Source organism: Juglans microcarpa x Juglans regia, chromosome 6D, assembly GCF_004785595.1.
Source record: "Juglans microcarpa x Juglans regia isolate MS1-56 chromosome 6D, Jm3101_v1.0, whole genome shotgun sequence".
Taxonomy (NCBI): Eukaryota; Viridiplantae; Streptophyta; class Magnoliopsida; order Fagales; family Juglandaceae; genus Juglans; species Juglans microcarpa x Juglans regia.
Genome location: NC_054604.1, coordinates 13588106 through 13660194, shown reverse-complemented (window position 1 = coordinate 13660194; position 72089 = coordinate 13588106). Strand labels below are relative to the sequence as shown.

Here is a 72089-nt window from a genome sequence, read left to right as displayed (position 1 = left end):
TTTTCAAAAATGATAACGAAATTACTTACTGAGTAAAAACTCGTGTCTCCATATTTTAAAAAAAATGTTGAGTAATCTGGATGGGAGACATGTATACTGATTTTTTGCATCTCATGCATTGCATGTTTATCATTTTTCATAATTGATTTATCTTTGTGTCAGTTAGTTATTTAACTTACTGAGATTTCGAGTGAATCTCACCCTTTTATGGGACCACTATCATTCCACTCAGAATGATAGAAGTTGTGTCAGGAATCAACTAGGACGAGATTGATGGAGCATTGGATTTGCATGATTGAGGAGGAGTCAGGTCTGAAGAGGAAGCTGAACTTAATTTTGATGTTCATAGCCCAAGTCCTTTATGCTTTAGATCGCATTAAGAGAATGTTATGACTTTGTATATAAGTCTATGCTACTTTAGTATTTAGAACGTGATGATTATCTAATGAAGTTGGGATGTTTTAGTTATTCTGGCATATTTTTCACCTTAACCTTTTATTTCCGCTGCAATTATTGCATTCTGCTAGTTGCATACTAGAATGCATTGCATATTAACTGTCATGAACGGGGGTATGTAACCTTGTGTTGCATGTTTCGACGCTCTAATTCTCTGTTCCATTCCAAGCGAGGATTGGGGGCATCACAACTCCGATACCAACCTTCTCTTAACCCGGCTAGCATGACTTTTCATGCTACCCATCCCTTTTAACAGTTCATCCCAACACTTAACACGGCAAGTCTCCATTCATAGTTACACCTTTCGTCAGGTCATGGCTCAAGACTACTCCCAAGCTACACCGTGACCTTGTGACGTCACCTGACATCCCGCTACATCACTCTTATGCTAATTCCTCACCCATCACAAGCACAACTTTTAGTTTAACCATGTCACTTTGTGACATTCCCAAGTCATGCTTTCACTGCGCACTCTTACACTTATTCTGTTACTTCGCACATACTTCCAGTCATAAGTCAACTACACGGTAACACCTGTCACCTCAGACTACAGGCCACATCATAATTATTTCGGGACACTGTTCCATAGTTCCCAATACTACTCACCACGCTATACGCTTAACAACTGTGCAACCATCCTTATCTATGCGACACGCCACATGGTGTATCGCTTTACCTCATGGAATACACTCCACATGTACTCCCTTCACACATGTTAAGCCACACAGAGTACACTCCACGTGTACTCTTCCCAATCCACACTTCACAGCACAGACAACAACACTACACAACACAGTTCCCCACTACGCCCAACACTTCACATACACAGCACATCACATCACCACACTACACAGCAAACTCCACAATACAGCAAAGTTCACAATATTAACAGCACAGTCCACAACCTAGCCAACCAACTAACATAAATAACGAGGGATAGAGGGTTATACCTGTAACACCTCGCTCCTTCCTTCTGATTTAAGCAAGTTCTTAAGACGAAAATTATGTAACACTCTGCCCTTCTCTCTAGCGATTGCGAGTCCCGTTATACAAGCTGAATCTCGATGGCATGTTTTTAAAGATATTTTGTGAATTCTAAAGTAGACCCAGTGTTTTAAATGTACTGAAAATATTTATATGAGGTATTTCTAGTGTTACTGAACTAAGTTTGATTTTAAATACGACAATTATAATATTTTGAAGAGCTTTAAAAATATTATAATTGTCGAAAATCATTTTAATATTATTATTAAAATGATTTCAGTTATTTAAAATATTATGGGATTTGAATTATGTTGAAAACTCTAATTAATTAAATGGTTTTATTCTTTTAAAGATATTAAATAAGACTTCATCATTTTATTAATGATGAAAGAATATTATTTTATAAACTAAAATTTAGTTTAAATAATATTCTACCTTAATTCCTCTCAGTGCTTTTAATTAAGTTAATATTTATGCATTTTCAAATCAGTGTTTTGATCCTCCATCGTTAGATCGTTTTCAAGATCCCAAGATAAAAGGATCAAGATTAAAACCCAGACCCTCTCTTTTTCTCCCTCACTTTTCCCTCCCCTCTCTCTTACGTCGCACGTTGTACGCCCCCTCTCCCTAGCCGATTCTTCCTTTGCCCAGCCCGGTGCCGCAGTGCTCCGTCCGGTCTCACCTCCACCGCCAACGGCCTCCTCTCACGTCGGTGAGCCCCCACCACCGAACCCAGCCTCCACCTTGCAGCCACTTCCTCGTCACATGCACATAGCAAGCCACGCACGGTTTCACCGTGCGCAACCCTTTTCCACCATCGTACACGGCCACCAAGAACCACCACGAGCCCCTGAGACTTCCCCCTTCCTCCTCCCCTTGGCCTGAAGCCCATAACCCCTTCCTTAGCTGCACAAAACTCCTCCCTCACGCATGGGCTCTCCCCTTTCCAACGTCGTACATCGCCACCCATGGCCTACCCCAACCATCCATAGTCGCGATCTACCTCTCACGCATGCCGACTCTCTCTCTCACTCTCTCACGGACCCTTCCTCACGCGCGGCTTAGATCTGCAGCCGTGTCACCTCCACCTCGCCACCACAGCTCCACCGTACCCTTTTCAAGCTTCTCCATGGCCAGCCACGACCGGACCTGCACCTTTAGTCACTGCACTTGGCTAACTGCCACTGTACACGACAAGATACGCCGTGTTCCACCCCCTCACCGCCACCACAAGGCCACCATGAGCCCTTCCAAGACCACACTTAGCTATCCAAATGCCCAAACAGCCACTGTACATGGGTTAGCAGCCAGATACGACCCTTCCGACGTCATCGACTTTGATGATCACCGAGCAACGCATGGATTATCCCAGAAATGGTATAACCCTCTATCCCTCGTTATTTATGTATTAGTTGATTGTAGGGGTGGGCAGCGGGACCCCACCCTGGCTGCCCCGCCTCGCTTCCGCCCCTCTCCCCTGCTGCGAGGTGGATCTGTGACGCCCCCAGATTCCGCTTGGGATCGGGCAGACATCTGAAGCTTCGGGACATGCAACACAAGGTTACCTGCCCCCGTTCATGACATATAAGATGCAATGTTCCTAACATGCATCTAACATTACGCAATATTCGCAGCGGATAATTTTTTTTTGAACAATACTATGCACCAAACTTATAATATCCTAAATAGTTAAAACATAAACCATGCTTACTTAAAACATCCACGATTACTGCATGGGTCTCAGAAGACTGTAATCTCAAAACAACGAAGACCTGACTCTATAATTACATTGCCAAAATATACTATTGGGCTAGTTCGTTGAGTAACTCGCATAACTCGACTAATGATGCCGGAATACTATTCAAAGACCTAACTATGGAGGCTGCAAACTCTGGGTTGCATCTACAGCGTCTAGTCAACCTCCTCCAGTCTGCCAGTGTCTACTCCCTGCTCTGATCCTGATACATCGCCTACTATTCGGGGGGAATGGTAGTTGGGACTATCATGGTGAGATTTGATTACAAATCTCAATAAGTTAACAGGAAACTTCCACACAGGTTAATGATGCATGCATGGCAGTAAAAACATGAATGTATAATCGAAGTCATAAGTAAGCATAGCATAACTTGATATACAACATGGCATAAATGACATAACTTGAACTGAAATTGAAACTTAGCTTGACGTGACATGGCATGTACGTGAACTTAAAACATGACATGGACAAGCTAGCATGAACGTGAACTTGAACATAGCATGAACGTGAACATACATAATTTGAACATGAACTTGAACATAACATGAACCTGCGCATGACATAATATAAATGTGAACTTGAAACATAACGTGAACGTGAACATGACATAACATGAATGTGAACTTGAACATAACATGAACTTGGGCATAACATAACATCAATGTGAACTTAGAACATAACGTGAACGTGAACATGACATAACGTGAACGTGAACTTGAACATGACATGAACTTGAACATAACATAACATAAACATGAACTTGAAATATATTGTTGTCTCCTGGGGTTACCATGATTGACATGAACTTGAAACTTGACATGGACGTAAACTTGAACATAACATGACGTGAAACATGACTTGAACGTGAAATACATGAACTTGGAATCTTATTCAATAGACTTAATTAATAAAAGTGACCATACGGGTGCTACACGGGTCCCCTTGAGCTGTGTGTCCCTGCCGATTACCGCGTCACAACACAGGTGTCTATACCAGCTGTGAGTGCATTAATACGTACTCCATAGTTGTTATGGCCCCACGTATTCTACCTGTCACAATTGCTGTGTCTCATGTAGTGTATGCTCTACAGTTGTTGTGGCCCCATGAATTATTTGTGCCACACTTGCTGTAAACACACATAACATAATGTGTTGCTCCATCGGCGTTAGTGCCTGGCGTGCTTCGGTGACCAGCTAGTTAGGCCATATTCGGAACTTGTTGACTGTACTTCATCAACCCAAGAAATTTCACACTTATTTAGACACTACAGCATAAACAAATGAGTCCTACTAGGATATTACCCCACCTAGCGCTTAGGGTTGTGATTGATATGAATAACTTAACTAGCATACATGACATTTCGTAAAGTGACGTGACATGAAAGTGACATAAAGGACAGAAGTCCTGACGTAACTTAACGTGACATGAACATAAGATACAGACATGACATAAAATGTAACAGACAATATTTTATAACATGACATACATGTAACAGAAAATATTTCGTGACATGGCATAATATGTAATAGACAATCTTTCATAACATGACATAACATGTGATAGTGAATATTATGTGACATGATATACACGTAACAGATGGCATACGTAATGTGACGTACTTTCAACAGATAGTAACATGTGACAGAATATATTTTGTAATAGATAAGATTTTCGTGACAGATATAACAACATACGAACATAAATTGTAGTTCTCTTACCCATCATACATATACAGTAAACTGATAGTAAGTTAAGAGCTAACTTACTTCGATCGTCGCGTTCTACGAGGAACCGTAAGAGGGTATTCTAAAAGTTAGAACTTTAATTACTAACAATTAGAAATGTGAAAAGAGACAACGTAGAGTAAAATTACCATTTTACCCTCTACACGTGGGAAAATGACCATTTTATCCATAACTTAAGGATTTCACATCCTAACTCCAAAAATTATCAAAACTTACATTTCTCATGTAAATTTTATCCTAGACTCAAATTTCAACTCAGAAAAATTTAAAACCATTCACAATTATGTAAAACTCACAATGGCCTAAACATTCATAGGCCATTTCTCTTGATTTTGATTGCAATTTCTTTCATTTTCAAAACCCATGATTAAACCAAAATCTTGTAACAAACAACTTCCTATCCTAAGTTTAAAAAATACACTTAAAATATCCATTAAGAAAAGCTAATCATTAACACCAAACTTTTTTTAAAAAGACCCAAACTTTTTAATAAAAAGTAAACCCTTAAATCACAAGTTTTGGCCTTAATAAAAACATCTCCAAGAATTCCAAAAAAAATAAATCTTACTTCTAACACATTCATAACATCATTCTAAGATCAACCATGCTATAAATCACCAAACAAAAGCCACTAAAAATTACAAAATAACACTTGGAGTTTTTGGTTTTAAACTTAGTCCAAAACAGAAACTTTTCTCTCCACCAACTTTGATCAATCTCTTAATCCATGGCATAAACACAAGTGATCTTCAAACTAAAACATCTCATGGTTTAAAAATGTGTCCTAAAGAAGATCCAACCTTCACACTTAAAATCACATGGCTAAAACTCAATAAAACATGGATCTAACCCAAAAACATCAAATCTTAGGCCTAACCGAAATCCTCTTGCATAGAAAAATCATACCTCTAAAACTAATACTAAATATCTTCAAAATAACATCCTAAAAAGTATATAAGAGGCTTTGGATCATCATATAAAAATATCAAAGCCTTTGGAATAAGATCAAACCTCGAAATATTCCAACTTACACAAAACAAAAACTGTTTTTTCACTTCCAGTTTTCAAGTTTCTAAATCTAAGGAAATCTATCATCAAAAGCTTTATCCATGCAACAAAATCTCAATGAACATTCATAAACGCATGATAAAAACACTCCATAAAATTTTCGGACCAAGATATGTCCATTAGCTTGGTCAAAAATTCCAAAACATATCATACTCTCTTGTTTCACGCCCAGAATGACCTTTACATGGTTAAAAATACTTTTGACTAACTAAATGAGCATGAATTGAGACTGATAAGATATCCACCAAAACTAGACTCAAAGACGAACAACTTTTATGAAGGAGTCATCGTGAGAAAATACTTACAATGGATCTAAAATGGCCACGGAAAAAGACACAGAAATCTGCCTGAGAGAGCGCTTTTGGGTTTCTCTCTAAGAACGGGGGAAAGAAGTGATAAAATGGAGAAAAGTGTGTCTTGCACGAATTTAGACTCCTGGAGGGGGAAGTTATGGGCTTGAAAGACCCTTGATTGGAGTTGGCTATGTGACATGAAGTGGAGAATAGTGAGAGGCATGGACTACCTGCAGCAGCTATGAGAGATGGAGGTTGATGGAGTGGATTTCTCCTTCACATCAAGGCACTATTGGGTGCAGCCAATGGCAGTGGATGGTCTGCCATGTGGGGGAGGAAAATTCTCCAAGAAGCTTTGCCAAGGTGACCAATTTCGTGGGCCTTGGTGGGCCCCAACCAAGTGAGTTTCAATTTGGGGTTTAAAAGGGGTTTGGTTAGGATTTGAGATGCTATCAAGCTCAAAACTAATTTTTCTTGGCCCAATCAAATTTTCAAGGTTTAAAAGGTTGGATAATGATGTCATAACAAGGATTTGATTAATTAATAGCATGTGGAAGTGATTTAATCAAGTGATTAAACACAATGCTAGAAATCAGATTAGAAAGGGTTTGGAGGCCAACTTTAGGGTTTGGGGAAACAGTTTAGGGTTTTGGTTTCAATCAAGCTTTTAGGGTTTCAATTAGATTCCAACTATTTAGGGTTTTGCTAGGGTTGAAACCCTCTTTGGTTTGGCACAATTTGGTTGATCAGATGAAACAAAGTTTTACTTAGGTGGCATGATCTCACACCTTGACTTCCTTCACAAATCCATATAGTGGTTCCTCTTAGTGCCAAGTGTCTAATACTATTCTCTATGTGTGGCTAAGATCTTGCCAAATGTCCAAATAAAATTTCTCTAACCTAATTTTGGACATTCCACACTGTGATTTTAAAAACACTGCACTGGGTATGCTTATCGAGATTACTATTCACTCCGAAGAAATGCATAATAAACTTAGTGCTGAAAAATTCTAAATATTCATATTAACCTATAGTGAAAATCGCTTACCGAAATTCAATCCCGAATTGCCCCTAAAAATAATTTCACAATTTCGAATAGTCATTTAGTCCGAAATTATAAAAATTGACTATTGCGCCATAAAATCCTAAATAATCAACGAAGTCTAATGGCGTACACCAAAACACATTCTGACACTTCTAACTACCTCAAATAATTAAACTCATATTTCTAGCATCATAAAGAGTGATAACACTAACTATGCTGACAGACTAAAATCTGCACGATTGGTCGATTCATAAAAACTTATGGGGTTTTCACGAGGTTCCTAAAATCAATAGAAATTCCATCAATGAATTTCTAGTGGGCTGTTACAGGATCACCTCGTCTGGCAGATGTGGGGGGCGGGCCACCCTCCGGCATCTGGGCCAACCTCCAGAGGTGTGGCCGGGGGTGGGATGGGGGTGACCCCCGCCCCGCCCCGCATGGATATATATATATATATATATATTTACATTTATATATATATTTAAAAAAAAAACTAGGCATGAAACGACACATGCCTGGGTTTATATCAAAACCCACCCCTCGATCCCCCCCTCCTGATTCCCGAACCTTCATCTCCCTCCCTCACTTCTCCCTCGCTCTTAGTATCTCCCTCTCTCTGAGTTCTCACACCCAATCTCTCTCTTTGCATCGCCGTCCCCATCACCGTCGTCGTTGTTGTCGCTCGACTCACATCTGGTCCCTCTCTCTTCGTTTCCGTCACCAAAGGTAATAAACCCTAAATTCAAAATTTAATTTTTTTTGTGATTTATATATTTAATGGAGATTGGAGGAAGGATGGGGTTTATCGGAGATGGAGGATGAGATTTTGTGAATTGTGTGTTGTGGAGCTTAGATTGTGCATGTGGTTTGAACTTTGAATGACTCCCGTCCGTTTTTTTTTGTTTGCATTATGTAATGTGTGTGAATCACTAAATCATGATAATATTTGTGTCTAATTAATTCGGATTGGAACCTAAATTAATTTAGGTGTTTCAATCTTTAGGGCTCCAATCCGAAACCCTAAATTAATTTAGGTGTTTCAATCTTTGAAATCCCTAAATTAATTTAGGGTTTCAAAATACCTTAAATTTACAATACTTCAGCCTTTAGATTAATAACCTTGATGCATGATTATTTCAGGAATCCATGGTCGATTTCTTCATTCATAGCTGGAATTTTCATACTTATTGTCACCTTTACACAGACTTTGTTTACCATTCTCGCTTATTAATCTGACCCTTATTGGAGTAATTATTTTTCTGTACAAAGTGCTACATTCCAAAGGGATTGAATTTTGTATTACTTTTTCTCCTAGTTGGTGCGATCCGATGATGTTCCATTTGTTAAATGATTTATGCTTTATCCAGTGAATTATTAATACTTTGAAGGATCATATCTTGGATACCATCCTAACTAGGTCATTGTTATTGTGATCATATATAATAGATCATCCTCAAATTCAATAGAATTTCATGTTCTCTACCAAATTGAACAAAAAACAAAAAAAAAAGAAATAGAATGCACTGGTGGCCGTGACGAATTCATTATCCACACTTGGAAATGGCATGTTTGCAATTTAATTTGCATAACAAAGTTCAGAGTTTTATTGGAGATGATTTTAAATCCATTAAGAATGATACCTGCCAATACCCCAGAAGAAAACTCATGAGATTCATCACAACTATTTAATCAATATGCTCTATTTGTACTTGTAATAAAGTGTTGCGTAAATTATATCATAAACACCCATGTAAAAGACCCTATATATGAGACATGTATACATTAATCAACCTGGTGAAATGGAGTAGAGATGAACAATAGATACAAGACAATCTATGAGCATAAAAAACAATATAATATCCATGTTATTGAGGCAACTTTAACAGTGATCTCAAACTCGGGTATTTCAAAATACAATATAATTAATTAAGATGAAATATATATATATATATGAATGTCAAGTGATACTTTTTTTTATATTCTACTTTTTTTTATATTCATTATATAGTTGCTATGTTTATATTCTTTCAAGTCTAAAAAACTATATTGTTAATATACTTTACTACATATATAACCAAAGTACTCAATATTTTTTATTTTTTTTATCGTTTTTTCGTAGTAGTTCTGATCCATTCAATCATGATATTTTTTATTTTTTTTATCGTGTCCGAAATTAAAGATCATCAGGATGTTAATTGTTTGACATGTTGCTATGTTTTCTATAATTTCAGATTTCTTGTTTGCTTGAGTTCATGGATATGCCAGTAGATTCTAGTGCGAGCTCTCATTTCTAGGCCACGGGCACCCCTACCCCTACCCCTACACCTACACCTACCCCAACTACTCATACCCCTAGCCCTAGCCCTACGATACCTTGCCCCGCCCCCAAGCCCAGCAAGAAACCTGCTTAAGTAGTTTGGAATCATTTCACCAAACTAGAGGGTGGTGAGCCAAGTAACCCCCAAGCCAAGTATAACCATTGTGGAAAAATTTATGGATGTCACTATAGGAAACATGGCACCTTACAATTAAAGTTGCATTTAGAAGAGCAAAGCAAAAAAGTCCAATATTAAGATCATTACAAGAGAAAAGCCAATCTAGGCTAGAAATTGGACTTCAAAAAATGGCGGATGGGACTAGTGGGGGTGCAACTTTGAGGGGGTATACTAACTATGATCCTGATAAGTGTAGAAGACACCTAGCTCGTATTGTCATCATGGACGAGCTACCTTTTCAACTTATTGATGGGAAAAGGGTTCCAAGCGTATTCTCGCTACTTGGTACTAATGTTTAATATTCTTTCTCGCCACACAGTAGCAAAGGATGTAAAAAAATATTTTTACATTGAAAATGAGAAGTTGAGGAGTCAATTGGTGGATCAATTTGTTTGTCTCACCACTAACACTTAGGCATCGGTCCAAAATTTTAATTATATGTCTTTGACTGTGCATTTTATTGATTGTCATTGGACATTGTAAAAGAAAATTATAAAATTTTGTAAAATCATCGATCATAAGGGTGAGACAATTGGGAAGGCCTTGGAGGCCGCAATAAAGGAGTGTGGGTTGACCCGAGTTGTTACAGTCACAGTCGATAATGCCTCGTCTAACGATGTCACATTGGGACATCTGAAGACCTATCTTAGAGAGGCAAGTAAGACATTCATGGGTGGTGAGTGTATGCATGTGAGATGTGAGGCACATATTCTGAATCTGATTGTCACTGATGGTTTGAAGGATTTTCATGGCACGATTGCTCGGGTTAGGACTGCTGTGAGATGGGTGAGATCTTCTCCTTCGAGGTTGGAGAAATTCAAGATTGCTGCGAGATTTGCAGGCCTAACATCTAAGAAGGGCCTTTGTATTGATATGCCTACACGATGGAACTCAACATTTTTTTTGTAGGAGGCGACCCAAGAATATAAGCTGGCATTTGCATTATTGGGTGACGAAGACATCCAATATGTTAAATATTTTGATGATCACGGGAGATTGGGGAAACCGTAGATGATGATTGAGTAATTGTAGCTATTTTTGTAGTGTTTTTTAGGCCTATTTATGATGTCACCACGAGGCTATCTGGAACTTTGTACCCTGTATCCAATGTTGTATGTCAGCAAATATGTAGGGTAAAAGAAGAATTAGATGACATGGTCGCGGGTGGTCACATTAGGCTGCGGGAGATGGCATTGATTATGAGGACAAAGTAGACAAGTATTAGGAAGATTTAACTAGGGCTAATATTTTGTTATATGTAGTTGTCGTCTTTGACCCGAGGTATAAGTTGGATGGCATAATATTTGGATTAGGCCTTGCGTACGGGCAAGTATGGGCAGAGCTTATTGCAGCAAGAGTTCGGGAAACCCTTGGTAGATTATTTGATGAGTTTTCCACCCTGAGAGGTGGTAATATTGCAGCACCTACACCTATCCCCTCAGCCTCAAGCTCACAGTTTCCTGAAGTCGAGGTTGGAAAAAGACGTAGATTGGAGTGGGATGAGAGGTATGAGCTGACCCCTTCCTCCGGGGTTCTGTAGAGGCTCAGTCAGAGATAGACAGATACTTAACAGTAGAGATTTTATCATTTTCACGAGATTTTGATATATTAAGTTGGTGAAAAGTGAATGCCATGAGGTATCCCATCCTTGGAGAGACAGCCCGCACACTTTTAGCCATCCCTGTTAGCACCAGAGGTCGTGTATTAGATTCATTTCAGAGTTCATTAGCTCCTTCCATTGTGGAGGCTTTGATTTGCACGTAGAATTGGATCAAGGGAACTCCAATTCATGTTCCGGATGTTCTTGAGTATGAGGAGGCAGACGTCGAGGAGGAGGGTGATGATCAGCGTGGATCTGGTATTTATTTTAATTTCATTTTCTAATTTCTTATTTTAATTTATTTATTTTCATTTAATTGGTATTCATTAATTTGATTTCAAATTTAATACTTATAGTGATATATGAGACGGCGTCTACGGCTACCTCTGATGCAGTATGACTTTGTATTGGACCCACCATTGCCATGGTTTGCACAATTTCTCCCTTAATTGTTTTTTGCATTTAAAATTTTGTTTCATCCTTATAACTTTTTAATTCTAATTTGTTTTATTTTTAACTTATTAATATTTCAGGTTTTATAACTTATTAACTTTTATGATCTTGATTTTTAGTCTCACAGCAGTTGACACTACACACCACTCAATGAACTCACCGCCACGGCTCCACTCCAAAATCAAATTGATCAAATTGAAAACTTAGGATTTTGTTAATTTACAATTAATTATAATGTTGCTACAATAGTTAATTGTACAATTTTTAATATTTTTTTTAGAGGAGTTTGTAATAGTTTAATAGTTTATTAGTTCTCTTAATTTGTATAATTGTAAACTACTTATTTTAGCTTAGTGCCTTAGTGATGATTATTACTTAATTAGTTAATAGTTGAAACTTAATATCTACTTAATAGTTCAATCTATATATATATATATATATTATTTTTTTCAGTTTTTAAATCTATATATATTTTAAGTTAAATTATGGGTTCAAAGTGGCCCAAAAACCGATTCTGGGTCATTTAAGGCCCAGAAAACTGTATTGGGCCGAAGGACCGTTAAGGGGATGCGGGGGTGTGGACAGATGGAGGTTCACCCCCACAGCCTGGCTAGCGGACGGGGTACCCCGCCCCCTCATGGAAGTGGGCGGGGTATGGGGAACAATTCCCCACCCCCGCATGGCCCCGCCTCGAAAAGGGGCGGGTATCACCCCTAGTTGATTGGTTAGGTTGTGGACTATGCTATTAATATTGTAGAGTTCGTTGTGTAGTATGGAGATGTGATGTGCAGTGTATGTGAAGTGTTGGGCGTATCTATGTAGTGTGATGTGTAATATTGTGGACTGTGCTGTAATGGTGGCATGGCGTCATGTGGATTGGGAAGAGAGTGTGTACTCTCGTGACGTAGTGTGGGATAAGGAGAGTATATGTCCTGGCGTAAGGTGAAATGGGAAGAGTACACGTGGAATGTACTCTGTGAGGCGTAGCATGTGTGAAGGGAGTACACATGGAGTGTACTCCATGTGGTGGAGTGATGCACCATATGGCGGGTGTGCAGTAGTGGTGATGTGTAACACCTGAGCCTAGCGCCAAGGTTTTTTTTTTTTATTATATATTTTGGGTTAAGAATGTGAAAAATCCAGTTTAAATTTTTTAGTTGGTTTGCAAATAGGTCTGACTTTTAAATATTTTGGTCAAAGTTATTAAATCAATGTTGATGATTTTAGAAAGTGATGATTTGTAATTTTAGGTTTTGAGGAATTAAATAGGTTATTTGAGAAGTTTAGGATTAAATATCGAAATACGTGATTAATTAGAAATTTACGAGAATTACTTGATTATTTTATAGGTGACGATTAATAATTGTTCAGCATTTTGAGGAAATTTTTGAAAAGTTAAGAAATCCAGGTAAGCGGGGTTTCTATGCTAGACTTTGCATTAAAATAAAATGAACTAAGGTCCTTTTTGAAAAATGTGAATGTTTTGTTATGAAAAGAAATCTGAAACGACTTCAGTTATTTGTTCAGCACTACTCATGAGATTCTGTTTAAGAAGAAAGTATTTTTGTTATGACTGGTGTAGACATGAGCTTATTTTTGACATTCTGTTTCTGAACTTTGAAAAAGAGAGCGAATATGAAATTTGTGCATAAATTATGTTGTGATATGATTTTGTTCTGTTTTGAAGATTTTCTGTACTTTGATATGATCTGATATGATTTTTGAAAGCCTCTAACATAACATTATGTTTCTGTTCCGTTCTGACCTCACCACGGGTGTAAAACTGTGGCCTCTCTGTTCAGGTTGGTACCAACTTTTCTGTTTCTGGTGCACCCACTTTGAAAACAAAGTGGTTTTCTGCGTGGTCTTTCCTATGTGCACATTCAGGGCTCCGAGAAGGAATAAGGGGAAGATTCACATTTTGTTTCCTCTCGGTTAGCTACCGGGATCTGTACAACCTTACCACGGGGATTAAACATGGTATTTGTTCTAATATGATAAGATAGGATGTGATGTTTCAGTTTATGCTATGCCAAAGGGATTTTGATTATGAATATTTTCGAACCTTCACTCTGTTATTTTTGATAACATGTTCTGACGCTGCATTTTGAAAACATTATTCTGATTCTGCATTCTGAAAGAAAATATTTTAATCTACATTCTGAACTCTGTAAATATGTTTACACACTAGTATATGTCCTCTGCTTTTTGAGTTGTTGATAACTCACCCCTTATCTCCAATTATGTTTCAGATAATTTTGATGGTTCAGCTGGAGAACAAGAGTAGGAAGTTTTAGCAAGGTGTGATGTCCGTAATGGAATAAGTGTCCGAGAATACAAGTGCTTACTTGAGAGTCATAGTTAGAAAACTGTTTTATTTTTTGTTATTATGACTTGATGAGTTAAGGATATTTTCAAGTTTTGGAGGGTTTTAATTTATGTTATTAAGAATTTCTTGGTTGTTCCCATGAAGGAACATAGATATTTAAGTTGATTAAATGGATTAACATTTTATGGAGTTTTTCTGGATTTTATAGTTGTGTTGTTGATGTTTGATGTTAAGTATTAAGAGCTAACTCTACGAACCTTCGGGAACGAGGCGTTACATGATGGGTCGTAGTGTGTATGGAGGGAGTACACATGAAGCGTGTTCCACGAGGCCCAGTGATACACTATGTGGCGTGTCACAGAGATAAGGATGGTTGTGTGGTTGATGGGTGTAGAGCGTGGTGAGTAGTGTCAGAAACTGTGGAACTGTGTCTTGAAGTAGCTATGATGTGGCATGTAGTCTGAGGTGACAAGTGTCACCGTGATTGACTTATGACTGAGAGTATGTGTGAAGTGGTAGAACAAGTGTAAGAGTGCGCAGCGGAAGCATGATGAGGGAATGTCACAAAGTGACATGGTTACTGGCAGTTGTTCTTGTAATGGGTGAGGAGTTAGTATACGAATGGCGTAGTAGGAACGTGACAAGATGTCACATCATACTTGTGCTGAGTTAGGAGTTGACGTAGAAATGACGTAACGGGATGTCAGGTGACGTGACATGGTCACGGTGTAGCTTGGGAGTAATCTCGAGCTATATGACGTGATGTAAAACGTAGTTGTGAATGGAGTCTTATCGTGTTAAGTGTTGGGATGAACTGTCAAAAGGAACGGATAGCATGAAGAATCATGCTAGCCGGGTTAAGAGAAGGTTGGTATTGGAGTATGGCGCTGTCCCTATGAGCATGTGATCAATGTGTTATGTGTTGGTCTTAGGTGATGAAGGGGTAAGGTACATGTATAGTCTGGTGAGACACATGTGCCAAACGGATTCACCATATGTAATGGGTAATCTGTACTAAGCACAGGCACACAGTGCTTAAGCCTCAGAGTCGGCTTAGAGCCGTGTGGCGTATATGGATGGGAATGAGGATTTAGTGTGATCTAAGATTCATGGACGTAGTGACGGGTGTATTGTCTAGGATTGGGATGAGTGATGCCGTCGGTCGGAATGTAGTCAATAAGAAGAGTAAGACGAAGGTCTTAGTGTCTTAATCCTAAGGTGAATTATGGGTTCACCTTAGGGGATGAGCACTCGAAGTAGAACGTCGAGTTAGGAAGAGGTAGTGACTATTAGTAGATCCTGAAGGTTTTAGCATAGTAAATGGCACGTAAGAGCACAAGATAGAAGGAGAGTATTCTAAGTGATGTGTAGCTCTATTTCTAGTTTAAGTTGTTTATGCATTAAATAGAGAATGACGTTAAGGTTATGTGTATACATATAGGTTGCCATCTGACACGCATATGAATGGACTGCATGATATGAAAGAAGCATTGAGTCCATGTAAGTATTACGTTCATACTCTTCTAGAGCTTTCTAAAAGATAAGAAAAAAGAAAACAAAATGCATTTCCATTACGATGCCTTACAAAACGACACGAACGATGTTTTACAAAAGCATGCTAAGTGTTCAAAGGTATACGTATGTAATGGCCCACCTTGGCAGCCCCTTTTTATGCACCCAAATGTATTAATTGTATACATGTGAATAGATGACTATATGCTGTATCTATTGTATGTATTTTCCACGAAAAGAAATGTTGAGACTAATGCTTGATGCTTGATCCTTTAACTGATGCTTTAAACGATGCGAAGAAAGTATGTTGTTTTAAAAGATCCCTATGAACTAATGTTTTAAGGATGCCATGAACTAATGCTTTAAATGATATCATGAAAGATTATGTTTAAGCCCATGCTCTTAAATGATGTTTCTCCATGAATGAACTGTTAAATGAAAATGACTGAAAAGGAAAGGACTGAACTGAATGAAAGGACTGAACATTTAATGTATGAAAATACGTAACGGCCGGATGAATGAATGAAAAGGGTATCGAATGAATGGGTAGATTGCAATGCCGGGTAAGTAGCACTGGTAGTGCACTCAGTGCTGCCCCTGACTGAAAAAGGATTCACAACCCAAGGCCAGGGGCGGAGTTCGGGTCCAAAGGAAGACCGCTAACCCCAACACAGGGGGCGTAACAGTTTGTACCGGCCAATGAAAGTGATAAGAAAGAATGTATGAATGTATGAATTCATGAATGCATCGCATTCTTTAATAAATGAAGGCACTGATGGGATAAACTTTTTACGAAGAGAAAACTATTTTTTAAAGCAAAATCCCATACACTGATGTTTTCAAACGAATGCACGCATGCATGTACGTATAGTATGTATGGTATGGTGAATAAATGAATAAAAACTTATGTTATTATATTTTAACTATATGAAGCAATGCCTACGAGTCATCGACTCATTTTAGTTTTATGCGTGCCCCTCCCCCACAGGGATTGAATGAGCAACATGTGTCAAGACGGATACAGCCCAAGGCGAAGAGCACAGAAGTCTAGGTATGAGTGTTTAAATATATGAGAGGCCTTTTTATTGTTAAAATTGATGTTTTTTCGTTGTAAACCTCTTTTATTCTCAAAGAATATTTCATTTTATAACGTAGAATCTTGCACCCTGTGTATAGAAGTAAAAAGTTTTAAATCGAACAGTAATTCCCATCGTCCTTTTCTAAAATCATTTTATAAAAAGTATCACCACAAGGACGGGCGTTGCAATACCATCGTCGGGGTTGACCCGTGCGTTGCTCGCTGACCGGCACGGTTGATGACGTCGGAAGGATCGTACGTGGCGTCTAACCCATGTACAGTGGCTATTTGGGCTCTTGAAGATGGCTACGGGTGCGGATCTGGAATGAGTTGGGCATGGAGGGTAGGGGTGTAAATTCAAATCAGAAAATCGGTCCGAACCAGACCGGACCGGTTCTTAGAATGTGAAAACCGGCCGGTTCCGATTTTAAGATTTTTCGGCCAGGACCTGTTGATAAAAAATATTTATAAAAAAATAATATTTGTATTATTGTATATATAAGTTTTATACAAAATATTATATATATATTAATATATATAAGTTTTATATATTATGTATAATTATAAATTTTTATGTGAAATTTTTATATATAATATATATAATTATATATATTCATATATGAAATAATTTCTGATTATAATTTATAAATTATTACATAAAATGTTAATACTAAATCACTAAAAGTTTATAGCTAATACTAATAGTCTAATATAGACTAATGATTATAGTTATACTTATAATTAATACTACAAGATTTTACTAAAAGTTTATGACTAATACTAATATTAAATAGATAGTTTATAACTAATACTAATATATAACTTATAACTATACCAATAGTCTAATATTAATACTATTATATAGTCTAATATATTATTTAGCTATACTAATATATAAGTCTATAACTAGTAGTTATAGACTATTTAACTATTTAACTATTTAACTAATACTAATAGTCTAATATAGACTATAGATTATAGTTATACTTATTATTAATACTAAAATTTTTTACTAAAAGTTTATAACTAATACTAATATATAGTTTATAACTAATACTAATATATAACTATACTAATAGGCTAATGTTACTAATATTATATAGTCTAATATATTATATAGCTATACTAATATACAAGTCTATAACTATTTAACTAATATTAATAATTTAATATAGACTATAGTTATAGTTATACTAATATATAAGTCTATAACTATTTAACTAATACTAATAGTTTAATATAGACTATAGACTATAGTTATACTTATACTAATATAGTTATACTAAATCACTATAACTAATACTAATATATAACTATACTAATATGCTAATATTAATACTATTATATAGTCTAATATATTATATAGCTATACTAATATATAAGTCTATAACTATTTAAGTAAGAGTTTTGCTACACAACCTCTACCACACTCCACACTCCACATTTCTTTAAACTTTTTAATATTTTTTTAAAAATTTTTTTTGAGTTTATTCTTTTTAAATTATTTCAAATTTTCTATTCATTATTCATATAATAAATATTTGATAAAAGAAAAAAATAATAAAAATTAAAAAAAATGTAGAGTGTGGAGTGTGAGGAGGTTGTGAAGATTTATTCTTTAACTAATATTAATAGTTTAATATAGACTATAGTTATAGTTAAACTAATATAGTTATACTAAATCACCATAACTAATACTAATATATATATATATATATATATTTATAAACAATGCTGAAACTGTTTTATTCCTCAGAAAAATAATTAAATCATTGCATCATGCCAAATGACTTGGGAAACAAACTCTAAAAAAGAGTCCCACCAAATCACTAGATCATCTAAAAGCCATGAACATCTTGCCAAACTATGGGCTACAGAATTGGCCAAACAGCCTTTATGATGTATTGAAACTTTTGGAAATCTAATAATCAACCTCCTTATCTCTTGAATCAAATTTCCCCATATAGACATAGAAACCTGCTCTCTGTTTAGTTCTTGAACTACCAATATGGCATCACATTCAATTTGAAGATCAATAATACCCAATGGGTGACAAATCTGATAACCCCTCAGCACAGCCAATAATTCAATCTCCATAGGATCATCAATCTCAGCTTCTGGTTTACTTGCTGTGAAGACCACCCTGCCACCCTCATCTTGAAGAACCATACCTGCACCTAATCTACAAAAGTCATGGAAAATAGCACCATCTGTATTTAACTTCATTACTCCTGTAGGTGGGGGTTGCCAACCACAATGAGGTTTGCATCCTTGCTGTTGATTCTCTAGTGCAGATTGATATTCACTATAACCTGACAAAGCATTATCCAAGACATCTACTGGTTTTATGTTTTTCTCCTCATAGAGAAACTGATTTCTTCTATACCATAGCCCCCAAGCACATAGGAACAGTTTCTCAATTTCTCATTGTTTATTCCTTCTGACCAAGTGAGCCAAGATTTGCAAAAAATCAAGTTGAACTTGAAAATCTTGCAAAAAACTGAGCTGTACCTGCAGAACTTCTTTGAAACTTGAGCAGTATAGAAGAACATGATTAATATCCTCTTCTTCCACCTTGCACCATCTGCATTTAGCATCTTCCACCACCTTTCTTGCTTTGAAATTCTTCAGAGTTGGTAGCCCATTCTTACACACCCTCCAAGCAAAAATCTTTATTCTGTTTGGTACTCTCATCTTCCAAAGTTTCCTCCACCATGTCCTTTGCTCCTCCCTATATGAAACCTCACCCACCTGCCCTTCTTCACACACAAACATGAACAACCTTTAAACACTCTTTACACTATAGTGACCATTAGACTCATGCTCCCATACCAAACTGTCTGGTTGGCTCTCAGCAGGTAACAAAATATTCAAGACCCCGTGGGCTTCACTTTGAGGTAGAAATCTTCTAATCTTCTCCACATCCCACCATCTTGTGTGCTCATCAATCAAACTGCAACTGTCCAGTTTAGTTGTGTCTAAGATATAGTTCCTGAAAGTGGGATTAGTCTACGATTAGGCAACCAATAGTCAGACCATATATTAATAGCCTTTCCATCTCCTATCCTCCATCTGCAGCCCTTTAATAGCCAACTTTTTGCTTCCCAAATACCTCTCCATACATAAGAAGGGGCTACACCTAACTTAGAATATTTAAAATCAGATGAGGGGAAATACTTTGCTTTGAAGATCCTATGTAGCAATGAATCCTCTTCTTTAAGAATTCTCCATCCCTGCTTAGCTAAGAGGCTAGATTGAAAGTCTTCAGATCTTTAAACCCCATCCCACCATTATCTTTTGATTCACACATCTTTCTCCAATTCAACCACCATATTTTATTCTCCTCTCCCTTCTACCCCCACCAGAACTTGGCAAATAAACTTTCCAAATTAGAACATAAAGAGATAGGAAGTTTAAAACAACTCATCGTTTATGTTGGGATTGACATGGCCACAACTTTGATAAGCACCTCTTTCCCTCCTTGAGACAGGATCTTCTCCTTCCACCCTTGAAGCTTCTGCCAAACCTTTTTCTTAAGCTGAGAGAAAGCTTGATGTTTCCCTCTGCCCACCATAGAAGGGAGCCCCAAATACTTATCATAATTTTGGCATTGCATCACTCCCCACAACTACATGATCTCTGACTATTGAGTATCTATAACATTCTTGCTAAAAACCATTGCAGTCTTGTCCTTGTTCACCTTCTGCCCAGAGGCCTTTTCATAGATCTCTAGTAGCTGCATTATATTCAAGTTTATTTGTAAATTGGCCCTGCAAAACAAGACACTTTCATCTGCAAACATTAAGTGATTTACAATAGGAGCATTCCTGCATATCTAAATCCCCTCTACTACTCCATTCATCTCAGCTTGTTGTAGCAAAGAAATAAGTTCCTCAGTGCACAATAGAAATAAGTAAGGGGAGATAGGATCCCCTTGCCTTACTCCTCTAATCGGATAAATAGGACCTTTTGGATCCCCATTTACCAAAATGGAGAATGAAACAGTCCTCACACAAGTCATAACCAGCTCCACCCACTTAGCACCAAAACCAATTTTCTGCATTACTCTTTCCAAGAACCTCCACTCTATTCGATCATATGCTTTGCTCATATCTAGTTTAATAGACATGAAGCCCTTCTTTCCTTGCCTCTTCCTTCGAATGTAATGGACTAGTTCATATGCTACTAGGACATTATCCGAGATTAATCTCCCTGGTACAAAAGCACACTGTGAATGTGAGATCAGGTTTGGTAAAATCTTCTTCAGACTGTTTGCAATCACCTTTGACACCAACTTATAAATGACATTACAAAGGCTTATGGGTCTGAAATCAGACACTAGTTCAGCCTTGTTCTTCTTGGGAATCATAGTGAAATAAGTATGGTTCAACATGGTGGGGAAGCTACCAGTATTTAGATCATTTAAGACAGCACATGTCACATCTCTTCCCACAATATGCCAAAACTTTTGATAAAATAGATGGGCCATACCATCAGGACCAGGGGCCTTTGTGGGATTCATTTCCTTCAAAGCCACATCCACTTCTGCTGCAACAAAAGGTGTATCAAGTTTTTGTTTCATATCAGTAGTAACCCTTCCAACTAGATTCTCCAAAAATTCAACACTGCCATTTTCTGTAGATGCTGTGAACAGATCTTGAAAGTAGTTAAGGATTACTTCATCTCTTGCTTCATCCACATACCAGCTTCCATTCGAATCCCTCACTCCCTTGATCATATTTTTTGCTTTTCTTTGTGATGCCTTGTGATGAAAGAACCTAGTATTTTTATCCCCTTCAATAAGCCATTGCACTCTCGACCTTTGTCTCCACATGATTTCCCCCCTTGCCAACCATTTATTCACCTATGATCTAGCATTCTTAATAGCCTCACTATTAAGACTCTTAGGATCTGCATCTTGAACATTCTGGAGCTTCTGCTTAGCCTTTTTCAGATTTTTCTGCACATGCCCAAAACTGTTCTTGTTCCACCTTTCTGACTTTTCACCGCATCTACTAATTTGTTTCATCACCCCTTCCATTCTTCTTTCCCCAGCACTGTCCAGCCAAGCTTCCTTGATGACCTCTTGACAACTACTATCCTCCACCCACATAGCCTCAAAACGAAATGGTCTTTTTCCCCTCCTCTGGACACTTGCAAAATGCACATGTGACTTAATGGGGGTATGGTCTGAATAAGTTGTAGTACCATGAATAACTTTAGCCATGGGGAAGAAGGCCTTCCATTTTAGACTAGCCAAGCATCTGTCAAGTCTCTCACTAATGCATTGGTCAGTTTCTCTATTATTACACCAAGTAAATGGATTACCCTGAAAGCCCAGATCCATTAATTCACACTCATCAACTACAGCTTGAAAAGCTTGCATCTGTCTGTCTGAACTCTCTCTTCCTCCACTTTTCTCGTGATTGCTCAGAACCTCATTAAAGTCTCCAATCAGAAGCCAACCTTGATCTTGTGGTAATTTCAAGGACCTAATAAGATCCCAAGTTTCATGCCTCCTATGAGCCTCAGGTTGTCCATAAATCCCAGTGAGAAACCAAGTTTCCCCCTCCTCAATTGCGTCATGGATGGAAGCATGAATATGACTTTTGGAATAATTCTTAATAACCACCTTAACCTGTTTTTTCCAGTACAGGGCCAAACCACCACTCCTCCCCTCACTACTTACTGCCAAACAATTCTCAAAACCCAATCTAAATTTTAATTTTTCTGCTGCTCTTGCATGCAATTTGGTCTCCTGTAAGAACAAGACCTTGGTATCTTCCTCTCTAACTAAGTCAGCGAGAACTCGAACTCTTCGTGGATTCCCAAGCCCACGAGAGTTCCAACTAAGGAGAATCATTGGCTTCGGCAGGGCCGTTCAACCTCTTGTAACTGTGGAGTAGCCTTTGTATCAGAAACACCTTTGAATAGCCCCAACAATCTATTTCTCTTGCTCCCTTTAGTTGATAAAGAGACACCACTTCCTTCCTCAAGAGGACGTTTCTTCCCTCCATTCATGAGGTTGTTTTCAACTAAATCTCCTGATAGTCAAGCACGTTTTTTCCACGTAATTTGAATGGATCTTTTTGGCTTCATTTTAGTCACCTGATAGGCCTCATCAAACATATCTTCCTGGGCTATATGAGCCCTTTCATCCTCCTGGCCCACCCAGAAATTAACAGTTTCCATTTTATTCAAAATACCGGTAAATCCACCCTCCAATATATCTGTTACTACAGGCTCACGCTCATCAACTTCTTGAATTAAAGGCTCCGAATCAAATTGGATTGATCTTTGCATCAGATTGCCTTGATCTTCAACCTGATTTTGCGTCGGATCCTGCTGAACTCCTCCTTTATTCATGCTGTTCAATCCGTTGCCCATAACTGAATGATCTGCAGAATCTTCTCCTTGCTACATGCCATTAACTGCGGCCTTTTCACCACCCTCCACCACCGTGGCCTTCCCTTTCCCCTCCAGACTACTCTTAGTTGGCGAACTGTTCCATGTTTGACTAGAGCCACGAAATCTCCAACCTCCCGATTCTACACGAAGCCAGCTTCCAAACTGCCTATTGCTCGTCTCCATAAGAATAGGAACTGGACAACCTTTTTCCTCATGCACAATCCTTCCACACTTCAGGCAAAAACGCGGCAACTTCTCATACTGGATAGGAATCCAAGTTTTCAAACCTTGCAAAGTAATAGTCCATCCCCATCCTTTGGCCAATGGTTTTTTTAGATTTAACAAAATTTTGACTCGGAGGAACCTACCCCACCCCACATCATCCCCATCCACTTCAACCTCTTCCACCACTCCTAAAGAACTTCCCATCCTTTCTCCACACTCCCATGACATACCAAACAGTGGTAGATTATGGAACTGGACCCATAAAACCACATCATCAAAAGACATTTTATTGAGTGGGGTATACCCATCGAAAACCTTTAACACAAACATTTGACCATCAAAGAACCATGGCCTCCCACTCATCACACGATTCTTATCCGCATGTGTTGCAAAAGTGATAACAAATATGTTTTTCCCCATCTCAATGAAGATGGCCGGTTTGCTTAGCCTCCACACCTTTGCCATAGTAGTCTCAATTATGTTCTTCCCAATCTGCCGATCCGACCAGATCTTACTGATCAAACTCCTATCACCTTTATGGAGGACTTTAGGGATCCCCTCCACTTCAATGTCTATAGCCACACCTTCCTCTTCATTCAACTGCAAGTTCTCCCACATCTCATGGAGTTTGTCCATGATAGTAACTCGAGACACCACCTCTATTCTCCAGAGAGAATCAGAGAGGAGACTTCGTATGGTTTTTTGTCATGTTTTACTAATACTAATATATAACTATACTAGTAGGCTAATATTAATACTATTAGACTAGTCTAATATATTATATAGCTATACTAATATATAAGTCTATAACTATTTAACTAATACTAATAGTTTAATATAGACTATAAACTATAGTTATACTTATACTAATATAGTTATACTAAATCACTATAACTAATACTAATATATAACTATACTAATATGCTAATATTAATACTATTAGACTATGGCATATTAAATGTATTACAAATATATATATATATAGTTATATTAAATCACTATAATCACTATAGTCTATTAAATGTATTACAAATATGAAATATATATAAATTTTAATTATCATTTAAAAAAAACACATTGAAAAGAATTAAACTTTAATTAAATAGTAAAGGGCCAAAGGCCAAACGGCGCCGTTTTCATCTATTTGAAAACCCTAGCTCAGTAAATCATCTTTGATTCTTCATATCTTTCGTGATTCCGCTTTCCGCCGTTCGTCTCTCACTTCTCAGCACTCTGCTCTCGCTGCCTCACCTCTCACAGCTCGCAGCTCACTCTCTCTGTCTCTCGTCCCGTCTCTCACTCTCTCGTCTCTCACTCTTAACTCTTCCGCCTCTCACTCTCTCGTCTCTCAACTCTTTCGTTGTCGCTCTCAATCTCTCTTCTCTCAACTCTCACGGCCCTGTCTCAGTCTCTCTGCCGATCTGCCTCCACTGTAGGTATTTTTTTTTTTTAAATTACATACTAGCCTACTATGATTTTTGTGATTGGGTTTTGTGATATTAGGGTTTTTGTGATTGGCTTTTGTGATATTGAGATTTTTGTGAATCTGTGATTGCCGATTGGGTTGATTGGGTTTTGTGATATTAGGGTAGGGTTTTTGAATCCGAAATTTATTATTGTGTTTATTATTGCCGATTGGGTTGATCAGGTCCTTGTTCGTTGATCGAATCGTGCCCATTTTGTGGCCTAGATCAGTGGATGGTAAACATGTATAGAAACCTAAGGAACCATGGGATTTTTCTATAATCTTGTATTTAAAATCTTGTATTTCCGGATTTTACAATCATTGCGAGTAAGCTTTTCTAAATAGGATCATTTTTTCATTAATTATCTCTAAGGTAATATGCATAGTGCTTGTCTAATTCAGTGTAAGAGTGGGTTTATTCTTGGAGCAGAAGTCAAACCCTGGATTCTGCATCAACTGAATTTCATGCTTACTCGCCATGATTGTAAAATCTGGAGATTTTTATAGCAAATTTTTTTTACATGGGAGCAGTTTTTTTGTTAAAGCAAATTTTTGTTAAAGCAGATTTTTTTATAGCAGATTTTTTTACATGGGAGCAGTTTTTTTATGGTAGAATTTAAATTGTGAAGACTCAACAATTAATGTTTATTTTTGTTACTACAGAATCACATATGGATCCCTCAAATGAAACAAAAACACACGAAAATTTTCAACCTACAATGGAAATGAGTCAAAGGACTGTGGAATCAATGGCAACAAATGATCCGCTTTCTCCCAAATCTAATGTAAGTAAGCCATCTATTGGTAGGAAAAGTTCAGTAGGTTGGGATTATTTTACAAAGATTCGTACTGAGGATAAGTCAAAATCTAGGGCTTCATGTAACCTTTGTGGGATGACTTATGCTTGTGATCTTAATATAAATGGCACAAAATCAATGTTGGGACACTTGGAAAAAACATGTAAAAAGTCTCCATTTAGGAAAGTAGATAGAAACCAATCTATATTGGGTTTCCAGTCTGGATCAAACAGTGGGGGGCTTGTACCTGTTTCTTTTAGTGTTGAGGCGTGTAGAGAAGTTTTAGCAAAAATGTTGGTTGTTGATGAGCTTCCTTTTAAACATGTGGAATGGGAGGGGTTTAAGAAATTCGTGCTTGTTGTGTAACCTAGATGGAATGCGATTCCATCATGTGTAACGGTTGCAAAAGATATTTATGAACTTTATTTGAGAGAGAAAAACAAGCTGAAAAGTACTCTTAAAGGGCAGCGCATTTGTCTAACCACGGATACATGGACATCCATACAAAATTTTAACTACATGTATCTCATTGCACATTTTATTGATGAAGATTGGAACATATACAAAAAATTTATCAATTTTTTCAAGGTTGAAAACCATAAGGGTGAGACACTAGGTAAACAAATTGAAATGTGTTTGCTAGAATGGGGAAGGCCCAAAATATTTACAATTACACTTGATAATGCTAGTTCAAATAATGTTGCAGTTTCATATCTCAAAAGAAAGACAAGGAATAGAATGGATACTATTTTGGAACATGAGTTCTCGCATATGAGATCTTGTGCTCATATCTTGAACTTGATTATTCAGGATGTGTTGAAAGAATATGGTCAATCAATTGCAAGAATTAGAAGAGTTGTGAAGTATGTAAAATCATCTCCACAAAGGTGGAACACATTTAAGTAATGTTGCGACAGTGAAGACATTACTTGTAAAAGTTATGTATGCATAGATGTAGCAACCCGTTGGAACTCCACTTATATGATGTTGGATAAGGCTGAAAAGTTTCAAAAAGCATTTCAACGGCTAGAGAATGAAGATCCGGGATATGTTAAGAGTGTTGGGGAGGATGATAGTGAGAATGATGATGATGTTAGTGAGTTGGGTTGTGGCGCCCACGACCCCCACGTGTTATTTTTGTTCAGTTCGTGACACCGGGATGATGACGGCACGGATCACGCACCCCAACGACCAGTGCTCAAAGTGTGTACAACATACATTAATTGTACAGTAATATTTGCAGCGGAGAAAATAAAAGGGTCTCTCATTATTAAGTACCAGAATTGTTCAAAAAACAGTAAAATAACTTTACAAATATTTTACAGTCTTTCGTCAGATAATTTAAAGAAAGCAAGTAACATAAGGGAAACAAATCCCAAAACGCTGAACAACATAACAGCGACTTAAGCTTCTGGCGGAGTCGGTCCTTCAGGTTCATACTCGGGCTCTGCGTCAAACTCTACGGCACCATAAAACGGAACCATAGGGTAAACACCACTATGAGATTATGACATCTCAGCAAGTAATTAACCAAAACAACTTCCAAGAGATTTAAAACACATTTATACAAACACGTGTTCCCATGCGGACAAAATAACAACTTACATTCATTTTCCCCACAAATACCATTTTTATACTTACACCAAAAATCTCATTTTTTGTCCCAATCATATTTATTATGAATTTACGCATGCACCACGGTCTCCCCTATGGACCGTCCGCACACCCTGGCTCTCGTCGTCACATCACGGGTAACGTCCGTGCATGAGACTTCGTATCGAGCGATGCCCAGTTCCGCGCCTAGCGCGTACATGGCCAAGCATCCTCTAACCTCGCCAGCCAAAGGTCACGGAATCGGTACGAGAGCGTTACCGTCTCGTCCGTTCCAGTAGTCACCCTGCGACAACTCAGAGGACGTCACGTCAGTCTGTTACGCTCCCGAGTGACCAAAGGAGCTCCACCGAAATAATGCCTCATCTCGGCTTAGGGTCGTGATATACACGCACCCACGCCATTAATAACAATAGTCTCAATTTCAATAGACCACATGACATCACAGTACAATTTATTATAAACGATAAATATGCATTGCAACAGTTATTGGAATAAATATTAAATATTTCATTTACAAAAAAATAAACCTCCATTTACAATTATACAGTTTCACAATACATGCATAATCCCGTTCATTAATCCGGCCCAAAGCCCAAATCCAACAACTCTAATTATAACAAGCCCAACACTTCAACGGCTCAAAGCCCAATTTCCAACAAAACCAACAGTTCAATAATTTACAATGAACAACAGTTATAAAGTCAATTTAAATTACTTGAATTTTCGATGGAAAATTACATACACACGATAAAGGTTATTTCTGAAAGATCACTCAAAGACGATGCTCAAGGCCTCGGCTCAACGGAACAGTGCCCAAAAATTGGGTTTTATTACACAGCAACAACAACCCAACAAATAATTTTTTTTTCTCTCAATTAAACAAAACCAAGTACAACAGAAATTCAAAGCTCTCGGATTAAAACACCCAAACTCATGAATCACCCGAATCACCCAAACTCACAATTTCAGATGTGAAATTCTCGAATTCAATTACCCAAACTCATGAATCACCCGATTTGCAGCTCTTGGATTCAATCCAAACAACACTCGGGTTCAACCAAAACTCACAAATCAATTCACAATTTAGAAAGAGGTGAAATGACTTGAAAGAGGATGAGGATTTTCCAAAATAATCTGAGGAAATCCGTGGACTATATATAGACTAGCAATGGTAGTTTTGAAGAGCTATGTGTTGCACAGGTAGAGAAAAATGAAAACGGCATCAAGCCGTGGAGGATTGAGATGAAATCGCGCGGACGTGTGGAGCGGTGGTGACGACAGCTCATTCGGAGTCCATGCCTAACGCCACCGAGATGCTATGGAAGAGTGAGGTGGTGGCGTGGGGATTGGCAGCTCGACAGCAAGATTTCGGAGTCACTACCGAAAGACACAGAGTGAAAGAAGCAAGGTGGAGGTGGCGGCTCGCGGCTGGCTTGCGGATTGAAGTCCCGAAGTGGCATCGGAAACAGCTGCGTGGAGTGTAAGCTGCAGGATGAAGAAGGAAGAAGAAGAAATAAGAAGGAGGAGGAGTCAAGCAGTGCAAGGGAGAAATGATGGAACCCTAGCCCCCAGATCAAAACGACGTCGTTTCGGAAAGTGAGAGCTGGGTCTCACGAGCCGCATGGCTGGGCTGCGTTTCGCACAAACCTGGGCCCCTTGCTGGGCTGGGCTGGAACTTGGGTCACCAACACACACACACACACACACCCACAGCCCGACAGAAAAAAATACACATACACACACAGCCCAAATAATAATACAATAAAAATTACAAAAATTACTAACAAATATAAAATAATAAATAAAGAAATTAAAATCCCAACATACCTATTTAATTAAAATAATAAATTAACCCAATATTATAATTTAAATAACTTAAAACCCTTAAAAATAGGGATCTCACATGGGTAAGGGAAGGGATGATTGGGATAAGAGTAGGTTATTTGCAAAATTTTTGAAACGTTTTTACAATGCAACCTTGCATTTCTCGGGAACCAATTATGTCACTTGCAACAATTTTGTGTTTAAGCTAGCTACAATTCAAGGGGCAATTAATGTGGAGTGTGTAGAAGGGCCTCATAATTTGAGGACAATGACATTTAGTATGAAACCTAAATGTGAGAAGTATTGGGGAAATATTGAAAAAATGAATCTTTTATTGTATGTTGGGTTGGTTCTTAATCCTCGGTATAAAATACGTTGTCTAACATATATTTTTGAAAGAATATATGAGGATAATAGTTCAAAAGTTCTTATCTTGGTAGATCGGGTTCAAGATGCCTTGACTTGTTTATATGATAGTTATTGTGAAAATAATGGAAGTAATGTTGGGGCACAAGATCAAAGTATGAGCCAATCAAGCGAGAGAGAGGCTAGTAGTACAAGTTCAACTACTAGGGTAGGTCAAGGTGATTTCAGATCATTAATCCATGCACAAATTAAGAAGCATTTGAAGTCGGAGAACTATTTGGAGACTAAATCTGAATTAGAGAGATATTTATGTGAAAAATGTGAACAAGATGATGTCAAACTCGACTTGTTGACTTGGTGGAAGGTCAACTCTATTAGATACTGTGTGCTTTCAAGAGTTGCACGACATGTTCTTGCAGTTCCGATATCTACAGTGGCCTCTGAGTCAGCTTTTAGCACAGCAGGTCAAGTACTTGATGCTTTCCGCAATAGCCTATCTCCACTTATGGTAGAAGCCCTTATTTGTACACAAAATTGGCTTCGTTCTTCAACCCCGATTAACATTCGCACTTTAATAGATGATGTTAAGAAATTCGAGAAAATTGATACAAGTATGTAGCATCATTCACCTTTTCTTTAACTATATCTAAAGTGTAAATCATATTAGTAATTTGTTTCAATTATTATGCTTATTTTTTTCCCTTTTGTGTAGAGCTCATGGAAGACCCAGGAAATTCTTCAAGACCTACTTCTTTGGCTGGAGATAATTAAATTTAAGGTAAGTCAACTTGTATAACATCTTTCTTTAATTTTTTTTATTATTTAATGTAATTACAAACTTTTTATTAGAATTAATTGCTTGATTTATTTTCATACAATTGCAAGAATTGTTGAATGGACTATTGGAGTTGGTGGCTTGGTGCATAGCTATTGAAGCTTTTTGTTGGATGTTCTAAGTTATTGTAATTTGGACTTGTAATTTGTTGGACTTTTAGACTTGTAATTCAGACTTTTTAAGTATTTGGAGTTGTAATTTGTTGGACTTTTGGACTTCTAATTTAGACTTTTGAACTTATTTTATTCCATAGGCTCATAGGCTTCTTGATGTTCATTCTTGAATTTCTTGTGACTGCTCTAAAAAATATGTGTAAGTACTAAGTTATTTCCTTTAACATGCAAGAACTTGTTGTAGACTTGCAAAGCTTTGTTTAATGTATAATGTGTAAATTCTATAAGTTGTATCCATTGGACCATTAGTCATAGACTCATAGCGGATGAAGCAGTTTATTGTAGATTTTTTTTTCTAGTTTTTATAGTATTTATATTTATAAGTTTGTAGCAGATTTTTTTTAGTAAAATAGTTTTTTGGAAAGCAGTTTTTACTAAAACAAATTTTAGTTAATCAGATTTTTTGTTGTAAAGCAGATTTTTTTATTGAAGTAGTTTTTAGTAAAGCAGATTTTTTTAGAAAAAATTAAAACAAATTTTTTTTAATAAAAGTATAAATCCGTTTTTTTTTATAAATAATTTTTTAATAACAAACTGTGAAACTTATATTTAAAAAAAAAAACTGAAAAACTGGACCGAACCAGACCGAAAACCGGTAAAACTGGAAGTACCGGTTTAGGAGGGTAACCAGTGCGTAATCGGTTTTGAAAAATACAAAACCGGTACATATCGGTTCGGTCCTAGATTCTATCCAAAACCGGACGGGACTGGACCGGTTATACCCCTAATGGAGGGGTTTAGGAGGACCTTGGCGAGGTGGTGGTGGTGTCGATAAGGTGGTGCGGTGGCTTCACGACTGCAGATCTAAGCCGTGAGGTGTAAAGGAGTCGTGGGAGAGAGAGAGAGAGAGGGCTTGAGAGAGGTGGAGGTCTTGGCTGGCTTGGAGGAGTCACAGTGGTCAAGGGAGGTGCTTAGTGGGGCTAGGACTGACGCACGTTGGCTCTAGGGCCATCGGTGGCGGTAAAATCATGTGCAACCCATTTATGGGTTGTGTGCGTGTGTGCGACGGAGAGGGAGGGGGAGGTTCCTGGTGGCTGGGTCTGTGAGAGGTGGTCGCCGGTGTGCGGTGGTGGAGGTGCAGTGGCCTAGGTGGCCGCATACCACAGTGCTAGGAGCTGCGCACAGTGAACCCATGCGTGAGGGGCTGCGTGCGTGCGACGGAGAAGGTGGTTACGAGATGGAGGCTGGGTTCGGTAGTGGGAGCTCGCCGGCATGAGAGGATGCCAATGGTGGTGGCGGTGAGTGTAACGCCCCGATCTTGGAAATCCGAAGAGTTAGCTCTTAATACTTAATATCAACTTCAATAACACAACTATAAAATTCAAAAAATTCCATAAAATATTAATTCATTTACTCAATCCAAAAATCTATGTTCCTTCATAGGGACAACAAAGAAATTTTCAATAACATAAATTAAAACTCTCCAAAGACTTGAAAATATCCTTAATTTATCAAATCAAAATAACCAAAAATAAGTCAATTTACTAACTACGACTCTCAAATAAGCACTTGTACCCTCGGCACTTATTCCACTACGAACATCACACCTTGTTAAAACTTCCTACTCCTGTTCTCTAGTTAAACTATCAAAATTATCTGAAAAATGTATGAAAATAAGGGTGACTTATCAACAACTCAGCAAGCAGAGAACATATACTAGTGTATAAACATGAGCATTTACAGATATCAGAATGCAGAACAAAACATTTTTATTTTCAGAGTGTGGAAGCAGAACATGTTATCAAAACATCAGAGCGAAGACTTAGAAATAATTTCATTCAAAAATATATCATTTGGTATAACCTAAATGATGATGATTGTCATCAAAATATCATATTAGAACAGAGACCATGTATAACCCTCGTGGTAGGGTTGTGCATCTGCGGATAGCCAAGCAGACATAAATCACTCTATCACCAAGGTGTGCACTCAAAACAGAGACCACTACTATAACTCGTGGTAGGGTCGTATCCACAATTATAACCCGTGGTTGGGCCGTATCCACTATTATTACACGTGGTTGGGCCGTATCTACTATTCTAACCCTTGATTGGACCGTATGACACTATTATCACCCGTGGTATGGCCGTAACTTAACAGAGCAGAAACAAAATTAAATTCAGAATCAGAGAGTCATGCCAAAGGTTTTCAGAAATCACATCTTATCCAAACAGAGTACTAAACAAAATCATATCATATTCGTAATCAAAGCAGATCCAAAGCATATTTACATAGTTATGCACAATTTTCATATTCGCTCTTTTTGCATAGGGCAGAAATAGAATGTCAAAAATAAGCTCATGTCTAAACCAGTCATGACAAAAATGCTTTCTCTTTCATTAGAGTTCAATGAGTAATGGCAAACAAATAACTAAGGTTATTTTCACATTTTTTTTCAGAATATATAATGCACATTTTCATAAATCAACCTCAGTTCATTTTTATTTTATGCAAAGTCTCGTGTAAGAACCCCCTTACCTGGACTTCTTAGATTTTCAGAATTCATCTCAAATCAATGTCGAGTCAACTATAAATTGTCACCTATAAAATAATCACATAATTCCGTAAATTTCCAGTCAATCACAAATTTATACTATTTAAGCCTAAGCTTCTACTATATCTATTTTAATCATTCAATACCTAAAAGTTCTCATAACCTTAAACTATCTTCATTCTCTAAATTTCCTTGATGTCAATCAACATTTAATGTAAGTACTAGTAAAAATTTCATTAAATAATAAAAAAATAGCTTTAATCATAATTTAAATGTTCAAAATAAAATTTCACACTTACTAAAAAATAATTTGCTACCAATAGTACAATTTAAAAATCCTATTTATTTTCTGTACAATTTCTTATACTTCCCACAAAAACCATGTAAAAACAAATTTAATATAAACAAAATTCCAAATTGAAACCATCCAATAATAAGGGCAATACTATAATTCCATATCCAAATAGTATGTAAAACTAAGTTTACGTAGACTCTAAAAAAAACGTTTCATGCCTTTTTGGTGCAACAGTCGGCGAGGACAGGGGCGCGAGATACTCATCGAGAAGGGAGGAGTTTCGTGCGGTGTGGCAAAGAAGGTGGTTGTGTCAGCGGTGGGGCACTGAGAGACAGAGATGACTGAGAGAAAAGATGTAAGAAATATGGTGACAGAAAAGGGGAGAGACGGAGAGGAGAAGCAACCAAAGGTCGTGGCCTTACCGAGTGGAATAACCAACGTGGGTGACGAGAGGTACTCGGCGGCACCTGTATGCAAAGGCGATGATGGCGTGGAGGGCCTTGCTGAGTTCACTGCACCATGGTTGGTGTCACCTAACGTAACAAGCTTGCTCTGTTTTGAGCTGCAAAAATAGGGGTGTAACTTGCTGCGTTTCCGTGAGATGGGGGTGGCGGCGCACTGGGTCGTGGGTTGGTTGAGCAGGTGGGCATTCACGGTGGTGGTAGTGTACGTACTTCGTGGTTTAGAAGGGCAAAGGTTGTTGTTCTGCCGTGGGGTCTTGTGTTTAGGAGGAAGAGAAGTGTGCAGGACGTGTTTAAGGCGCATAAATATAGAAACTGAAACTAATAAAAAAAAAAACCCTAGAGAAAACAAAAGGGAGAGACGTGAATTAGTGCATGAGTGTGGAGACATGTATCGCATGGAGTAGGATCCTAAGTTCGCATGGGCTTGGGCTTCTGGGCCCACTTCAAAAATAAAATAAAATAAAATAAATTGGGCTGGTTAGATCATTCCAAAAAAAATCTCTTTGGTTTATCCATAATACTTCTCATAAGTTGAAATATATTATTAATACTATTGGGCCTATAACCTATTTCCAAAAAACAAATACTAGCTAGGCTTTTCCTCAAAAAAAAAAAAAATTCAAACATGAGTTTCATATTGGGTTCGGGTGTTACAGTGAGGCCGGGCGGCGCCAAGCTGGCTGAGGGAGAATTGGGTGAGAGGGAGGGGAGCTTGCAACGTACGCATGAGGGAGAGGCAGGAGAGAGAGAGGGAAGGGAAAAGTGAAGGAGGACGAGAGGAGGCTTGGATATATAATCCACGCCCTTTATCTTGGGATCTTCAAAACGATCTAGCAGTTGACTTTAAATACTGATTTGAAAATATGTAAACATTCTTAACTAAAAACATTGAGAGAAATTAAGATAGAATATATTTTAGACTAAACTTTAGTTTATAAAATAATCCTTTTTCATCATTAATAAAATGATGAAGTCTTATTTAATATTTTTAAGAGAATAAAACCATCTAATTAATTAGAGTTTTCAAAATAATTTAAATCTCATAATATTTTAAGTAACTAAAATCATTTTAATATCATTTCCTACAATTATAATATTTTTGGAGCTCTTAAAAAATATTATAATTGTCTTATTTAAAATCAAACTTGGTTCAATAACACAAGAAATACCCCATGTAAATATTTTCAAGGCATTTAAAATATTCGTGGGCTTTAAAACACTGGGTTTACTTTAGAAATCACATAATATTTTTAAAACATACCATCGAGATTCGACACACATAACGAGGCTCATTGTCAAATTTGCTTACGTTAGAAAGAATGAGCGGACTGTTACAAGTAACCAACCAGCTAATTAGGCCACATTCGCAACCTCTTGATTGTATTTCATCAATCTAGAAAATTTCACATCTATTTAGACACTCTAGCATGAACAAATGAGTTCTACTAAGATATTACCTCATCCTAGCACTTAAGGTCGTGATAGACATGAACTGACTTGACATGACTATTCCCGAGATACACAAACTGTACTTGAGACAAAACGTGACATGTATACAAATGAACAGAAGTCCTGACATGGCATAACATGACATGAACGTAAGTTGGACATGACGTACTTGACAGAAAACATTTCATAGCATGACATATCATGTAACAAAGAACATTTCGTAACATGGCATAACATGTAACAATAAATATTATATGACATGACATACATGTAACAGATGGTATACGTAACATGACATACTTGCAACAAATAATACTACGTGATAGAATATATTATGTAACAGATAAGTATTTTATGATAGTATACATTATGTGTAACAGATAAACATGTAATGACGTGACATGGCATGGCATATATGATAACATACAAACACAACCATGAAAATTCCATAGGGGCCGAAACATGCATGGGCTTCTTCTCTTGATTTTTGTTGCACTTCTTCCAATTTTAAAACTCGTGATCAAACCAAATTTTCTTGCAACAAAGATATTTCTATTCTAAGTTTAAAAACATATTTAAAACATCCAACAAGAATTTACTGATCATCAACCCAAAACTTTTTAGTAAAAAGATCCAAACTTCTTAACTAAAACCAAACCATTGAATCACAAGTTTTGACCTTATTCAAAATATCTCCAAAAATTCTAAAAAAATCAAATCTCACTTCTAACATATTCATAACATCATCCTAAGAACAATCATGCTTAGAATCATCAAACAAAAGTCACAAAAAATCACAAAACAACACTTGGAGTTTTCGATTTCCTATTAAGTCCAAAAATAAAAACTTTTTCTTAACTAGTTTTGATCAATCACTTGATCCATGGCTTAAAAAGATGAGATATTCAAACCAAAACATCACACGGTTTAAAAATTTGTCCTAAAGAAGATAGATCCAACTATTAAACTTAAAATCACATGGCTAAAAATAATCTAAAACTTGGATCTAGCTAAAAAATCAATCCATTGGCCTAACCGAATATCCTCATGCATAAAAAAACTCATATCTTTGAAACTAATGCTAAAAATCTTCAAAATAACATCCTAACATGCATATAAGAGGGTTAGGATCATCAAATAAAAATATGAAAACCATTGAAGTGAGATTCAACCACGAAATATTAAAACTTTCTCAAAACATAAACTGGTTTTCTTCTTCTAGTTTCTAAGTTTCTAGATCAAAGAAACTATTTCATCAAAAGTTTTAGTCATGCAACAAATCCTCAATTAAAATTCATATGCATATGTTTACAACACTCCATAAAAAGTTTGGACCAAGATATGTCCATTAGTTTGATTAAAAACTTTAAAATATAACACTCTCCAGATTAACGCCCAGAATGACTTTTCCATAGTTAAAATAACTTTTTACTGATCAAATGACTATGAAATGAAACAAATAAAATATCTACAGAAACTACACTCAAGTATGAACAACTTTTATGAAATAGTCATCATGAGAAAATACTTACAAGGGGTCTAAAATTATCACGCAAAACGACTTAGGAATCTGCCCTGGAGAGCTCTTTTGGGTTTCTCTCTAAGAACGAGGTGGAAAAATGATGAAATGAAATGAAGGTGTCTTGCATAGGCCTGCAACATGGCCTACCCAACCCCTTTTTTTCCCCGACCCGACTCAGCCCGTGAACCATGGACAAGAAAACTAAACCGACCCAACCCGACTCATTTAGATTGGGTAAAAAGTATTGATTTATATATATATATATATATATAGTTTATTTATTATTATTTATAATTAAAAATACCCTGACTCTTGTTTCTCTTCCAGACAAAGCCTCGTTGAGCATGGTTGTGGCTTTGAATCACCATTTTCGGTAGATTTATAATTGGATGATGGAGGTGAAGTTGAATCAGTTTTGGATTTGGCAGGAAGTTGGGGTGACGAACCAGCTAACGCAGAAGAAGGCTACAGTTCAGAATCTTGGCATGGATGATGGATTAGTCAGTGACAACATGGTTAAGGAGAGATCAAGGCAATGCCATCTTTCTGTTGTTTCTCATTGATCTTTTGCAAGTACCTTGCGTGTTCCTCCATGCGTAACTAAAGGTCCCGTTGGACCTATGCGGGGATATAGAAACAGTCAAAAGAAATGAAGGAGATAAATTACATTGCAAACCATAGAGCTAATGCACCATAGATGATGAAAGCTTCTGGCTACATTACGCAACTGAAAAAATATAAAACGTGCAATTAATTGGTTTAGTTCCTCTATTTTTTTTTCTTCTTTTTCCCGGCAAAGTTTATTCCTTTCTCAATTTGCATCACATAATCCTTTCGATTATGTCGCTAGAAATCTGCCGTATGACCAATCTTTCTTGCAGAAAATGCCGGTTTCTGTCAACGGAAACTAGCTCTTTGTCTCCACCAAACTTTTTTTCTCAATTTCCAATGCTTCCTCTGGTTTTCTTCTCCTTCAAAAAATGTAAAACATAAAAGCTCATCTTTGGGTCTGGAATCGGGGTCGTAGGAATCGTGTCGAAACATAAGCTCGCCATGTGGGTAGTAGACGATGAAGCCGTCGCAGGGGAAGAAAACAGAGATCTTGCAGGCAGCTAGATGGGTCTCCTCAGGATAGTAATATTTCTCATCCACAATCACAAATTTGTCAATATTCGTCATTGACATCATCTCTTCAGAGTCGTCGTCCTCATGTAAAGCTTCTATATTTATATGATATAAAGAAGAGCAAAGCAAACCACCATCTGTGAGAGAGAGAGGCTAGGCTTCGTTTGGTTACCAAACTCACCTCAACTCATCTCAACTCATCATTACAACTTTTTCAAATCTCAATACAAAATATAATAAACAATTCAACTTTTTCAAATTTCAAAATAATAATAATATTAAAAAATAATATTCTAATAATATTTTATCATCACAACTCAACTCACTTCAACATCCACACACACTCTAAGACTCGAGTCTATCTTGGAGCTTTGGTCAAGAGGAGAGAGAGAGAGAGCGAGAGAGAGAGTTAAAGACTGTGCCGCCATCTATGTGAGAGAGGGTGGTGAGGTGGACTTCACTATTTGGGTTGCCAAGGGTAGAGGATGTCCTGCTGTGGGGGAGGAAACTTCCTCAAGAAACTTTGTCAAGGTGGTCAAATTGGTGGGCCTTAACCAAGTGGGCTTCAATTTGGAGTTTAAAGGGGGTTTGGTTAGGGTTTGAGATGCTATCAAGTCCAATTCCGATTTTTCTTGACCCAATCAATTTTCAAGGTTTAAAAGATTAGATGCTAGCATGTGGAAGTGATTTAATCAAATAATTAAATACAATGCTAGAAATCGGATCAAAAAGGGTTTGGAGGCCAACTTTAGGGTTTGAAGAAATCATTTAGGCTTTTAGTTTCAACTAAGTTTTTTTGGGTTTCAAATGGATCCCAAAGGTTTAGGGTTTCACTAGGGTTGAGACCCTCTTTGGTTCGGCACAATTTGGTTCATCAGATGGAAACTAGGGTTTTGCTTAGGTAGTATGATCGCACACCTTGATTTCTTTCACAAATCCATCTAATGGTTCCTCATGTTGCCAAGTGTCTAATACTATTCACCAAGCGTGGCTAAGATCTTGTTAAGTATCCAAATAAAACTTATTTAACCTAATTTGGGCTGTTCACACTGTGATTTTGAAAACATTGCACTGGATGCTATTATTGAGGTTACTATTCACTTCGAGAAAATGAAAAATAAATTTTACACTGTAAAATCTTAAATATTCATACAAACCTAACTGTGCAATTTGTTTATTGAAATTCTACTCCAAAGTGCCTCGAAATAAGCAAAACACATTTTCGAACAAGCGTATCATCTGAAAATTGAAAATGTGATTATTGCTCTGTAAAATCTTAAATAATCAACTGAATCTAATGACGCAGACCATATCTGAAAGTGACACATCTAACTACCTCAAATAAATAAAATTGCGCTTTTGGTACCATACTGAGTGATAGCTCTGACTATGCTAGCAGATTAAAACTTATACGATTAATCGAATCGTGAAAACTTACAGTGTTTTCACGAAATTTCTAAAGCTTATAGAAATTTCACCATTGAATTTCTAGCGGACTATTATAATCACAATTGAATTTCTAGCGAGTTATTATAATCACAATATAACCACTTGTCCCAATATTTGGGAGCTAAAACAACACACGCATATACACACAATATATATATATATATATATATATATATATATATATATATATATAGACACACACACATGCACACACATGTATATATTTTCTGCAGGAATAGACTTTATAAAAATAAGTTTGCAAAAAGAATATTTTTATAACTTTGCTGAGTCTTGCTCCGAAGTTGGATATTCTAGTTCAACTCTATATGTGGGAGAAAATTAAATTGGGATTTTTTTTTTGTGGAATTTCATTAAGTTATATATAATTAATGAAATGTAAAATGCCAAAACTCGTTGTCTTTTCTTTCCTTTAATTTTTCCACTTTTTTTATTTTTCTCAACACGTGATGTAACTTCTTCTCGCTTGTATCTATAATCCAAGTATTGAATATTGGGAGCATTGGAATACTCATCTAGTAAGTCATAATATGGGTAATTATCATTATTGGAATACATTTATTATTACAAATAAATGCAATACCTATAGCTCTAGGTAATCATATTTTATTGTTGTTTGAAATGAAACTTCAATTCATTGAACTCAAACAATACATGATTTGTCAATAGGGATGATAGGAAGAACCTCAACAGGTCCCCCCTCCATCCTTACATGCATGAGCAGCTTGATTTCCTTATCTGCTAATGAATGCGAGCAGTCAATTTGGATGCCGTGCTAAAACTATCTTATCACTACAACAAATTTGAGATTTTGGGACGAAATTTTTTTCATCCCTAAAAGTCATTTTTTGAGACGAAATTTAAATTTCGTCCCAAAAAATCGATGAATTTAGAAAATCGTTCGAACGTCAAAATAACCGTTCGAACAGTATTTTCTGTGACGAATTAAATCGTCTCAAAAAAATTTTTCCGTTCGAAAGTGAAAAAATACGTTCGAACAGTAAAATTTGGCGGATAATTACTTTATTATGGCAGGGAAAGTTCAAAAACGTTCGAACGAGAATTTGTTGTGTTCGAACGGAAAATATTTGGTGGTAAATCCTGGCGGGAAGGTTTCTAAACCGTTCGAATGGAATATATTTAGTTAGAACATAATCAAGCACCACATTTATACATTCGAAGGTATAATATTAATCTCAGTACGAAACTCAAAATATAAAAAATATATATCATATATACAAATTCATTAATTAATTTTATGTAATTAATTTTAAAATATTTTAATAATTTCTTTTACGTTAAATAAGATTTTTAGTTAAATAAATATTATCAACCACATATATATTAATCAACCAAATAAAGCAAATTATCAAAATGCCATATATATTGTTCATAATTACAACAAAAGAAAATATAAATAAAAGATAAAAACTATTGTGATGCGAGATCTCTACACACATCCTCGACTGCAGCTAATTGTGTCTCTACCTGTGTCAGTCGAGTACTAACTGTGACCTGAGTTGCATTATTGGCATTAATCACTGTACGTAACTCATTAACCTCTGTACATAACCCAGAGACGGTAGCCATAATCTCTGTACGCAACTCAGACATGGCAGTATGCACTGCATCAATCACTGCTGATGTGTGTACGCTGATCTCAGCACACAATATGTCAGCCATCTCCTCGCGAATATATGTGCGTGATGTCTCAGCCTGTGTAGATGTCTCACCAGCCGATACTCCAGTATCTCCCGGCTGCGCATCTCTCTGAATCTCAGCCCTGTCAGGAACAGCCCCACGAAAACGAAATCTAGAGTGTCCCGTGCTCCGTGATAGGGTGGTGCTGTTGATCGGTGCCATCGGAAATCGGGAACGCTCGGCAGGTTCGGACACAACCCCGGCATGTAGCAAAAATCGAGTGATGAGGATCCCAAACAGAAGTATATCTGTCGTAATGAACCGTGCCTCTGATTGGATTCTCTCAAATATATAACCAACGAGGTCGATCGGGATGCCACGAGCGACCCGTATCATAAATCTCGCTCGATCCATGCCGACCTCCGTCTTGTGCTGCCGTGGGTCAATATTATTGGCAATGATCAAATTCATAATCTTGAAGAATGAAGATAAATTTGCCTGCCTAATACTCTTAGAGCCATCGTACACTGGAGCATCTAGACCAACAATCAAGTCTCTGATCTCGTGATCAGCAAGTGTATCGATCTCATCTGTGTAATCTAGTCCCTCGTCCTGAGACATAGCTGCATCACCTGAAGGACCAGACTCTCTAGGCGGCAGGTTTGGATAGGCATCAAGAAGCCTAGGAATACCCAGATATACAGCGAGTCCGTCTGCTGAAAATATAACAGGAGCTCCTCGGACACAGATCCTATATGCCCCTCCATCGTCTGGGCTAGCAGCACCGAGCTCTTTATAGAACTCAGTAACGATCTCAATGAAGGAAACGAGCTCCATTCCTTCTTCTCGCTGATCTAAGATTGGTGCCCAACCACGATCATTGAATACTGATGGGAGGGAATGACCCTCCCATATAAGAGCAACAAAATCAGACAGTTTTACCTGTCGCTCAAGTAAAACGGTCCGCTCTCGAACTGTTTGGATGGAAGGTTCTCCTGATCTACCACGTTTACGGCCCCGATAAGACATTATTATGATCCTGAAATTTTAAAAATAAAATATACATTCAAGATTAGTGATAAAATCTAATTACGACTAAAAGATTTACAAAATTATATACTAATAGCAATTTAATAAATTAATTGATAGAACATATAATCAATTAAACGATGAAAACAATTTAATAAGCTAATAAAATGTTAATGGAATGAATTTAATAATTAGCGTTCGAACGTCTAAATATATGGTCGAACGGACAATTAATAACATTCGAACGTGTCGATCAAGTTCGAACGTACAGGTTTACCGTTCGAGCGGACTGGTTAATACCGTTCGAACGTAAAACAGATCTAATTCGGCCATGCTGAGTCAACTCAGTGGCCATGAAAATACTCAAAAATTAATCGATTCCGTGGTTTCTTCGACTAAAAACAAAGTACTCTTCATTTCTAAACATCCTACGATAGATTTATGATGTTCTACGGTAATTATTGATGAAAAAATGCAATTTAAAAAAAACAAATAAAACCATAAAATTATAAAATAAACGGTAAAATGAGTTTGAAAATACATACCTTTACTTGGGAGGAAAAGTGATTGACGTATGTGCTGATCACGACGGCAGACGGTGGTGAATGTAGTGCGTTCAAACGTTTTCTCGCTTTTTCAAACGGTGGGGACGGCGGCGTGAGAGAAGGAGCTGCCTGCGATAACTTATACGTGCATAACCGTCCGAACGTTAATAGTTAAAGTTCGAACGTTAATATAAAACCGTTCGACCGTTACTATTTCACGTTCGAACAGAAGTTTTGTAAGTTTATTAAAAAATATATTAAATGTATACTATATTTATATTCCTATAAATTGTTATAATATATATCAATGTTTTGAATACCGTACCGGACAGCGTACCGGTCAAGGCACTGGAACGAAATATTTCGGTACCGGTACCGTTTCGGGATAGCGTTTCGGGATAACGTTTCGGGATAGTCGATCTATAAATAAATTATATATATAAATATATATAAAAATTATATTCTAAAATAATAGTCTATATATAAATAAATTATATACAAATACATATATATATAAATTATAAATAGTCTAGTCTGAATTGAGGGTTAAAAAATAAGTTTGTAGTTTGAAAAAACGAAAAAAAAAAAAAAAAAAAAACACAGGCCGAAATATCGGCCGGTACCGGCCGAAATATAGGCCGGTACAGGCCGAAATTGAGGCCGGTATCGACCGGTATTTTTGCCAGTACGGAACAGGTATAGTACCGGTACCGGCCGGACGGCCGAAACGAAAAATTTCGGCCGTACCGGCCGGTACGGTACGAAATTTAAATCTTTGATATATATACTATTATAGTAGATTATATATACTGTAATATATATGTAATATTATAATATATATTATGATAGTAGAATACTTTAAATGAAAGCATAATAACTTATAAAATATTTTTTTATAGTATAATAGTAATATATCATAATACTTTACTATCAAAGTGTTATATATGAGATATTAATATGTATATAGTACCACATAATAGCATGTAGTGCTATATGGTATGAATTTATACTTAACTAATATATGTCATATTATATATTCCATTATACTTTACCTACTAAAGTTATATATGACATTATACAACATATATATATAGAGTATAGCTTACTAATATACTATCATCTTATAAATTTCTCTACACTTTATTATGTGACCTTAGTATATTTGAGGCTATATATATGTGAGTATATATTACTAATACATATGATCTTAATAATATATATGACAGTATAGGTCACTACATATATGATAATATATATTACTATATATATATACTATATATTTAGTATAGATTACTATATATATGATAGTATATATTACATTATATATGATAATATATATAACTAATACATATGATGTTATAGTACTTTTCATTTAATGATGAAAAAAGTTATATTTAAACATAAAGAATATGTGTTCGAACGGTACTCGTAAACCGTTCGAACACATATGTTAACGTTTGAACGTAAAAAAACATTCGAACGGACAAGGCAAATGGTGGGAAAACATCCCGCCAAAAACAAGACAGCTGGATTACCGTTCGAACGTAATTTGTTATAGTTCGAACGGATTATTGCAGTGGTGGGAAAATATCCCGCCAATTAAACTATAGTATCATCTAATATGTCTATATATATTAATGTTGTTCTTTTATTCAAAAGGTGTAATGAAAAAAAAATATAAATAAACATTTACAATACCGTTTGAACAGTTAGAAATTAAAGTTCGAACTGTTAATTTTCGAGCGGTAATAAATCAATAACGTTCGAACACATATGTTAACGTTCGAACGTGAAAATTAGGAGGGAATTTTCTCCCGCTTAATATTTTCACGTTCGAACGGTTAGTAAATAACCGTTCAAACATGAAATGTTCTTCAAAAACACGACAGAACCTCACAATTCTGTTTCTCTCCTCCTACTGTCGCTCCGTGTGGTCGCCCAAAGATTACCCCTTCGCATATCAGAGGTATTCTTTCTCAAACTAGCCCTTAAGCTCAAAAAAATTGTTCATCTCACTCCATTATTCTCGGATGATTACTTGTAGGATAGTTTGTGATTATTCTCGGATTATTTCCTTTCCATCTTCAAAAATTCAGGTATTTCTTTTAAAATAGAAATGTATGATTTGAACTTTATATTTTGCAATGTTAGAAAGTTGTATGCTTTGAGATTGTTGTTTGTGTTTGTTAGAGTTTGGGATTAATGGAGTTTTCGGCATTGTTGAAGACGACTGGAATCTGGAATGAATACGTTCGAAACGGTTCGGATTACCGTTCGAACGTATTCATTTTGTTCGAACATAGGTTCTCATAGTTCGAACGGATAATGACATTACATCAATAACGTATACAGAATACGTTAGGTTTGGTATGGTTATAAATTATATGTACTACTAAATCACAAATAATTAGGACCAACTACCATTTAATATTGTTAATTCTAAATAAATAAAATTAATATTCAAATTAAAATACTACTAAATCTTTAAATTAAAATAGAAATAGTTAAGATTTAATAATACGTAAATACTTAAAGATAAATTAATAAAATTAATATTCAAATTAAAATACTACTAAATCTTTAAATTAAAATATAAATAATTAAGATTTAATAATACTTAAATACTTAAATATAAATTAATAAAATTAATATTCAAATTAAAATACTACTAAATCCTTAAATTAAAATAGAAATAGTTAAGATTTAATAATACTTAAATACTTAAAGATAAATTAATAAAATTAATATTCAAATTAAAATACTACTAAATCTTTAAATTAAAATAGAAATAGTTAAGATTTAATAATACGTAAATACTTAAAGATAAATTAATAAAATTAATATTCAAATTAAAATACTACTAAATCTTTAAATTAAAATAGAAATAGTTAAGATTTAATAATACTTAAATACTTAAAGATAAATTAATAAAATTAATATTCAAATTAAAATACTACTAAATCTTTAAATTAAAATATAAATAATTAAGATTTAATAATACTTAAATACTTAAATATAAATTAATAAAATTAATATTCAAATTAAAATACTACTAAATCTTTAAATTAAAATAGAAATAGTTAAGATTTAATAATACTTAAATACTTAAAGATAAATTAATAAAATTAATATTCAAATTAAAATACTACTAAATCTTTAAATTAAAATAGAAATAGTTAAGATTTAATAATACATAAATACTTAAAGATAAATTAATAAAATTAATATTCAAATTAAAATACTACTAAATCTTTAAATTAAAATAGAAATAGTTAAGAATTTAATAATACTTAAATACTTAAAGATAAATTAATAAAATTAATATTCAAATTAAAATACTACTAAATCTTTAAATTAAAATATAAATAATTAAGATTTAATAATACTTAAATACTTAAATATAAATTAATAAAATTAATATTCAAATTAAAATACTACTAAATCTTTAAATTAAAATAGAAATAGTTAAGATTTAATAATACTTAAATACTTAAATATAAATTAATAAAATTAATATTCAAATTAAAATACTACTAAATCTTTAAATTAAAATATAAATAGTTAAGATTTAATAATACCTACTAATTAAGTTTTTGTTGTATTATTGTATAAATAATATGTTGTTATTGTTTGACATATATTAGCATATTTTGCATTGTTTGTTCATCAAAATAAACCTTAGACCCGTTCGAGAATTATCAATCCGGATGAATGCTTGATTGATAACTCTTGAATTGTCCAGAGTGGACAGTTTGGGATTGTAAGATCATTCTCGCAAACTATAGAACTATATCTGTTGTCGTCCAACATTATGATTTTGGTAGATTCATTCATTGTTCTCTGGATATGCAGTTTCGGTGATGGTGCAACGACGTGTTAATCGTCAGTGCACACAACCAAACAAGCATATTTGGAGAACTATGGGGAGATGCTGCCGAAATTTTGTTGGACGTGACAGATAATAGATCATAGGTTGGCGACTATGAATATAGTTAGGCATGGATAAGAGTTGGATGAGAGTTAGCGATCGATTGGATCAGAATTACAATGTATATGCTGAAGGTGTTAAAAAATTCTTGGAGTTTGCATTGGGTACATGTGATAGTGATGAGCGTATCAGATGCCCATGCAGAGAATGCAGGAATTTGCGTTCTCATAAGATAGACTTAGTGAGAGAGCATCTGTTTGTCAAAGGTATTGATAAGGGTTATACTGATTGGGTCTTACACGGTGAACCATATCCAACTTCATTTGAAGCTCCACGTGAAGAAGAAGAGATCGATGAAGATGTACAACTAGAGATTGTTGGAGATGATTACGATGAAGATATGGAGGAAATGTTAGGTGACATCGGTGCGGGAATGTTTATGAATGAAGGTGACACGGACACATCAAGCTCAAATGATGGGGGCCATAACACTTTTGCACGCTTGTGGAATGATTCACAGCGTGAGCTATATCCATGATGCAGAAGACATAGGAAGCTGTCGTTTACCGTAAGATTGCTTCACATAAAATCAATGTGTCGATTATCTATTAAGGCAGTCAATATGTTACTTGAACTGTTTAAAGAGGCACTGCCGACAGACAATACTTTACCTCGTAACTTCTATGAAGCAAAAAAGTTGAAACGAGGACTTGGATTTGATTACAACGTAATACATGCATGTAAGAATGACTGCATATTATTTTGGCGAGAGAATGAGCAGTTGAACGAGTGTCCTATATGCCACGAGTCAAGATGGACATCGGACAAGGCAAATGTTCCGCAAAAGGTCATACGCCACTTTCCATTGATACCTAGATTACAACGATTATTTATGTCACACGCAACGGCTGCAGATATGACATGGCACTCATCAGACAGAGTAAGGAACGATAATATTTTGTCACATCCTGCTGACTCCCAGGTGTGGAAGGAATTTGATCAAGAACACCAATGGTTTGCTGAAGAACCGCGTAACGTAAGATTTGGGTTGGCAACAGATGGATTTAATCCTTTTGGGAACATGAGTACTAGTCATAGTACTGGGCCAGTTGTACTTATGCCGTATAATCTACCACCGTGGAAGTGTATGAAAGATCCATATTTCATGATGAGTTTGCTCATCCCAGGTCCGAGGTCACCGGGAAATGATATAGACATACACTTACAGCCATTGATTGCAGAATTGAAAGATTTGTGGGAGAATGGGGTTGTCACATTTGATTCGTCAACAGGCAAGTCGTTCAAGATGCATGCTGCGGTGTTGTGGACAATAAATGATTTTCCAGCTTATGGGAATTTGTCAGGTTGGAGTACTAAGGGGAAAATGGCATGTCCAACTTGTAACAAATATACCAAATTTGAATGGCTTACGTACGGGAGGAAATTATGTTTCATAGGTCATCGTCGATTTTTACCTGGTGACCATAGATGGCGTGGAAATTCTAGAATGTTTGATGGAACTGTTGAATGGGGCCAACCTCCACCATATTTGTCTGGTGAAGATGTACTTGCACAATTTATAAATGTTGGTTGTAATGAATTTGGTAAAAAACAACGAAAGAGAAAACGAGCTACGAATGAGTTGAATTGGACAAAGAAGAGTATATTTTCGAACTCCCGTACTGGTCGAAGTTAAAATTGCGACATAGCCTTGATGTTATGCATATTGAAAAAAATATTTGCGAATCCGTATTGGGAACATTGATGTCAATTGAAGGAAAAACAAAGGATACAATAAACTCAAGGAAGGATTTGAAGCGGTTGGGAATAAGACGGGAAATGCAGTTGCAAGAAAATGGTTCGTCTGTCTACATGCCGATTGGGTGGTATACATTGTCAAGGAATGAAAGGGTTACATTTTGTGAGTGGCTAATGAAGATCAAATTACCGGACGGTTATGCCTCGAATCTAACAAGATGTGTGAGAACAAATGATTGGAAAATAACTGGATTAAAAAGTCATGATTGTCATGTTTTCTTACAGCATATCTTGCCTATTGGTATCCGTGGGTACTTGACCAGAGATGTGCGTGTGGCTTTGACTGAGTTGGGTGCATTTTTTAAAGACTTATGTGCTAGGACGTTGAATGTAGAAGCTTTGGATCGAATGGAACGAGAAATTGTCATAATATTGTGTAAGCTAGAAAATATTTATCCACCGTCATTCTTCGATGTCATGGTTCACCTAGCCGTTCATTTGCCACGTGAGGCTCGACTTGCAGGACCAGTTCAATATAGATGGATGTATCCCATTGAACGATTTCTTGGAAAGTTGAAACGTACAGTGGGTAACAAGGCCCGTCCAGAAGGATCAATTGCAGAAGCATATATTGACGATGAGTGGCATACCTTCTGTTCCAAATATTTCCATGGAGTTGACACTCGGTTTGATCGGCCAGAAAGAAATTTTGACGTTGACCGAGCAAGGCAACGAAATATATTTTCTGTGTTTTCCCAACAAGTTCGTCCAATTGGTGCAGTGCGTGGTTATGACTTGTGTGGAAGAGAGTTCGAGAAAGCTCAGTGGTACGTGCCGAACAATTGCCCTGAGATAGAGAACTACTTGAAGTAAGTTATAACTTTTTCTTAATTTAAATTGCCTCATTAATTTTAAAAAAATACAAAATATAAAATATTTGTGGTAATCATCAATTTCAGTGATCATATTAACGTGCTCAAGGAACGAGGAGTAAATGATATAAACCAAAAACATGAAGAGGAGTTCCCGAGATGGTTTGAAGAACGGGTAATGAAATTACATATGCGTTACTCAATAACAAATGAAAAATTATTAATTTCAACTTTGATATAGTATACGCTTTACTCAATATGTAGGTTGTACAATTGCATGCGAATAATCCAAATGATATATCTGATGAACTGTATGCATTGGCGCGTGGCCCATCGAGACGTGCTGCTCGATTTTCTGCATGTATTTCTCAGGGAAGTAGGTATCACACACTGGATCGAGATTGTTATAGGAAAACCCAAAATAGTGGTGTCCTAGTCGAAGGAAGTCATGATGGAGAAAATATTGATTTCTATGGGGTTATTGTCGATATAATTGGAATGAAATATTTGGGAGAGCTTGCGGTGTATCTGTTTAAGTGTGATTGGTGGGATTTAAGCAATCCTCGTACTGGAGTCCGTGATGATGAATATTTTTTGAGTGTTAATACATCAAAAAAATGGTATGAAGATGATCCTTTTATTTTGGTTTCTCAAGCATCTCAAGTATTCTACTTAGATGACCTGAAGTTAGGAAATCAATGGCGAGTAGTTCAAAAATATTCTCCAAGAAATATATATGATGTTATCCCTCAGGCGGAAGGACAAGATGAAGAAGAAGATGACTCTTCTACTCAAGAAGCATACCAAGAGAGTCAACCCGCCTTAAATTTGTTTGTGGATTTGAGCCAGTATGAGATGATTCCATTAAATAGAGAAGATATTGAGGCTGAAATTGTTGATGCGACAGTTGAGGAAAATGTTGAATCATCTGAAGTATCTACAGATGATGAGAGCGAATTGTCAAATGAAACTGATACAGATTCTGATTGACCAATTATGTGTTAATATTACACTTGATGACAAATATTTTACTTATTGAATGTATCAGTAGTTTGAAATTATGCCGCCAAAGAGGAAGGAAGTTTGCAACCCATCTCCACCTGTTCCTAGCTCTCCTTCATTGTCACCATTAGAGATTGATTTTACAGAACAAGGTAAAAATCTAATACTCATAAAAGTTATTAATTAAGGTCCTATAATAGAGATATAAATGAAATTGATTACAATGTTATATTTTATAGAATCTACAGTACAATCTCGTCAAGGTCGAGGCACCACTAGAGGGGTGACGTTGGAAAAATATCGGAAGGTGGGTAAGATCAAGGTTAACATTCCTGACGAACATACTGGGGGCGAAGGACAACCAGCAGCTTGGCTTGCATCACATGTGGGTGCTCTTACACGAACTTACGCACTTTTGGCAACGACTTCATGGAAAAAAGTCCCCCAAGATGTTAAAGAGCTTATCAAGAAGCGTTGTTTGGTAATGTTTAAAACATTGATTTAGTAGAATAAATTTCTATATTTTACTTAAATTTAGAATATTATAAATGATAATGTGTTTGTGACTATTTTTTTAAGGATGATTTCGAATTAAATTTTGGTCGGAGAGAGGAGCGTAAGACTGTGGAAGAGCTTATGGGTAATGCATTCCGTAAATATAAGGCGATGTGTCATGAGTATTATAATAAGTTTGAGAAGAAGGAAGATGCATGCCAACATCCTTTCCAGGATGTCCGACCTTCTGAGTGGGAAAAACTTTGTGACATGTTTGAGGATCCATCATATCAGGTATAATGAAATTTAATTATTTTACTTGTCCTATCTGGCATTTCGCTTCATCATATTTTCAATTTCTTTGCAGGAGCGAAGTTCTATAAACAAAACAAATAGATCAAAATTGAAGATTAATCATCATGCAGGCTCAAGATCTTTCCATCGCCTTTCTAAGAAATTGGTATTGCTATTTTTTTTATTGGATATAGTTAATTATTTGGATGAATCATAATGACTTTATATCTTAACACATTTATTGTTGCAAGATTCAGATACTAATTATGATCTGACAAAATTATATGCTGCATCGCACACTGATCGTAATGGAGAGTGGACTCATCCTGATGCCCATGAAAATTATGTAAGTTTTATAACCTGTTTTAATTAAATATATTAGAATATTTATGACGATATTAATTCTTTATCTTATATATGGCTAGGATAAAATGATTGCCCTACGTGCTGAATCTGCGTCAGATCAAAATTCCTCAACAAGTCATATTGAGATTTTTACACAAGTCCTGGGTCAACGTTCAGGATATTTGAGGGGTTTGGGTCGTTGTATAAAGCCTGGTCCCTCTTCCTCTTCTTCTGGGAATGCATCTATGACTTCTATAGCGCTAGAGAATGCGAATTCCAGAATCGAAGAATTGACTACAAGACAGCATGAGTTAGAGGCTCAATTGGCAAAACAAGCAGATATGGAGATGCGCCTCAAACAACATGAAGAACAACAAGAAGAGTTCAGAAGACAGATGCAACTCCAAATGCAGCAGCTTATGCAACAGTACAGGCCTCTAAGCAACTGATGGATTTTGGGATTATCTATTTATGTATGAACAATGTCCGTCTCGACTGTTATTTATTTAGTTTGCGCTTATTTTAACACTTTTGTGAGTGTTAAACAGTTTCTAATGTATTTTTTCAAATAGTATGAATGTCTATTTGGTTTTCTATTATTGATTTAAATTAAAGAGATATCGTTCGAACGAACGTAAAACGTTCGAACTCTATGTAACGACAATAGCGTTCGAACGTAAACGTAATGTTCGAACGAAATTTATGTTCGTAGAGTTCGAACGATCACACAACGTTCGAACGTAAATAATTTCAGTCGTGTTCGAACATAGCCTATACCGTTCGAACCCATATACCGTTCGACCTGACCATTTAACGTTCGAACACAAAGACAATTCATAACGTTCGAACGAATTCATGTGTGTTCGAATATATTTCGAAATCGTTCAAACACGTCACTACTGTTCGAACTTAAAATTTTTTCCGTTTGAACCATTTTCTAGGACGAATTTAAACCGTGACAAAAAAAATTTTTGTTCGAACGTGTTCGAGCGGTTTCCTTCAATTTCGTCCCAAAAGAAATTTTTTGGGACGAAATGGTGATTTTCGTCCCAAAATACCTTTTGGCACAGTGATATTGGAACAACTTTGGGACGAATTTTTTTCGTCCCAAAAAATGTTTTGGGACGAAATTGGGGTCTTTTGGGATGAAAATTTTCGTCCCAAAAGACCCTTTCTGTTGTAGTGTATTGTCTTCAATTATTTAACCTGTTCAAGAAGAATCTACTCAGAATCCAATTGCTAAGTTGGTTTTATATATATTGATGTATAGGTAGTTAAAAATTATAAAGATAATATAAAAAATTGTTCAAAAATTAAATAAAAATATATGTTTTAAAAAATAAATAAATAATAATAATATATTATTATAAACACTGAATCGTATCAACTCACGATCAAAATTGACATGTTAGCTAAATTTTAAATGTTAGTTAACGCCACACCGATTTCTTCTCTGTTCAATAAGGCCACACAGCGACGCAAGCTTCCTTTCCAGAAATTCCACATTTCCTTTTTCTCTCTCACTCGCAACCACACAAGTACACATTCACTTCTCTCTCTGTTTTTGTTCATCATGGAAATCTCATTCCCAACGCTTGCGCTTATGTCTATTTTTACGGTCGTGGTACTCAGATCAGCATGGAGCGTGCTGAGATGGGTGTGGCTTAAGCCGAAGAAGCTAGAGAGGTGTCTGAGGGAGCAAGGTTTTAAGGGAAACTCCTACCGGATTCTCTTTGGAGACTTGAAGGAGAGCTCTCGGATGATAAATGAAGCGAGGTCTAAGCCCATGAGCTTCACCAACGATATTGCACCTCGTGTCTTTCCCTTTCCCTTCCAAACTCTGAAGAATTATGGTATGTATATGTCTATAATACTCCCAGTAGCCATCTTCCCTTCTGATTCTTTTCCTTCAAGTTTGTTTCTCTTTAACGATAGAATCCATAGATTTTGATTTCCAAGTTACAAATCTCGTAGAGTTGCATGCTTTTTCCCCCTATTTTCTCTTTTCAAAACACGAAATCGGGGCAAATGTTTCCTGTTCTGTTTGTAGTTTTTTCTTCATTGCCGAAATTGTCGCAAAGTAGGGCCTGATTTGGACAGTGAGAAGAAATGATCAGTAAATTGTAGTAAAATAGTTTGTGAATAATAGTAAAATAAATTATTTTTCTTCATAAAAATAATTGTTTTTTATGTTTTAGGTGGAAGTTTGGAAAAATTATAATTATTAAGTAATGATTAGGTGAAAAAAAATTAAAAACTAAAAATTAAAAAGTATTTATATTTATAATAGATATTGTGATAAGATACGATGAAATAAGATGAGATGGGAGACTTTCAATATCCAAACCAAACCTGCACGTGGCAAAAGACTTTGGGATAATTGTCAAAAAGACTTTAGGTCTTTCTCTCTTTTGAAATATAGCATTTTCGTCTATATGCGTCACTGAAAATCATGAGACTATAAAATATTTACAGGCATATGAAATCTAACTCCATTTTAGTGAAAAAAAAAAAAAAAATTCCTAGATTTTGTGTATGCTTTGACGAGGAACGATGCGTGTGAACTATCAACCTAATTCTCATTCATGAAAATAAAATAAGAGAGATTTACCTTCAAATGACAGATGTAGATGGGTATGTATGAATTTATTAATTTGATAAATGATATTAGATTTGCTTCTCAACTGTCATATAACAACCAGCACAAATATGTAGGTAAGAACTCCTTTACATGGATTGGTCCGACACCAAGGGTGCACATTATGGACACTGAACAATTAAAAGATATCTTCTCCAAGCACTACACCTTTCAAAAGCCGCACGGAAATCCTCTTACCAAGTTACTAGTAACCGGTCTTGCCTCTTATGAAGCTGAGAAATGGGCTAAACACCGAAAGATTATCAATCCAGCATTCCATCTAGAGAAATTGAAGGTTAGTTAATTCTTTCCATTTGTTTTATTCCATTAACACTCAACATATATTGACATTGAAGTGATTTTTTGCAATTTCTATTGATAGTTTCTAACAATGTATCGATGTTGATCTTCTTGGAAAGAATTTCTTGAATCCCACCTATAAATTCCATTACATTTTGTGTTGTTTGCTTTAGAGTTTTTTACCAGCAATTCATCAGAGTTGCAACGACATGATTTGCAAATGGGTAAGTTCCATTACCAAAGAAGGGTCCATTGAGTTAGATGTATGGCCCTATCTCCAAAATCTCGCAAGTGATGTGATTTCGAGAACGGCCTTCGGAAGTAGCTATGAAGAAGGGAGACTGATTTTTGAACTCCAAAGAGAGCAAGCAGAGCTTACAATGAAAGCCATACAGACTGTCTACATTCCAGGATGGAGGTAAATCGAAAACTTTCTAGTACACGCCAGCTAATAATAATTAATCAAGTTTGTCATTTGGATTTGGCTCTGATACATAACTTTTGAAACATTTTACCTCAAAAAGTCAGATATAGGTAGAACGATAAAAATCAACTATTATTTGCAGACTAGAAAATTCAATGCATAATATTGTAAGCTTTTTTATTCCCTTCATGTTTATATGAATGGTTTGAATGCAGGTATCTACCAACTAAGATGAACAGGAGGATGAAAGAAATACAAAATAAAATACAAGCATCGCTCAAAGACCTTATCAACAAAAGAGAGAAGGAAACAAAAGCTGGTGAGTCTAGAAATGATGACTTACTGGGCATACTTATAGAATCCAACATCAAAGAAATTCAAGAGCATGGGGACGACAAGAACATTGGAATGAATCTTAAAGACGTAATAGAGGAATGTAAGTTGTTTTATTTTGCTGGGCAAGAGACCACCTCTGTTTTGCTCGTTTGGACAATGGTTATGCTGAGTAAGTATCCATATTGGCAAGCACTTGCAAGAGAAGAGGTTTTAGAAGTTTTTGGCAAAGACAAACCAGACTTCGAGGGGTTAAATCGCTTAAAAGTTGTAAGTAGTTCTTATATATCTTCTTCGAAGATTCTCTCAAAAGATTTTTTTTATAGCTGAATTACTATATAAAAAAAAGAGTAATATATTATTCTATATCATAAAAAGGATGTAAATACCCTTACAAACAAAATATGGTTAGCAACATCGAAAGTATACACAAAAAATGTTAAGATTCTGACTTTTGAAATATAGGATAGGAAGTCAGCCATGTAAGTGCACATAGATTGGAACTTGGTGTTGTTTTTTAAGGATGAAAGCTTGTATTTTGTGGTTAGTTTGGAAGATTTGCTTGTTCGCTGACTTTCACTACATTCATCATTTTAGCTCTAGCATATACTTGCCTTGAACATTTTCAGAAATAATTTGCGATTGAATTCTTACAATATGCATCATAATATTCAATGCCACAGGTTACCATGATACTTTATGAGGTTCTAAGACTATACCCACCTGTAGTTGTTCTTACTCGAACAATTCATGAGGTTACGAAACTTGGAACATTGTCTTTACCAGCTGGAGTTCAAATCTCCTTGCCGACAATCCTCATCCATCACGATCATGAACTTTGGGGAGATGATGCAGATGAGTTCAAACCAGAGAGGTTCTCTGATGGAGTCTCAAAAGCAACAAAAGGCAAACTATCATTTTTCCCATTCGGATGGGGTCCTAGGATATGCATTGGACAAAACTTTTCTTTGACTGAAGCTAAGGTGGCCCTCTCAATGGTTCTACAACGCTTCTCATTTGAGCTTTCACCATCCTATGCCCATGCTCCTTTAACTATTATTACTCTTCAACCACAGTACGGCGCTCACATCATTCTTCGAAATCTGTAAAATAGAAATCACTGTGGCAAAACAACATTTGGAAACATGTTAAGAAGAACTTGTGATTTTATTATCATATTGAGACTCTTGGCAAAGATCAAGTGTCATCTCTTTCTTATCATGTCAGCTAAATTTATTATAAATTGCATAATGCCATTCAATGGTAGATCATGGGTTTTTAATTTTGGAGGAGTTGGGACTAATAACAATATGATATAAAGAAATCAATAAATCTTGAGTTATTCAAATGTAACAATCTGCAAGAAATTCAGTGGATGAATTTTATTAGGCTTTAGGAATGTTGTGAAATCCTAGAAAGATCATGAATCGAGCAACTGTTTAGATTTTAGTCTATTAGCATAATGGGTTTCCTACTCATTATGGTACAAAAGTGTCTTTTAAATTATTTGAAGCATATAGGAGTAAGAGTTTGAGAAAAGAATTGCACCATTAGTCTCAAATGAACATTTAGGATTTTCTGATACAATAATACGTTTTTCACTTTTCAAATGAAAAAGTGTTCGAGAATGTCATTTCATTTATTTGGGACACTTAGGAGTCGCATTTTACCAAACGAATTGCATAGCAAAACTCGTATGGTTAATTACGATTTTATGGTATCATAATAATTTTGCACAACTTCTAGTAAATAGTGGATAGCGCCATGTAACACCCAGTACAAACAATTGTCATATCGTCGTGTGGATTGTCCAAAGAGCCTTGGAGAGTTTTAAGTGGACACTTGGCAATATTCTAGCCACACTTGGTGAATAGTGTAGGCACTTGGCACAAGGAGAAACTATGAAATAGAAATACGAAGGAATGAAAGGAAAATCAAATCATATGAACATGCCACCTAAGCCAAACACCATTCCATCCAACCAAACACTTTGTGGCCAACCAAATAAGGGTTTCAACCCTAGTGAAATCTCAAACCATTGATATCCAATTGAAACCCCAAATCAATAGAGGAAGTTGAAATCCTAATAGTTTCCCAAACTCTAAACCACTCAAATTTTGCTTTAAGTGATTAATCACTTGATTAAATTACTTTCACATTCTATTAACTACTCAAATTCATGTTATTATGCCTTCATTTATTCTTTTATACCTGTTGATGTGGTAAAAATTGATGAACGGGCCAGAATGGGAGAAAGAGTCATTCCCACCCACTAGGGGGACTTGGGCCTCGTTCGGTGTTGTTTGGAGCTCCCTACAGTATTCTGATGCGGTTGTATGGCGACAACGCATATGTCCATGGCAGTGAATGGGAAACATAAGTGAAAAGAAATAAAGAGATGAACAGATAGATTTACGTGATTCGGCATAATGCCTACGTCCACGGGTGTTAGGGGAGGAGAGATCCACTATAATATTCTTGTTTACAGTCTTTCATGGTCTCTCATATCTCATTATACAATGGTGATGCTGAATATATGTTTACTGGAGAAGAGGCCTTGCTCCCCTGTTTTCTGGTTAGAGGAGAGGTCAAAGAAGCACTGAAGAAGATCCAGCCCCCTCGACGAAGAAGAGAGAGCCCTTATTTATATTGAATGTCTTTTCCTGTGTGTGCCCCTACAGGTAAGGCCACGCCTTCTAACTGCGCCCCCTTGACATGCCCTTGCACCCACTAGTCCCCTATGAGCCCCCTAACCCCCATGGCGCCCTGACACCCCATGACCTCTGTTGTCCCCTACTGTCACCTAGCCCTTGCTTTCAGCATTCTCCGCATGCCTCCCTGCTCCTTGTCCCGTACTGGGCCCCAGTGGGCCCCAGGCCAATATTTTTATCCCCTCACAGTATCTCGCGATTCTTAAGGGCGATTTGTTTCCAAAAGAAGATCTTGAGAATCTTCAAAGGTAAAAATGTTGCCGAATTGATCTGCCCGGATACATGAGGAAGTAAATTCTGAAAGTTGGGCCCCATTCATTTGTTCCTTTGGCGCAAACAGTAAATATTTTCAAATTTAGGTCTCAGATATGAGCTCAATTTGTGAGGGTCTAGGGTGGGAGATAGACTCAACCGCGTATTGTGCAAGCACAAAGCTCAAATGTGGTTGGAAGTTGGCTCGACCGTGTAGGGGGTGAGGGTGGAGCTCGGATGTTTGTCGTTTATTCGTATAGTGGGTGCAAAGCCCATCGACTCATTCCCAAAAGCTACCCGTGCATGGCGGTTGTGGAGCTATACGCAGTTGTGGAGCTAGGAGGCCCGTTAACTTCGTAGGCTCGTTCCCGAAAGTAACCCACTGGCAGTGGTTATGGCTCGAGCGCGACACTCAGCGTGAGTCAAGGGGTCCATCTTCTTGTGAGTGTAACGACTAGACTTTGATGGACGGGGGGTCGGTACCCAGTTCGGAGACTTAGGACCTTACCCCGTAGAGGGTCAAGGGGCCCGTCTTCTTGCAAGTGTAAGGACTCGACTTTGTTGGACGGGGGGTAGGTACCCAGTTCGGAGACGTGGGAACTTACCCGGCAGCGAGTGAAGGGGCCCGTCTTCTTGAGACTGTAAGGACTCGAATTTGTTGGACGGGGGGTCGATACCCAGTTCGGAGACTTGGGGCCTTACCCCGCAGCGGGTCAAGGGACCCGTCTTCTTGCTAGTGTAAGGACTCGACTTTGTTGGACGGGGGTCGGTATCCAGTTCAGAGACATGGGAACTTATCCCGGTAGCGGGTGAAGGGGCCCGTCTTCTTGCGAGTGTAAGGACTCGACTTTGTTGGACGGGAGTCGCTATCCAGTTCGGAGACATGGGAACTTATCCCGACAGCGGGTGAAGGGGCCCGTCTTCTTGAGACTGTAAGGACTCGACTTTGTTGGACAGGGAGTCGGTATCCAGTTCGGAGACTTGGGGCCTTACCCCGCAGCGGGTCAAGGGACCCGTCTTCTTGCTAGTGTAAGGACTCGACTTTGTTGGATGGGGGTCAGTACCCAAATCATAGACTTGGGACCATACCCCGCAGCGGGTCAAGGGGCTCATCTTCTTGCTAGTGTAAGGACTCGACTTTGTTGGACGGGGGGTCAAGGGGCCCATCTTCTTGATCTGCATTCCGCACTACAGGAAGTGATTTCGTTAAAAGAAATAAATTCACACAAATTTTGAGAGACAATACTAGAAAGTTTCTAGTTGCTATAGTCAGTCCTCGCTTGGTCAAAATTGTCTGCAGTTGTTTGTCGCTTTGCCCCTCTTTTCCTCTTTTTTTTTTGGAAGCATGCTAAGTCTTTTCGCTGGTCCAAACCGAATTGTGCCAAGCCCTGTGTAGATGGGGTGTTGTCCAAGCTGTGCAACTAACGAATTGTCGAGTCCCACGTAGCCGGGCAATGTATGGCGTTGGTTTCCTGAGCTGTGCATGTGGTTGTATCCCGAGCCGTGCATGCGGTTGCTTCCCGAGCTGTGTCTTCCGACCTGTGCATGTAGCTATTTCTCGAGCTGTGTCTTCCTAGCCGTGCGTGTACCTATTTCCCGAGTTATGTCTTCCGAGCCGTGTGTGTAGCTGTTTCCTAAGTGGTTGTCCGAGTTGGTGGTCTCCAAGCTGTGATGTCCAAGCTGGTTGCTCGAGCGGGGTGGGTTCCTTGCAGGTGAGTTGCCGAGTTGAGGGTCTCCGATGGTGGGCCGTGGAGGAGGGCTTAGTGGCTAGGTTCCCGAGCTATGTCTTCCGTGCATGTGGGGGTTGTCGGAGGTGGTGCTTGGTTGCCGACTCGAATGGTGGCAGGGTGTCATGGAGATGTTTGCCGAGCCGAGGAGGTGGAGGAGGACCTTGGAGGATCCCGTGGGGGTGTGCCTAAGCCAAAGGGGAGGAGGAGGATGTGTGCCCGAGTTGAGGGTGGAGGACCCCGTGGGGTGTCTGCCGAGTCAAATGGTGGAAGGGGACTGTGGAGATGTTTGTCGAGCCAAGGAGTTGAAGGAGGACCTTGGAGGATCCCGTGGGGGTGTGCCCGAGCCGATGGGGAGGAGGAGGATGTGTGCTAGAGTCGTGGTGCGTCTGCCAGTGGCTCTGCAATGCCTCCGCCATGGGCAGGAGGCCATGGGTCTTCTCCAAGGGGACAGACGACGCCGGCAGCTTGCGTGGACATCGCAGTCGTAGCCCCTGGCCAAGCCACAGCGAGGTCGTGGCCTTTCCATGCGTACGTGCACCGTGGTGAGGAGACAAACCACCGGTCGCGGTCTAGCGAGAGGGGGATCATGCCACTTCGGACAGAAACTCTCGACAACCCAAGTGATGGCCACCGGAGAGTTAGATGGGCTCACGGTGGTCAGCCGTGAGCCTCCCAGGGGCGTTGGGCAACGTGTAAACGTTGCCCCGCTGTGCATGGCCAGCAACTAAGGTGACCCCGTGGCCGCGACAGAGAATGCCAGCGGCCCAGAGTGCTGGCCGGTGGCACCACGACATGGGTACGGGCTACCCAAGGGTGCACGGGACATGCACCCATCCAGTTTCCATGCATGGCACTGTTCACAGTGCCATGCATGGCTTTTCTGTGGGTGGCACTATGCACTTAAGTGCATAGTGCCCACCCTGGAACTGTGCCCTGCCTCGTGGCTACTGTGTACTTTTAGATGCACAGTATTTGCCCACTAATGACTCGAAAGTGCAAGTATCTGAGCAATGTATATATATATATATATATATATATATTTTTTTTTTTTTTTTTTTTTTTTTTGCAGTAGAGCAATTTGAGTGCAAGGGCAAGGAGTCAACTGAGTCCCTCGCCTGGGCGAGAAAGATTTAAACATTTCTAGCCCACATTCCACCCATTCTTCATAAATGTAAACGTTAAAGAAATCGAGAATACTCATATGGGAGGGTGTTATCCGTTCATCTGATGGTTTATTCAGTATGCCGAAAAATCGTCCTTGTCCCACCTCTGTTGCATAGAGGAAATCAAATTCCACAGACGGCGCCACTGTTGATGCGTTAAAAATTGCTCAACAAGCCGGAAGGGGAGAAAGAATCATTCTCGGCCCACTGGGGGACTAAAGCCTCATTCAGTGTTGTTTGGAGCTCTTGGCAGTATTTCGGTGAGGCTGTATGGCGACGGCACGTACGTCCATAACGGTGAATGGGAAACATAAGTGCATAGAAATAAAGTGATGAACACATAGATTTATGTTGTTCGGCATAATGCCTACATCCATGGGCTTTAGGGGAGGAGAGATCCATTATAATATTCTTGTTTACAGTCTCTCATATCTCACTATACAATGGTGATGCTGAATATATGTTTACTGGAGAAGAGGTCTTCCTCCCCTGTTTTCTGGTTAGAGGAGAGGTCAAAGAAGCACTAAAGAAGATCCAGCCCCCTCGACGAAGAAGAGAGAGCCCCTATTTATACTTAATGCCTTTTCTCGCGTGCGCCCCTGCAGGTAAGGCCAGGCCTTTTGATCGCATCCCCCTTGACATGCCCCTTCACCCACCAGTCCCCCATGACCCCCTGACCCCCATGGCGCCCTGACACCCCATGACCTCTGTTGTCCCCTACTGTCACCTAGCCCTTGCTTTTAGCATTCTCTGCATGCCTCCCTGCCCCCTTGTCCCCTATTAGGCCCCAGGCCAATATTTTTATCCCCTCACAATACGTTTGAAATTTCATTAGGATAAGAAAAATTAGAATTGAGTTTAATCAAAACTAAAACCCTAAACCAAACCCCTTTAAACCCTAAAGTGAATTCCATTTGGTTAGACCCATAAAAAACTACAACCCAAGACAGTTCTATGCATGGCTGACATGTTAGCTCAAATAGTGCATGGATGGGAGGCCAAAAAACCATCCAAAACCGCCCTACCCCTCTTGATTGCAGCACCCAATACCATGGGCTGATTAGCCCATACTTTTGCCCATTGTTTTGGCTGCAAAACCACCATCAAGAGGTCACTTGGACACCCCCCTTCAACCTTCTCTTCCTATAAAGGGCGGCCCTTGCATCACCCTCACCCTGTGGTTGGTTTTTTTTCATTTATTTGGAGAGAACTCTGGCAAGAGTTTTAGACTATTTTTCTGAGAGTTCTGCATCGCCTTTTCCAACCCTTTTTTACTCGATTCTCATGAAACTTCTTGCATATTATTTCTTCCTCTTTGAGTCTAGTTTACACTGATATAATTTGTGTAATTTTTCATGGAGTATTTGTTTGAGAAATAAGGATTTGAACATGCAAAGGTCATGTTGGGTGACAATTTGGATGATGGCATGGAATTTTGATGTTTTGATAAAGTTTGTGTTAATGTTAGGGGTAGATATTGATATGATATAATTATAAAAAATGTTTATACATGTTATGAGCTGATCCAAAGCATGTTAGCATTTTTTTTTAAAGATCTACACACATTTTCTTCGAGGTTGAAACTAGAACACACAAAACAGTTTTGTTTTGAGGTTGTGATGTTTGTTGATTCTAGAAACCTTGTCCAATGGTCACAAAATTCATATATGTTGTTCTTAAGCCTTTTTAATAATTTTTATGCATGCAAAGGTTTGGTTAAGACACAAACTTTAGGCTTATGGGTGTGCCTTGTGTTTTTATAAACTTTTACCATGTGATCCTAGATTAAATGTTTGGATCAAGTTTATAACTTGAATATAAGGTATATGGTTTTATTTCTTGAATGTTTATGTCATGAAAATCTTAGATTTAGTGATTTTACTCTAAAGTCAAAACATGTGGTACTTAGTTTGGACTTAGTGTGCATGTTGATTTGTTTGGTGATAAGTTTTGTGATTTTGGCTTTTTTTCAAGCATGACTATCTCTTGTGTTTATTTATGAACATGTTAAGAGTTTGTTTATAGACTTTTGGAGTCCTTAGAGTTTATTTGAAAGGTATTAGATCAAGAACATCAAGGATTTATTCTATTTGACCAAAATCTAGTTTTTTGGCACTTTTGTTGGTATGATGAGTTAATGGTTTTATGGATTGTATATTTTGATGTCTTAGCAAGATTTCAGAACATAGGATATGATTCTTTAGTGTTGCATAAATCGGTTTAAGCATGAAAGTTGAAGTTTGGGTGAATTGCAACAAATATCAAGAGTTTGGCCTTATAGGTGAATTGGCCAATTCATAGTTTGTATGGTTGTGTAACTTTGCAATTTAGCCTAACTTAGTGAGTCTTTATGAATGTATGAGCCTTAGTGAGATTTATAACTTTAGAAAAATATCTCATTTCCGTTCACGTCTTTTTATATACGTTACGCTACAATCGCTATAAGTTAACTTCTAATTTACTTTTCTGTGTATTTTGTATGTACGATGGTAAGCCATAAATGTCATATTCTCGTCACTTATGATTATTGTAAATGTGTTATTATGCCATGTCATGTTAATTATTTCAAGTGCATGCTAATCTGTTACATGTCATGTTATGACATGCCATCTGTTACACGTTCATTGTTACATGTCATGTCATGTTTCATGCATAGAATATGTCACGACAAATATTTTCAAGTCAGTGGAGTACTTTATTTTTATCACAACCCCAAGTGATAAGATGATGTATTATCTTAGTGGAACTCCATTATCCACGCTGGAGTGTTCAAATCGGTGTGAAATTTCCTGGATTGGCAAAGTACCATCAACAAGATTCGAATGGGACATAAGTAACTGGCTGGTGAAGTGAAGTCAAACTCCCAACACCGATGGCGCCAACAACATTTTTATCAATTTTAATTCAGTTATCATTACGTACTCATAGTTGACACAGATACTTGTGATGTGATATGGTACCAGTAGGAGCACATGGCTCAAAGGGACCTGTATAGCATCCACATTTTCATTTTTAATTAAGCATGTATATATTGAACAAGATTCCAAGTTCATATTCAGTTCATGTCAAGTCATGCCTTACTATTTGCAAAGCCATGTTACGCATATTCATCTTCACGTCACAACATATTCATGCCATTTTATTGGCATGCATGCATCTATATACAGCTAGTAAGTTGGTAGTTGACTTGCTGAAATTTGTAATCAAATCTCAATTAGTAGTCCCAACTACCATTTCCCCCGGAATGGTAGACTATATATCAGGATTTGGAGAGCTAGCTAAGGACAGACTGGATGAGGTTGATTATGCCCCCAATGTGTTGATGAGGAGATTGTTGCTTCAGTCCTCCAATTTATAGATAGAATTTTCGCTATCTTAGCCGATTTGCTCAAGCGGTTTAGTGAATTGGCACCATAGTTATGTTATTCGGTACTGTACTTATGGTGCGCCACCTCTAGTACCTATTTATGTTACATTCATGATGGATAAGTTTTGTAACATTATAGTTTTCAGACTATTATAAAGTTACGAAGCATGTTATGTTTTGGTATATAGTCTCTAGTATAGTGTTATTTATTCAAGAAAAAGAATTATATGTTGCGTATATTGCATATTTTTAGATGAATGCTAGGTTCATTGCATCTTTAATTGTCATTAACGATGGCAGGTAATGTTATGTTCCATGTTCCGACGCTTTAGAGTCCGTCTGATCCCAAGCAAAATCTAGGGGTGTCACAAGGTGGTATCAGAGTAGTACATCTCTGGATTAAACCCACTTGCCTCTAGGAATTGTACCAGAATTTAGAATTGAAATTTTAGTCTTTCTCTACGTATAAGAGTTAGTATGAGAAGATGATACATGTAAATATGTGTTTCAGAGGGTAACACATGATGCGTGGTAGAGAGTACCCAGGAACACTAGTGGAGATATCAACCAAGAGGAATAAAATCCTACAACAGGCAATGAACACATGGCATCCCAATCTAAGCTAGGTCCTTATGGTTTAGTTTCCATTTCTATTTTGATCTAGATGGACTTAAGCCAATGAATTGAGAAAGTTATTAGAATGAGATTGATATAGATTATGTCTTGTGTAGGTGCCATAGGCGCCCAAGCCCAAGGAGAGCCCAATACTTAGCTAATTTTGGCCTTATAAAAATTTAGGGTTTGGAAGCCCAATTAAGGGTTTGGGATGAAGGTAAGAGACGCCACTTGGAAGAAAAGCCTTTGACGTTCCCTAAGCCACAATCATTAGATTCATAGGGAAGGGAATTTCAATTTTTGCAAGAGGTATGCCATTTGGCAAGCATGCATAGGGTTGGCAAGCATGCATAGGGCTTAAAGAGTCAAGATGAAGCAATGATGAGGGAGGAGAAGGGGGAGTTCGATTTTCCAAAGATCCATATGCCACTCATGATGGCTTCTAGAAGAAAATGTGGATGGAAGAAGATAAGAGAAAGTTTCGATTTTTGTAAAAGCCACACACCACTTGGCAACCATGCATGCCACTTTTCCAGGTTTATTCTATCTAGATCACAAAAGTGGACGAAGGTAGATTTCAGAAATACTACCCACTTCCATAGGATGTCACCCTCCAAGGTACCACATGTCCTTCATGCAAGGAGTCAATTAGAGTTCCAAAGGAATTAGTTATGAGGGAGGAAGATGGAGTGTTTAGGCCATAAGGAATAGTGTCACTTGGGATCCATGTGCATGCATGTCTTTCGGGACTTCTAGAACAATTTGATGAAAAGGCATTGAAATTTCGGCTATGCCACTTGGCAAGCATGCAGTAGGTGTCTGTTGGTGTTTTGGGGAAGTTAATGATGGGAGAGATGGAAGTGGGATTTGATTGGTGGTAAAAAGGGGCCACTTGGCGCCCATGCAAGAAGGTTTCTTATAAACTTTTCATTTTTCAGCAGAGAAATGATAAGACAAAGAGGGACATGGAAAATGGTGGAAGCATTTAAACCCCCACATAAATGGCCAGCGTGTACTAGAAAGAAGAGGGAGCCAAAAGGTCACTTATGTATTTTCAAAATTTTCTCTCCTCCTCTCTCCTCTCTGTCTCACCCACTCTAAGAAGAACCAAACACGATATTTCCCTTCACCCAAACACCCACATCATGTACCAAAAAGGGGAAAAAGGATTCAAGAAAACTCAAGTGGAGGATAGCATGATAAGGAAGCTCAACCCTAGTATTCATTTACATGCACATCATGCAAACCCAAGGGGAAGAAGTCTTAAGAGATTCGGGTATTGGAAAAGTAAGGATGTGTTCGACCATGAGAAGGCAGCCATGCTTAAATCCTATTGAGTATCGTCTTGTGTAGGTTTTTCTTTTCTAAGAACCCAAATCGTCAATGGAAAAATGGAGAAGAAGGAACCTTTGTAGAGTTATGTCATATTCGGCCATCACTAGGGTTTCCATGAAGGTTTCTTTCTAGTAAATCAAAAGTTAGAATTTCTTGCACATCTTCAAGGAACTTTCGGCCATAGGGTTGTTATGCACATACAAGTATGTTCTTTTTCACACAATGAACACAAATGACCATTAGGGTTTTTGATTTTTGCAAGGGTGATCTATCACCTAACCCCTAGGGTTTCAACCAAGTGAGGCAAGTGCTAATACCGTTCGGCCTAAGGTTTGCTTATGCCATGTGTTTATGAAAATGAGGCTTAAGGCAAGAGAAAAGCCATGAAATAATAAAAGTAGACCTTAGAACCGATTAGGATTAGGAAGTCTAAACCCTAGAACATGAAAGACATGTTTAGTTTGGAGTACTATTGCTTTCAATAGTCTAATGATTGAAACATAGACTTTCAGCTTACTTGATCGTCAGAAAATATTTTTTGAAGCTTTGTAAGTTAGCCTCTAACTTGCTCTTGGATAATATATTTATGTTTATATGTGTAACAACCCCGCCCTAGAATGGGACGAGTTGCTACTTTTCATTCTACTCTTTTTTAATAACATACCAACAGTTTATAAAAAGAGACCTATATCACAAACTAAAAATTTAGAAAAGGGACCTTCCCCATTTCTATCATATTTCAAAGTTTCAAAATATCCTATTTATCAAAACATAGGATGGTCCCCTTAATTACAAGTTAAAACTATAGTCATCTTCTGGGTAGAAACATCTACTCAGTTCACAAAATGCTTTGTCTCAAAATATATGCCCCAACATTCCTTTCTTTTGTTTTGTTAAATTTTTTTTATTTACAAACCAACCAAAAATTTCCCAACCTCACATAAAGACCCAACACAGGCTAAGGGTAGGCTAGATGTCCGGCTCCCCCTCCCTAGCGATGTCTTGCTCCGTAGTTTCTTCTTCGACATCTCTTGAACTTTTAAAACATTAAAACAAAAGTGAGTCTAATACTTGTAAGTAGTACACCAAGCAGTTAAAATAGCATACGACTATTATTTTCTTTTGAAAGATCACATAAGCTTAAAATATTTAAATAAACATAAAATATTTACATAAGCATTCGAATTCAGTTTTCACTTTCGTTTGGCTGATACACACTATTACGTCATGTGACGCCCTCAGATTTCGCTTGGGATTGGATGGACATCTGAAGTGTCGGGATATGCAACACAAGGTTACCTACCCCCAATTCATGACATATAATATACAATATTCTTAACATGCATCTAGCATTATGCAATATTCGCAGCGGATAATTTTTTCTTTTGAGCAATACTATGCACCAAACTTATAATATCTCAAATAGTTAAAACATAATTCATGCATACTTAACAAAATAAACATCCACGATTATAGCACGGGTCTCAGAAGACTGTAAACTCAAAACAACAGAGACCTAGCTCCATAATTACATTGCCAAAATACACTATTGGGCTAGTTCGTTGAGTAACTCGCGTAACTCGACTAACGATACCGGAATACTATCCAAAGATCTAACCATGAAGGTTGCAAGCTTCGTGTTGCGTCTACGGCGTCTAGTCAACCTCTTCCAGTCTGCCAGTGTTTGTTCCTTGCTCTAATCCTGACACATCGCCTAGCATTTGGAGGGGAATGATAGTTGGGACTGCCATGGTGAGATTTGATTACAAATATTAGCAATTTAACAGGAAACTTCTACACAGGTTAATAATGCATGTATGACAGTAAAGGCATGAATGCATAATCAAAGTCATAAGTAACATAACTTGACATATAGCATGGCATAAATGACATAACTTGAACTGAAACTGAAACTTAGCTTGACGTGACATGGCACGTACTTGAACTTAAAATATAACATGGTCTACCAACATAGCATGAACGTGAACTTGAAACATAACATGGACTTGAAACATAGCATGAACGTGAACATAAATAATTTGAACATGAACTTGAAACCTAACGTGAACGTGAACGTGAACATGACATAACATGAACGTGAATATAACCTGACATGAACGTGAACTTGAAACATGATATGAACTTGAAACATAGCATAAACGTGAGCATACATAACATGAGCGTGAACTTGAATATAACATAACGTGAAACATGACTTGAACGTAAAATATATAAACTTAGAATCTTATTCAATAGACTTAATTAATAAAAGTGACCATACGGTGCTACACAGGTCCCCTTGAGCCGTGTGTCCCTGTCGATTACCGCATAACAACACAGGTGTCTATACCAGTTGTGAGTGCGTTAATACGTACTGCACAGTTGCTGTGACCCCACGTATTCTACATGTCACAATCGTTGTGTCACGTACTGTATGCTCCACAGTTGTTGTGGCCTCATACTTCATGCTCCACAGTTGTTGTGGCCCCGTGAATTGTTTGTGCCACACTTGCTGTGGTCACACGTAACATAACGTGTGGCTCCATCGGCGTTAGTGTCTGGCGCGCTCCGGTGACCAGCTAGCTAGGCTCCATTCGCAACCTGTTGATTGTACTTCGTCAACCCAAAATATTTCATACCTATTTAGACACTCCAGCGTGAATAAAAGAGTTCCACTAGGATATTACCCTATCCTAGAGGTTAGGGTCGTCATTGACATGAATAACTTAACTAGCATACATGACATTTCACAACGTGACATAAAAGACAGAAGTCCTGACGTAGCGTAATGTGAAATGAACGCAAGACGACAGACATGACATACTTTGAGACATAAATATAACAGACAACATTCCATAACATGGCATACATGTAACAGAAAATATTTCGTAACATAACATACCATATAATAGACAACATTCCGTAACATGGTGTAACATATAACAGTGAATATTACATGACATGACATACTTGTAACAGATGGCATACGTCATGTGACATACTTTCAATAGATAGTAGCATGAGACAGTATATTGTGTAACAAATAAGATTTTCGTGATAAAATAATTCATGTAATAGATATGACAGACATGACATACTTTGAGACATAAATATAACAGACAACATTCCATAACATAGCATACATGTAACAGAAAATATTTCATAACATGGCATACAATATAACAGACAACATTTCATAACATTGCGTAATATGTGACAGTGAATATTACATGACGTGACATACTTCTAACAGATGGCATACGTCATGTGACATACTTCCAACATATAGTAGCATCAGACAGTATATTGTGTAACAGATAAGATTTTCGTGACAGAATAATTCGTGTAATAGATAAACATGTGATGACATGGCATATATAATAACATACGAACATAAATTGTAATTCCCTTACCCATCACACATACACAGTAAACTGATAGTAAGTTAAGAACTAACTTACCTCGATCATTGCGTTCTACGAGAATAAAGTACAAAACACGAGAAACTGTAAGAGGGTATTCTAAAAGTTAGAAATTTAATTACTAACAATTAGAAATGTGAAAAGAGATAACTTAGAGTAAAATTATCATTTTCCCTCTATATGTGAAAAAATTACCATTTTACCTCTAACTTAAGGATTTCGCATCATAACTCCAAAAAGTACCAAAATTTACATTCCTCATGTAAATTCTGTCATAAACTCAAATATCAACTCAGAAAAATTTAAAATCATCCACAACTATGAAAAACTCACTATGGTTGAAATATTCATAGGTCATTTCTCTTGATTTTGGTTGCATTTCTTCCATCTTCAAAACCCATGATTAAACCAAAGTTTTGTAACAAAGATCTTCCTATCCTAAATTTAAAAACACACTTAAAATATCCATTAAGAAAAAATTAATCATCAATACCAAACTTTTTGTAAAAAGACCCAAACTTTTTAACAAAAAGTAAAGTCCTAAATCACAAGTTTAAACATCTCCAGGAATTCCAAAAAAATCAAATCCTACTTGTAACATATTCATAACATCATCCTAAGATCAACCATACTTTAAATCATCAAACAAAAGTCACCAAAAATCACAAAACAACACTTGGAGTTTTTGGTTTTGCACCTAGTCCAAAACAGAAACTTTTCTCTCAACTAACTTTGATCAATCTCTTCCTCCATGGCTTAAAGACATGTAATCTTCAAACTAAAACATCAAATGATTTAAAAATGTGTCCTAAATAAGATCCAACCATCAATCTTAAAATCACATGGCTAAAACTCAATAAAACATGGATCTAACCCAACAACATCAAATCTTAGGCCTAACCGAAATCCTCTTGCATAGAAAAATCATATCTTTAAAACTAATACTAAATATCTTCAAACTAACATCCTAACATGTATATAAGAGGCTTATGATCATCACATAAAAATATCAAAGCCTTTATAATAAGATTAAACCACGAAATATTCAAACTTTCACAAAAGAAAAACTGTTTTTCCACTTCCCGTTTTCAAGGTTTAGATCTAAGGAAATCTATCATCCAAAGCTTTATTCATGCAACAAAACCTCTATGAACATTCATAAACACATGCTAACAACACTTCATAAAATTTTCAGACTAAGATATGTCCATTAGCTTTGTCAAAAATTTCAAAACATAACATACTCTCCAGTGTCACTCCCAGAATGACCTTTTCATGGTTAAAAATACTTTTTACTGACCAAATGAGCATAGACTGAGACTAATAAGATATCCACAGAAACTAAACTCAAAGGTGAACAACTTTTATGAAGGAGGCATTTTGCGAAAATATTTATAATGGGTCAAAAATCTCCATGAAAAAAGAGACCCAGAAATATGCCTGAGAGCTCTTTTGAATTTCTCTCTAAAAACGAGGTGAAGAAGTGATGAAAAGGAGTGAAATGTATCTTGCACAACTTTATACTTCTGGATAGGGAAGTTATGGGCTTGAATGACCCTTGATTGAAGGTGGCTATGTGACATAAAGTGGAGAATAGAAAAGAGCAAGGACTGCCTGCAGCAGCTATGAGATATGGAGGTTGATGGGGTGGATTTCACCTTCACCTCAAGGCACTATTGGGTGTAGCCAATGGCAGTGAATGGTTTGCCATGTGAGGGAGAAAACTTCTTCAACAAACTTTGCCAATGTGACCAAATTTGTGGGCCTCAACCAAGTGGGCTTCAATTTGGGGTTTAAAGGGGATTTGACTAGGATTTGAGATGCTATCAAGCTAAAATTCAATTTTTCTTGGCCCAATCAAATTTTCAAGGTTGGATAATGATGTCATAACAAGAGTTTGATTATTAATAGCATGTGGAAGTGATTTAATCAAGTGATTAAACACAATGCTAAAAATGGATTAAAAAGGGTTTGGAGGCCAACTTTAAGGTTTGGAAAACCGTTTAGAATTTCGGTTTCAACCAAGCTTTTGGAGTTTCATGAAAATATATGCATGATAAATCTCATGATCTAAACCTTGAATTTGCATGCTTTACATCATACATGATATACACATTCATAACTCATAGGATGCTTAACATGGGCTCCTAAGAATGTTTATACATTATATACATTTAGCTTTTTGTCACAAAGAAGCATTTGAATAAGGAAAGCATTTAATAGAAGAAAATATTGAGCAAGTATGGTCATAGCTACTTACCTCAAAGCTTTACTCTTTGGTTCTCTTTGGACTTGAAAAATTCCTATTCAATGAAATGGAACGAGTATATCAATATCCATTTCACTCTAAACTTCACTAACCAAAACCCTTAACTAGAGGCTCACTTAAATTCCAAGAAGGAATTAAAGTGCTTTCCTTAACTCCTCTTAACTTAGAGGACATCAACTACAAAACAAAATCTCAACCCATTCAATTTCCCACCACAAGGCACTAAGCCAAAACACTAAAACCTTCATTTCAAGCATTTTAAAGAAACTCATGAAAGTGCCTAA

At 37.0% G+C, this 72089-nt stretch overlaps 3 protein-coding genes and 1 long non-coding RNA gene across 4 annotated transcripts; 1 reads left to right on the top strand and 3 right to left on the bottom strand.

Annotated features, from left to right (window-relative positions):
• Positions 1-21678: 21678 nt before the first annotated feature.
• LOC121235397 lies at positions 21679-22677 on the bottom strand. Its single transcript, XM_041131745.1, has one exon. It carries the CDS (start codon positions 22675-22677, stop codon positions 21679-21681), a length of 999 nt encoding a protein of 332 aa, XP_040987679.1.
• Positions 22678-23231: 554 nt separating this feature from the next.
• Positions 23232-24083, bottom strand: LOC121235396. Its single transcript, XM_041131744.1, has one exon. The coding sequence runs from the start codon at positions 24081-24083 to the stop codon at positions 23232-23234; it is 852 nt and encodes a 283-aa protein (XP_040987678.1).
• Positions 24084-52694: 28611 nt separating this feature from the next.
• LOC121235843 (cytochrome P450 CYP72A219-like) lies at positions 52695-56117 on the top strand. The gene is made up of 5 exons (XM_041132267.1): positions 52695-53099; positions 53962-54179; positions 54358-54602; positions 54824-55211; positions 55625-56117. The coding sequence occupies exons 1-5, from the start codon at positions 52820-52822 to the stop codon at positions 56048-56050; spliced, it is 1557 nt and encodes a 518-aa protein (XP_040988201.1). The 5' UTR covers positions 52695-52819; the 3' UTR covers positions 56051-56117.
• A 10706-nt stretch (positions 56118-66823) lies between these two features.
• Positions 66824-67057, bottom strand: LOC121235845. Its single transcript, XR_005934605.1, has 2 exons — positions 67027-67057; positions 66824-66992 (listed from the first exon to the last, which is right to left on the bottom strand). It is a non-coding gene; the product is annotated as an uncharacterized LOC121235845 (long non-coding RNA).
• Between the last annotated feature and the right edge of the window lie 5032 nt (positions 67058-72089).

Coding starts and splice junctions, on each gene's coding strand:
- LOC121235397 (XM_041131745.1), bottom strand. CDS start 22,677: ATGATTCTCCTTAGTTGGAACTCTCGTGGGCTTGGGAATCCACGAAGA.
- LOC121235396 (XM_041131744.1), bottom strand. CDS start 24,083: ATGGACAAACTCCATGAGATGTGGGAGAACTTGCAGTTGAATGAAGAG.
- LOC121235843 (XM_041132267.1), top strand. CDS start 52,820: ATGGAAATCTCATTCCCAACGCTTGCGCTTATGTCTATTTTTACGGTC. Junction 54,180..54,357: donor TCCATCTAGAGAAATTGAAG/GTTAGTTAATTC, acceptor TGTTTGCTTTAG/AGTTTTTTACCAGCAATTCA. Junction 55,212..55,624: donor GGTTAAATCGCTTAAAAGTT/GTAAGTAGTTCT, acceptor TCAATGCCACAG/GTTACCATGATACTTTATGA.